The sequence below is a fragment of the Oncorhynchus masou genome, chromosome 6 (genome assembly GCF_036934945.1).
Source record: "Oncorhynchus masou masou isolate Uvic2021 chromosome 6, UVic_Omas_1.1, whole genome shotgun sequence".
NCBI classification, from domain to species: Eukaryota; Metazoa; Chordata; class Actinopteri; order Salmoniformes; family Salmonidae; genus Oncorhynchus; species Oncorhynchus masou.
Window position 1 is genome coordinate 71,817,561 of NC_088217.1, and position 72,089 is coordinate 71,889,649.

Here is a 72,089-nt window from a genome sequence, read left to right on the forward strand (position 1 = left end):
CGGACAGGGAGTGATTGAAAATGTCAGTGAAGACACTTGCCAGTTGGCCAGCGCATGCTCGCAGTACACGTCCTGATAATCTGTCTGGCCCTGCGGCCTTGTGAATGTTGCCATGTTTAAAGGTCTTACTCACATAGGCTGCGGAGAGCATGATCACACAGTCTTCCCGGAACAGCTGGTCTCACTGGTCATCCCCAAAGCCAACACCTCCTTTGGCCACCTTTCCTTCCAGTTCTCTGCTGCCAATGACTGGAACGAATTGGCAGCACTAACACAGAAATGGCTGAAGTTGGAAACTTATATTTCACTCACTAACTTTAAACATCAGCTATCTGAGCAGCTAACCGATCGCTGCAGCTGTACATAGCCCTTCTGTAAATAGCCCACCCGATCTGCCTACCTCATCCCCGTATTGTTTTTATTTACTTTTCGGCTCTTTTGCACACCAGTATTTCTACTTGCACATCATCATCTGCTCATCTATCACTCCAGTGTTAATTTGCTAAATTGTCATTTCTTCACTACTATAGCCTATTTATTGCCTTCTAGCCTTTAGCTCAGTGCGGACTGCCTGCAATCCATGGCTTCTGGTTGGGGTATGTACGTACTGTCACTGTGGGGATGATGTCATTGATGCACTTATTGATGATGCCGATGACTGATGCTGTGTACTCCTCAATGCCATCAGAGGAATCCCGGAACATATTCCAGCCTGTGCTAGCAAAATTGTCCTGTAGCTTAGCATCTGCTTCATCTGACCACTTTTTTATTGATCTAGTCACTGGTGCTTCCTGCTTAAATTTTTGCTTGTAAGCAGGAATCAGGAGGATAGAATTATGGTCAGATTTGCCAAATGGAGGGTGAGGGAAAGCTTTGTATGCATCTCTGTGTGTTGAGTAAAGGTGGTCCAGAGTTATTTTTCCTCTGGTTGCACATTTAACCTGCTGATAGAAATTTGATAAAACTGATTTAATTTTCCCTGCATTAAAGTCCCCGGCTACTGGGAGTGCTACCTCTGGGTGAGTGTTTCCTTGTTTGCTTATGGCGGAATACACCTCATTCAATGCTGTCTTAGTGCCAGCCTCTGACTGTGGTGCTATTTTAACAGCTACAAAGAATACAGATGAAAACTATCTTGGTAGGTAGTGTGGTCTACAGCTTATCATGAGAAACTCTACCTCAGGCGAGCAATAGCTCGGGAATTCCTTAGATATCGTGCACCAGCTGTTTACAAAAATACATAGTCCGCCACCCCTTGTCTTACCAGACGCCGCTGTTCTATCCTGCCGGTGCATCATATAACCAGCCAGCTTTATGTTGATGTTGTTCCCGAGGAAACAGCGTATCCTACACGTCGGGCTCGTCAGAGTCATGGAAGGAAAAAGAGGATTCTGCTAGTCCGTGGTGAGTAAATGCAGTCCTGATGTCTAGAAGTTATTTTCAGTCACAAGAGACAGTTGCAGCAACATTATGTACAAAATAAAAATAATAATAAACAACGCAAATAAGGGAACAAAAAAACACAATCAGCTGGGGGCATGTAAAACATCTGCCATCTTCTCCGGGACCTTCTTACAGATAGACCAAACACTTTGATAGGCCTAGTCTCAGAGCAGCAAAACCTAGAAATGAATAAAAACCTAGAAACAGTCATCTGAACACACAATACATCAGTAATTAAAGGTTGAGTCTCAATGGTTTTAACAATATCATCCATACAACATTATATTCATAGACACATTCTTCTACCTTTGTTCCTTTGTAATGTATTCCAGGGTCATGTACGGATGTTTTGGGGGGAATGTACTCCAAGAATAAAAAGGGCACCCCCCCAAAAAACGAGGTCACAGACTCATTGAGTAATTATTACTTTGATTACTTAGTAGAAGTATTGAGGAGCAGTGAGGTTGAAGGTCACTTCAGGGATACAGCTACTCCTCTACACTGTCCCTAAATAAGACAGAAATGAGGGCAAATGAATAGAATACTGTGAGAAATACTGTAGCATAAAATCACTATACCCTATATTAATATAATGTTGTTAAGAAGCAGACTCATTAGGCTAGATTACTGGATTTGTCAATTTTTTTTTACTCATTGTGATTTATCACCAATGCTCTTAAATAATAACTTCATAATCTAATATCCATAATCTTTTAACTTCACAAGTACAATTTTATAATAACATAATTATTAATAACTCTAGTTATGTATGTAGCACATTGGTTGCTTTGCTTAACATAGTTAGAATATTTATTGTATAGGCAAATCATTATTTGTCACAAACATGATGATGATGATCATACACTATTTCGTATTCATGATATACATGTATATAGCTGGCTGGCAAGTGGCTTGTGTGGTTATTTTAGTAGTCTAACGTATGGCGGCTAGCTAAACTGCTTCCCTTACACATGCAACTCCTGACTGAATGGAGTTGTGGAGTTGATGGAGTAGTGTCTGAGGGTTGGTGATGTCTCTCTGCTGCGAGTAGGCCTATCAGCCAACCAGACCGGATATTGATGATGCAAATCAGCAAGTTAGCAGGTCACTTACCTTATGCTACTGTGGCAGTGGTGTTGATATTTAAACTAGCTACGCAGCTGGTAGCTAGCTATACACTGACCTGTGACCGCTTTTCAAATCATACGTTTGGATACGGGACGCGGGGCAACTACAATGACAACATTTGTATACCAACAAAAAAAAGAAATTGGAGTGGAAATTATACCAGCGCCCAAAATGGCACTTTGGAGACAGGAAGGGCAAAGGGACATGTGGTCTACACAGGTAGAGCCCTATTGGTGCATGTGCCGAAAGCATGCCATGCGATTGTTTGAGGACGGCGCCCAATATCAACATATTTTTCAACCAGCACAGGCTTCGTAAAATCATAAATGGCGATTAAATATTCACTTACTTTTTGAAAATCTTCCTCTGACTTGCAATCCCAAGGTTCCCAGCTACAACATGCATGGTCATTTTGTTAGATAAAATCCTTCTTTATATTCCAAAAAGTCTGTTTAGTTGGCGCCATCGATTTGAGTAATCCACTCAACATGCAGAGATAGGAATCCAAAACGCTACCGCTAAACTTTGTGAAAACAAGTCAAAATACGTTACTATTTAATCCTCAGGTACCCTAAAATGTAATTAAACTATAATATTTCATACGGAAAGAAGTATGTTCAATGGAAAAGCTAAATTAGCAAGTGCGCGTCCTCTTTGTCACGGGCGCACAGACTGATTTCCAACTCTGACTTCCTGTACCAAAACTCAAAATTCTTCCTCGTTTGGGAAGAAACAAGCTTGAAACATTGAACAAAGACTGTTGACATCTAGTGGAAGACATAGGAATTGCAATCTGGGAGCTGGAATTGCATAGGACCCATAGCTTTCCATTGAAAGGGCATGGGCTCTCAAAAATACAATTGTGTTTGGTTTTCCTTTGGATTATTTTTTTTTATTGTTAAGATTTTCTCTTAACAATTTCTTAACAATTGTGTTATAGTCTCATACATTAGTTTAACATTTCTACAAACTTCAAAGTGCTTCTATGCATATCATGGCTTCTGGGCCTGAGTAACAGGCAGTTTATTTTGGGCATGTCAGTCAGACAGGAAGTGGAGAAAAATAGACCCTAGCCTGAAGAAGATAAATCTTCTTCGGGATCGGTGTCCCTTCCACGGGACAGTTGAGCTAACGTAGGTTAATGCAATTGGCATAAGGTTGTAAGTTACAAGAACATTTCCCAGGACATAGACATATCTGATATTGTCAGAAAGCTTACATTCTTGTTAATCTAACTGCGCTGTCCAATTTACAGTAGCTATTACAGTGAAAAAATACCATGCTATTGTTTGAGGAGAGTGCACAATTTTGAACATAAAAAGTTATTCTTTAACAAATTAGGCATATTTGGGCAGTCTTGATACAACATTTTGAACAGAAATGCAATGGTTCATTTGATCAGTCTAAAACTTTGCACATACACTGCTGCCATCTAGTGGCCATAACGTATATTGCACATATTCTGGAATAATATATTATGGCCTTCCACTTGCATTTCAAAGATGATGGTACAAAAAAAATACAAAAGAACAATTTTTTTTTCTTTGTATTATCTTTTACCAGATCTATTGTTTTGTATTCTCCTACATTCCCTTCACATTTCCACCAACTTCAGTGTTTCTTTTCAAATGGTACCAATAATATGCATATCCTTGCTTCAGGGCCTGAGCTACAGGCAGTTAGATTTGAGTATGTCATTTCTGGTGAAAATTGAATAAAAGGGGCAGATCCTAATTAATATTACAAAAACATAACATGTCAAATGTGCCATGACTTCATTTGTTTTTTTTCCTCTTTCTGTCATGTAAAGGTACTTGATTATTTTTACATCTACTCCAAAAGTTATGAAAGCATCCGTGTAAACATGGGCAAGAGTTTCCTTCCAGCATATTTCTTGCACCAGTCCTTTTAAATCCAAGTCACATTAGGATTGATTTATAATTTAAACCTAAACAAACCTATGTCCTGGCCCATCACCTTATGTATTACTTTCCCCCAGTGCCAAGAAGTGGGTTGTAACCTACCTACTTTCTGTCCCCAAAAGTCAAACTAAATCTGAAACAAATAATATATTACAAAAATTAAATATAAATGTTTATATCAAACTGAAACTAAATAAAAACTAATGCATCAAGTCTGAAAACTAAATGAAACACTGCATTTCAAATACAAATCTAAACTAATCGAAATAAAAACTAATATTAAATCACAAAACTATAATAACCTTGCACCACACCAACATCATTGTGAAGAAGCCACAACAGCGCCTCTAAAATTTCAGGCGGCTGAAGAAATTTGGCCTGGCTCCTAAGACCCTCACGAACAGATGCACCAAAAACATTCTGTTGGGCTGAATCACCGCCTGGTACAGCGCCTCTACAACCTCACTCGGCTGAAGAAATCCGACAATGCCCCTAAGACCCCCACGAACAGACGCACCATTGAAAACATTCTGGCAGGCTGCATCACCGCCTGGTACGGCAACTGCGCCGCCCGCAACTGAATGGCACTCAAGAGGGTGGTGCAATCAGCCCAACGCATCACCGGGGGAGGGCTGCCTGTCCTCCAGTGTCAAAGAAAGGCCAAGAAGATCATCAAGGACCTCATCTACCCGAGTCACGCTCTGTGCCGGCGCATCAAAGCCGGGACCAAAAGACTGAAAAACTGTGTCCATCTCCAGGCCATCAGACTGTTGAACAGCTATCTCCTGTAGTAGAGATAAAGATATACTCACTGACACAAAACACACATACAAGCTGACACACACATCTCATACTCAAACATACTCCTGTACTCACATATACATTCACACACACCCATATACTCACAAACACACGCACATACACATACACACATACACTCACATACAGCCAACGCTGCTGTCCCATGTATACAGATAGAGACATTAAGTACTGGACTGTTTCTTTTGTACTGTTTTTCACATAGTGTAGCTCTTCTAACATATCGACTATGGTACATTGCATGGTTTATTTATACACTGCATTCTCAACATATCTCACTGTAATATATCTACTGTATTTCTGTACATATCATTCTCAGTATATCTTTTAGGAGTATATATGCATAGATTGCTTTTGGATTACTGATACAGTGTTATTTGGGTTGTTAACTGGATTCGTTCAGACATTCGTGATTTCTTGTTTCTAGTTTTTGATCATTATTTGTGTACTTGTTTGACATTTTGGCTGCAATGTTAGAGCTAGTAACAGTAACACAAGCATTTCGCTGCACCCACTTCAACATCTGCTAAAATGTGTACGCGACTAACAAACTGATTTGATTGCGGAGTCAGTGACACTTTTTATTTTTCGGATGATTATCTCGGGTGCTATCCCCAGGGTTTTGAGGGTGCTAAAAGATGTATTCTAAGTGTTCACCAGTCTGGTTTTAGGCCAGGTCATAGCACGATCTCTGCTGCAACCTTGGTGTTAACTGATGCAATAAAGGGTTTGGATAGGAGGAAGCACTGTGCTGCCCACTTTATTGACATATCAAAGGCTTTTGACACGGTTGACCACTCTTTATTAATTCAAAGAATGTCTGCAATCGGTATGGATCAGTTGTCATGTAATTATTTCTAAAATTACTTGACAGACAGGACACAATTTTTTCTGACGGTGTTAAGTCAGGTTTCCTTGATATTACAAAAGGTGTCCCACAGGGATCAATTTTAGGTCCTGTACTTTTTACTGTCTATGTAAACAATGTAGGTCTATCTGTAAAAAAAAAAAACATCATACACCTGTATGCAGATGACACTTGTGTACACCATAAGAGGTTGGTGGCACCTTAATTGGGGAGGACGGGTTTGTGGTAATGGATGGAGCAGAATGGGTGGAATGGTACCAAATACATCAAACCCATGGTTTCCATGTGTTTGATGCCATTCCATTTGCTCCCTTCCAGTCATTATTATGAGCAGTCTTCCCCTCAGAAGCCTCTACTGGTGTATACTATTGCTCCCACGGTTGACCAGGTTCATTCAAAGCGTCAATCTGCCTTCATTGCTTTGCAGAAAGCCTTTGTTGAACTGAAATTGGTACTTAATGCAGCTAAAACCAAATATATGCTATTCTCCAAATCATGTAAAAATGTATCTGATTTATGCATACACTACATGACCAAACAAATGTGGACACCTGCTTGTCAAGCATCTCATTCCAAAATCATGGGCATTAATATGGAGTTGGTCCCCCCTTTGCTGATATAACAGCCTTCACTCTTCTGGGAAGGCTTTTCATTAGATGTTGTAACATTGCTGTGGGGACTTGCTTCCATTCAGCCACAAGAGAATTTGTGAGGTCGGGTACTGATGTTTGGCGATTAGACTTGGCTCGCAGTCGGTGTTCCAATTCATCCCAAAAGGTGTCGAATGGGGTGAAGGTCAGGGCTCTGTGCAGGCCAGTCAAGTTATTCCACACCGATCTCGACAAACCATTTCTGTATGGACCTCTCTTTGTGCACGGGGGCATTGTCACGCTGAAATAAGGAAAGGGCCTTCCCCAAAAGTTCAAAGCACATAATCATTCACAATGTCATTGTATGTTGTAGCGTTAAGCCTTCCCTTCATTGGAAATAAGGGGCCCGAATCATGAAAAACAGCCCCAGAACATTATTCCTCCTCCACCAAACTTTACAGTTGGCACTATGCATTCGGGCAGGTAGTGCATGATGATCTTAGGCTTGTGAGTGGCTAAGCTGACGTTGCTTCCAGAGGCAGTTTGGAACTCGGTAGTGAGTATTTGCAACTGAGGACAGACGATTTTTACACGCTACACACTTCAGCACTCGGTGTTCCCGTTCTCTGAGCTTGTGAGCTTTTTACTGAAGAATGTGTTTGTTTTCTATGATTGTGTTTTGCTTTTTGTGTATTGATGTTAATATTGATGTGTGCTCGTGTGTACTGATGTGTAAGAGACCTTGGTCTCAGCATGACTCCCTGTCAAAATGAGGTTGATAAAAAATGTTCTCTCAACCAAATGCAACATCAATGTTCTTTCCAGAGGGTACAACAATCACACTCCCTTAAGGGACAATACCTGTAATAAGCACATGATATTGCCAAATGGCGAGTGACATTTTTTACATCCCACACATCCTGTGCTTCAACAGAGCTCTCTTTTCATTCAAAGACTGTTTTACACAACATGTTACGGATATAATTATTGGACCTCTTCAAATTTGTTTTCTCAGGTTTGCCTGATGGGCAATGAAATGATGGAAGGGCACACCTAGTCGACTGCACAACTGAATGCATTCAACCGAAATGTGTCTTCCGTATTTAATCCAACTCCTCTGAATCGGTGAGGTACGGGGGGGGGCTGTCTTAATCAATGTACACATCATCGGCACCCAAGGAGCAATCTGTCATGTTTGATGTTGATTAGCCTGAGGACAGATGTGATTATGGGGCTTTAGTGGGTGCACGTGGTGACCCTTCGGACAGTGTGTACAGCCCAGGGAGAGCCACTATGGGTGCTAGCTAATGACATTGAGAGCCTCTCAGCGGGCATATGCTCACATGCCCCCCCCCCCTTTGTGCAGCACGAGCTAGCACGGGACCAGTTCATACAGGCTCTCTCTCCTCCTACAGACCCAGCTGGTTCATCCTGAGTCATTGCAGATAGCCTTGGAGATGGCTTTTGAGAGGGAGCTCGTGTGGGCCGGGGCTTCACCTGGGGCTTCGGTGGGGGTGCAGGGAGACACACCCACTGTGCGGGCTGGAGGACAGAGCAGCCCAGAGCTGGAAAAGCCTGCATGGGTGGCGGAAACAAATGAACTAATTCATGCTGTGTCGCTACAGGTGACACGCAACACACGCCCTGGTCCCATGGTCTGCTGGGGGTGTGGCCAGAAATGCCATCTGCACCGGGATTGCCCCATGTCCCCCAAAACTCAGGGAAACGGCTTGGGGTCCGCATAGACAAGGCAGTGTGGACGCCTGGCTCTATTTCCCACCCACAACCATCTTCATGAGGAGCCCACCGGCACGGACATGGAGCAAGGCTCCACGTCCCCCAAAAGCAGACGAGTCCAAGCAGATGGAGCCTGTTGTGGTTGGCAGGACCTATGTTGGGGACTTTTGTCATGTCACTGTGGAGGGGTGCCCTGTTCTGCCCTGGTGGACACTGGGTCCACAGTAACCCTGGTGAGGCCAGATATTGTGCCAGGGTGGACACAGTTTGAGCTCCGCACAGTCACAGTTGAAGCTGGCACCCATGAAAGGGAAGGAAACAATGACTCTGACAGTAGGGGGCAGGACTGTACGTCAGACATCCTGTGTGGGTGGCGGCTGTGCAGGGCCCTTGTACCCTGGGGTTGGATTTTCTTATTTCTTAGGAGCACAGGCTGCCATTTAGACCTAAATGGGCGCACACTGAGCTTCCAGGGAGGGCCGGCAGTCACCATGACCCCCTCTAATATCACATTCACACAACCCAACAACACCTTTACTCCAACAGTTAAAGCAGTAGAGACTCATGGCTGCCACCCCTCCCCCACATCTGTGTGTGACTTCTTCCCAGCCCCTCTGTCACCTACTGCTGTGTGTTACATTCCCCCAGCTACCTCCATGACACATCCCTCCGTGGGTCCGGGCCGGGACGCAAGACGGAAGAGGAGAGGACACTGTCTGCAGTGAGGGAGATATGGGGGAGGAACTGTGTTGGTCTTGACCCCGAGTAGCAGGAACGGTTGTGGCAGTTGCTGTTTGAATTCAGAGACAGCTTTGCGCTGAGTGAGGAAGAGGTGGGTGAGACTTATCTGGTGCAGCATGCGATCGACACAGCTGATGCTCGGCCCATCAAGATGTATCCCCGCCGTGTCCCGCTCGCACGCCAGGAGGCGGCAGACAAGGCTGTGTTGGAGATACAGCGGGCAGACTTCATTGAGCTCTCAGACAGCCCCAGGGCGACACCAGTCGTCATGGTTCCTAACAAGGGGGCAAGCTAAGGTTCTGTGCGGACTACAGGTGGCTGAATGAGGTAACCAGGAAGGACTCATACCCCATATCAAATCAAATGTTATTAGTCACATGCGCCGAATACAACAGGTGTAGACCTCACAGTGAAATGCTTACTTACAAGCCCCTAACCAACAGTGCAGTTTCAAAAAATATGGATAAGAATAAGAGATAAAAGTAATACGTAATTAAAGAGGAGCAGTAAAAAATAACAATATATACAAGTGGGTGCCGGTACAGAGACAATGTGAGGGGGCACCGGTTAGTTGAAGGAGTATGTACATGTAGGTAGAGTTAATTAAAATGACTATGTATAGATGACAACAGAGAGTGGCAGTATTGTGGAGAGGGGTGGGGGGTGATGTGAATAGTCTGGGTAGCCATTTGACTAGATGTTCAGGAGTCTTATAGCTTGGGGGTAGAAGCTGTTTAGAAGCCTCTTGGACCTAGACTTGGCGCTCCGGTACCGCTTGCCGTGAGGTAGCAACAACATCCTCGACAACATCCTGTCCCATGGCAGCTCCTTCAAGTCAGCCCTGGGGGCACTACGGCATGTGCTGGAGAGGATGGCTGCCACAGGCCTGAAGCTCCACCCCAAGAAGTGTCACTTCATGAGGAGAGAGGTGTCCTTCTTGGACCACCGAGTGGGGAAGGAGGGGATCAGCACCATGGAGGACAGGGTGGGGGCTGTCCGAGACTGGTCCACCCACACCGACCAGAATCAGCTGAAGAGCTTCCTGGGCCTGGCCTCTTACTACAGGAGGTTTGTACGGGGCTTCTCAAGCATTGCTGCTCCCTTGAACCGCCTGCTGCCGCAGGACAAGGCCCTCAAACGTGCTCTGATCGAGGCCCCTGTGCCCCCCCCTAACCTCACCTTGCCCTTTATCCTGAACACAGACTCAAGCAATGTGAGCATGGGTGGGGTGCTGGCCCAGGTGGGGCCAGAGGGGGAGAGAGTGGTGGCATACTTCAGCAAAACATTCAACAAACATGAGTGCCGCTACTGTGTCACAGGGCGGGAGCTCCTTACTGTTGTGGCTTCCATCAAACACTTGAAGTATGATCTGGGTGGCCTGCCCTTTACTGTAAGGACTGACCACTCTGCTCTCCAGTGGCTCATGTCTTTCAGAGAGCCAGAGGGGCAAGTGGCACGCTGGTTGGAGGAGCTTTAGCCGTACGACTTCACAGTGGTGCACAGGGCAGGGGCACGCCACTCCAATGCCAACACCATGTCCCGTCAGCCCTGTACTGCAGACGAGCACTGCCACTGTGAGCGGTGAGAGGCCCGTGAGAGCGAGATGTGTGAGGAGGAGGGGGTCTGTGCCACAGTGGGTCGGGCGAGCGGGCCTGTCTGCTGTGAGCTGCACACTGTCGACGTGGCTGAATGGGGGCAGGAGCAGGGATGGGACACCGCCCTTCAGCCAGTGCTACAGTGGGAAGAGGCGCAGCAGAGGCCACAGTGGGAAGAGGTGGCAGCGCTCTCACTCGTGACCAAAGGGTTATGGTCAAAGTTTGAGAGACTGAGGCTGGCTAATGGCGTGCTACAGTAGGCATGGAAGGAGCCAGCAATGGGAGAGGAGAGGTGGCAGATGGTGGACCAAAAAGCACTGAGGCTGTGCTCCAGAGCACTCATGGGGGGGGGACTGTACCGGGTGCAGCTTTCTCCCAGGGGAAGAAAGGTAGCACTGCACCAGGACATGCTAGCTTCATACAGAGGGGCCTGTTCTCCCCAAACCCAAGGGACCCCCACAATTCCCCTCTCTGGAAATGACACTCCCCAAGAACCCACCCCCAGGCGCCGCAGACAAGGTTCCAGAAAGCCCACTCATTCAGTCTTCCTCCCTGTGTCACCACGTGGTTCCCCAGAGCCACAGACTGTATTACCTGTTCAATCATCCTGGTCCCCCATGTCCCTGCCTTCATCTCCTGGGACCCAGAGGGGAAGCCCCCTGCCACGGACTGAGCCCCTTGCTTCACATCTGGATACTCTGCGACCAGGCAAGTCAGATAAGAACAAATTCTTATTTACAATGACGGCCTACCCTACACAAACCCTCCCCTAACCCGGACGACGCTGGGCCAATTGTGCACCGCCCTACGGGACTCCTGATCACGGCCAGTTGTGATACAGCCTGGGATCGAACCAGGGTCTGTGATGCAGTGCCTTAGGCCGCTGCGCCACTTGGTAGAAATCTACTGTACCTTATGCATCTGTCTTTCTGCCTGTCCATCCGTTCGTCTAAAAATCTACTATATTCAGTCCGTCAACACTCATATTATTTTTTACTCTACCGTATTTGTTTCAAGGTCAAGAAGGACCTGTGCCTGTGGCTTGACCAGCGTGTGACAGCCAGATGCTGAGCCCCATGTCTGGGAGCTCTTCCAGTGCTCCACATGCTCTGTCTTTCTGTCTCCAGACAGATTATTATCAGAATCACACACAAAGCAACAGGACAACAGATGAGAGTGTCTCCTAAATGACTGAAATGTAAATGAGAAACAGATAAGATTGGCATTCCTGCAACATTCTTCTGTTGAAATGTAAATTTGATCTCTGAAAAATGTAGCTAATTGATTACTCACTTTATATGTACATTATTGTAGTCTCGGCATAACTCATCCTATATAACAACTGCTGTATACTACATGGCTCGTCGAACATCTCATTCCAAAATCATGGGCATTAATATGGAATGCGGTACAGTCACACTAATTTGAAGGGGTGACCACATCCTTGGGGCCAGATAGTGTACCTTATTCCTACTTATATACTGTCCGTACTGTCTATACACGGCACATATGTATATCCCAGACTCTGATATTGCTCCTTCTGATATTTCTTCATCTCTTGTTTCTTCTTCTTTAAAAAAAAGCATTTTTCTTCTTGTGATTATTTGTGTATTAGTACTTTTAGACATTTACAGCACTGCTGGAGCTAGAAACAAACGCATTTCGCTTCACCTGCTTTAACACATGCTAATCTCTGTATGCGACAAATAAACTTTGGGTTGATTTGATTTGCACAAGGTTAATCAATGCATTATGAGTTACAGGCCTTCAACAGAGGAATTAAATCCATGAATAACAGCGTGATTACAGGACTATGACCAGACATAAACGACACGGGCAGTGTGAGCATGGATCCATGACCAACAGGGTCGGGTGGTGGGCAAGGACACAGGAAGACGCACCGCGCCGTCCCACTTCTCCTTCACTGCCAAGTTGGCAAATGGGAAGACGCTCAGAGCTGTTTCACATTGTTAGGGAAGAGACTGTCGACTTAGTGGAGAAGGATGATGATGATGTGGTGATGAATATGACGGTGGTGGTGATGGTGGTAATGTCACTGATGAAGCACTGCACTTACTTCTCCTTGACTGCCAATTTGGTAAATGGGAAGATGCTAGGAGCTGCCTTACTTATATGTTGTTTATACACACCACGTATTTATATTCTGGATTCTGACACGTTTTCACTCTAATATATCTACCCAGGGTTGTTGATTAGACCCATTCTGTCATTTCTTGAGTTATTGTTTAGATTTTTTTAACGATATGTTTATTTGTACTCTATTTGTGAGACATTCTACTGCACTGTTGGAGCTAGTAATGTAAGCATTTCACTGCACCTGCTGGAACACCTGCAAATCTGTGTACGTGACCAATAAACGCTGATTGATTATATTATGACGCCAGGGAAGGTCGTTTGGTGAAGGTCGTTTGGTGAAGGGTATTGATGTGGGGGTGATGATGGTGGTGGTTGTGATGAAGTTGATGATGAAGAGAAACAAGAACAAGAAGTACAAGAAGATACTATTAAAGCAATAAAACACGAGAGGGGGAGCGTCGTTGTGACTTGGCAGTGCTGTGCTATGCAAAATGTCTAAATACCATCGACCAGGATGGATGTGTCTAATGAAAACTAATACATTTTGCAGCCCTTGAAAGGGTGCTCGCTATACATTTGAACTCGGTCATATACAGTTGAAGGCGGACGTTTACATGCACCTTAGCCAAGTACATTTATACACAGTTTTTCACAATTCCTGACATTTAATCCTAGTAAAATTCCGTCTTGGGTCAGTTAGGATCACCACTTTATTTTAAGAATGTGAAATGTCAGAATAATAGTAGAGAGGATGATTTATTTCAGCTTTTATTTATTTCATCACATTTCCAGTGGGTCAGAAGTTTACATACACTTAATTAGTATTTGGTAGCATTGCCTTTAAATTGTTTAACTTGGGTCAAATGTTTGGGTAGCCTTCCACAAGCTTCCCACAAAAAGTTGGGTGAATTTTGTCCCATTCCTCTTCCTCATGCTTTTTCAGTTCTGCCCACAAATTGCCCACAAATCTGCCACTCCAATACATTGACTTTGATGTCCTTAAGCCATTTTGCCACAACTTTGGAAGTATGTTTGGGGTCATTGTCCATTTGGAAGACCCATTTGCGACCAAGCTTTCACTTCCTGACTGATGTCTTGAGATGTTGCTTCAATATATGCACATAATTTTCCCGCCTCATGATGCCATCTATTTTGTGAAGTGTACCAGTCCCTCCTGCAGCAAAGCACCCCCACAACATGATGCTGCCACCCTCGTGCTTCACGGTTGGGATGGTGTTCTTTGGCTTGAAAGCCTTGCCCTTTTTCCTCCAAACATAACGATGGTCATTATGGCCAAACAGTTCTATTTTTTTCTTTCAACAGACCAGAGGACATTTCTCCAAAAAGTATGATATTTTGCCCATGTGCAGTTGCAAACCGTAGTCTGGCTTTTTTATGGCGGTTTGGGAGCAGTGGCTTCTTCCTTGTTGAGCGGCCTTTCACATTATGTCCATATAGGACTTGTTTTACTGTGGATATAGATACTTTTGTACCTGTTTCCTCCAGCTTCTTCACAAGGTCCTTTGCTGTTGTTCTGGGATTGATTTGCACATTTCGCACCAAAGTACATTAATCTCTAGGAGACAGAATGAGTCTCCTTCCTGAGCGGTATGATGGCTTCGTGGTACCATGGTGTTTATACTTGGGTACTATTGTTTGTACAGATGAACGTGGTACCTTCAGGCATTTGTATATTGCTTCGAAGGATGAACCAGACCTGTGGAGGTCCACAATTTTTTATCTGAGGTCTTGGCTGATTTCTTTTGATTTTCCCATGATGTCAAAGCAAAGAGGCACTGAGTTTGAAGGTAGGCCTTGAAATACATCCACAGGTACACCTCCAATTGACTCAAATTATGTCAATTAGCCTATCAGAAGCTTCTAAAGCCATGACATCATTTTCTGGAATTTTCCAAGCTGTTTAAAGGCACAGTCAACTGGTGTATGTAAACTTCTGACCCACTGGAATTGTGATATAGTGAATATAAGTGAAATAATCTGTCTGTAAACAATTGTTGTAAAAGTTACTTGTGTCATACAATAGAGTAGATGTAGATGTCCTAACCAACTTACCAAAACCGTAGTTTGTTAACAAGAAATTTGTGGAGTGGTTAAAAAACGAGTTTTAATGACACCAACCTAAGTGTATGTAAACTTCCGACTTCAACTGTAGCTAGTTAATGTGATAACATATGATAGCAACATGTGATAACATGAATCTACACATGTGAAATAAATGTGACAACATGGGGATGCAATATTTCAATGTGATATCATGATGTAATACACATGGTTTGAACAACTGACCTCAGGTTTCTCTTGTTTTCACGTGAAAATTTCAGCTCAATGTGAAAACTGAAGATTGAAAATGCAATTCCACATGTGAGGTTTTATTTATTTATTTATTTTGTTCTTTTTTACCCCATTTTCATGGTATCCATTTGTTTTTAGTAGCTACTATCTTGTCTCATCGTTACAAATCCCGTACGGGCTCAGGAGAGACCAAGGTTGAAAGTCATGCGTCCTCTGACGCAACCCAACCAAGCCGCATTGCTTCTTAACACGGTGCACATCCAACCCAGAAGCCAGCCAAACCAATGTGTTGTAGGAAACACTGTGTACCTGGCAACCTTGGTTAGCGTGCACTGCACCCAGCACGCCACAGGAGTCGCTGGTGCACAATGAGACAAGGATATCACTACCGGCCAACCCCTCCCTATCCCGGACGACACTAGGCCAATTGTGCATTGCCCCACGGACATGCCGGTCACAGCCAGTTACAGCAGAGCCTGGGCACGAACCCAGAGTCTCTGGTGGCACAGCTGTCGCTGCATTACTGCTCCCTAAACCACTGCACCACCCGGGAGGCCGAGGGCTAGATTTTCACGTGAAACATTATTTACGTGTGAAAGTACAAATTACATTTTCACATGTGAAAATGCAATTTGATATGTGAGAGTTATGTTTTCACATGTGAAAAACTTTCACATGTGAAACCGCAAATTTCAAATGTGAATCTGCATATGTGAGGTAAAAACATGTTATTCTCCTTCTAAATGTAATACAGGTGAATACATGGTTTGAACAACTGACCTCAGGTTTCTCTTGTTTTCACGTGAAAATTTCAGCTCAACATGAAAACTGCACATTTCACATATGTTTTTTGTAAGGGAAGTAGTGAAATGGTATGGGGGGGGTTTAAGGTAAGTGGTGTGCTGTTCAGCTAAAATAGCATTAACACCTTTAATCAATATGATGACATTTGACATGATCACTTAGTGCTGACTTTCCAATATGACCCCGACTGGGATTTGGGATATACTGGTATTTCTCCTGCGCCACAAAGTCTTTAGCATTTTCAAAAGTCCTCTAAAGATTATTGACCTATAATACCTCTTTGCACTTAGCGAAAGCATGCCATCTGCACTGCTATCTTAGTTATCAGTTATTAATCTGACTATTCTCTCCTCATTGATTTCATTGACTTATTTCTATCAGGTTTGAAAGCAAGACCCCGGGTGGAGACAATGTCGAAGTAACAAAAGTTTATTCAATCGAACACGGGCAGGCAAAGGTACAGGGCGGCAGGCAGGCTCAGGGTCAGGTCAGGCAGAGGTCGGTAATCCAGAGTAGTGGGACAAAGTTACAGGACGGTAGACAGGCTCGGGGTCAGGTCAGGCAGAGGTCGGTAATCCAGAGTAGTGGGACAAAGTTACGGGACGGTAGACAGGCTCGGGGTCAGGGCAGGCAGAAAGAATAAAACTGGGAAACAGGAAAAATAGACAAGGCAGGAGCAAGGGGAAAACCGCTGGTAGGTTTGATGAACAAAATGAACTGGCAACAGACAAACAGAGAACACAGGTATAAATACACAGGGGATAATGGGGAAGATGGGCGACAAAGACAACAGATCAGGGTGTGACAATTTCAGCAATTCAAGGGTTTACTCTTAGTTGTCTAATGTTGGTGAGGAATATTATTCTGTTTCAATGTTACTCCTAAATCACTTTGATAAATACAATCGTTTTTCTTGAGTGTATGTTTAACAAAGCTGAGATCTACTTTGAAGTTCAAAGTGTAGGAATACAAGTGAAATTAGGTGAAACAGGCATGGTGGCATAGCAGGAAGATCAGAATGCCATGAATCATGAGTTCAAATCTCAGGCAAGGACATGTTGAATAACAATTATGGTTTAAAAAAACATGCACAACATAACCATGTGGGTCAAATGTGTAAATTGAAATCACTGTGACTGCTTGATGTTCGGAGGACATCCTAACAACAAGGCACCACGTGAAATATTATCATATATGAAGTGTTCACATTTAAAGGTTATGTGAAAATTAATTTTACATGTGGAATGAATTTTACATTTGCAAAACTCATGAAATCATGTGGCTTTTACATAGGGGTTTTTGACTCATCAATACTTATTGTGAACTTTAAACATATTTCATTCTTTCCCTATAGTATTTATAATGTTCTGTGATTGTGCTATATCTGCTGAAAGACTTAGAACTGTAATGGAAGTGTCATAGGCTCTGTGCTGCATTGCTCATCATTCTACAAAGATTATAGGGAATCAGGGAACAGTAAACAGTCAACTTAATATTATGTGGAATAGAGAGGGAACATCAATGTCCTTCATGTTCAAGTAAAGCAGAACCTCGGAGATAGAGTTGTGGTTGAACTCAAACCTCCGATGATCACCTATGAAAGGGCAGTCTAAAAAAAAAAAAAAAATCTTGGGAAATTCCCGTTTTTCAGCCCCCAAATGAAAACGAACACATGAAACATGAAACACCTTGCTATGCAATTGTGTAGAACAAACTCTTACCTTTGGGTTTGTGTCATTTGTAAATAACTTATTTAATAAATTCAATAGGAATGGAATTAGTGTAGTGTTATTAATCATAATGACCACTGGTAGTTGAAGTTCCTGCTTACCTACCATAAAATAGGCTACCAGGGGCTTGTCCCCTTTGGATTTGTTTGCGTGATAGATCTCAGAAATTACTCACCTGTCAGAGAATGGGTGAGTTACACCAACACACAAGGGGAAGGCAACAATGCTTTTCTCTCTACTTGGTATGCGGGTAGATTTTTTTATTGCGTCATTATGTTACGCTCTAGTCGCCTTCGCGACAGATTAACGCAACCCATTGGCACTACTAAAGGAAGGCCAACCAAAATACGCGCGCTCAGTCTATGCGTTCTGATCTGAATGTGTTGGAGCTATGAGAAGAGAAGTGCCATTGGATTGTATTCGTCTGTGCCATAGCTTTTGGAGAGAGACAAGCCAACTAAAGTAACCTTCTAATAATAATCTTATTATAATGCTTCGACTAGTTTTATTTTACGCAAGTATAGTGTATTTTACGCAAGTGTTATATGGTGATGACCTGATTCCTGTTTGTATTCATCTGGATTGATCGGATATTAGTGGCTATTATTATTGATGTATCAGTATTATTGATTTATCATTACTATTTCTATTTCCATTAAACATTATTTTTTAACTCCAATTTGCAACACCACGATTGTCTACTACGGTTTCCAAGCGGAATGAGACTGTTTTGCATTTCTTGAGGATACAAGGAGTCTGGATTCATGTTCAGAAAATGAAGTTTAAGTTTTTTACCGTGGGCTCTATACTACCACCTCTAGCCTACAACTCTGTCGGCAGTTGATATTGCCAATTGAAAACGTGATGCTGTTGCCTATTGTTGTTCACTGACGGTTGAAATATTATAATTGTATCTCCATGTGAAACATTCTCGAATGTGGATCACTGCAAACGATGTATACCGAGGTGGCTAATTTAAACTTCAGCTCTAATGGAAGCATCGAGGATCCACTGAGCTCTCTGGATCAAGAATGGAACGAGCCCCCGGCGAAAAGACTTTCTCGGACCGGACACCATGTGATGTCCGTCTTCCTTGGATCTATTATGGTTTTTGGTTTCATCAATAACCTGGTGGTATTGATCCTGTTTATTAAGTTCAAAACTCTGCGGACTCCTGTGAACATGCTTTTACTGAACATCAGCGTGAGTGACATGCTGGTGTGCCTCTGTGGCACCACGCTCAGCTTCGCATCCAGTCTACAGGCACGCTGGCTGTACGGGAAGCACGGGTGCATGTGGTACGGCTTCGCCAACTCTTGTTTCGGTGAGCTAAGTAAGCTGTTACGTAACAAAATAGTCACCAAAGTAACGATATGTTTTTCACAATTACACAATCAAAGCCTCGATGCCTCATCAATGTGTTTAAGGAAATCATGGTGACAAATAGTTGATTCACCTTATCAACCTGCTAATAATCAGAATCAGCTGCGTAAGGACGTTTACTCTCCATGGAAAATGGTTGGAGATTCCTGAACTAGGGATTGTCTGTAGGTATCAGATAATGTTGCCGATGAAAGGTGTAGTGTGGGGTACAGAGATTCAATTATTGGAGCGAAGTGATGGACCTCCACTTTCGGATCTCCTGCGTGCCACAAGACCGTGTTGGCCCACAATTGTTCCTGATGTCACACATACAGCAGAATTGTCTTATGGATAGTGTTTTGTCAGCCGTTACATCAGTTTAATTGTGACTCCAGTCCTCTGACGTGTGAAGTCAGAAGTCTCACTGCCATGTCAAACCGAGAAAGAGAGGGATTGAGACTTGATTTGCCCCTCCAAAAAAAGTTCATTATTTAGAATCCAAATCAAATCAAATGCAATATATAGGTTGTGCACACATATTTTGCAGACGTTAAGGTGCAGCGAAATGTTTATGTTTCTAGCTCTAACAGTGCAGTAATACCTAACAATACAATACATACATAATCCCCCCAAAAATCTAACAGTAATATGAGTAGGAAAGCAGTGTACAGCAGTAGTTATATGACGAGCCTTGACTAGAATACAGTATAAATAAATATGATGTGGGACTCACTCACTGTAAATCAAATGGAGATGAAAGTTCAGCAGGAGGAGTGGGGATTCACACACTTTCAAAAGGTGCACTCAGGAGGGGAATTGAGGAGGGAGGGCGGGCTTTGAATATCATTATTATCATTCAATATCAAAAAGGACAAATGCATAAGGTTGCCCTGTTGCTTCAAATGCCATTCTGTTACTACTCCTAATTGCCCCAAGAGGTTTTTTACCACAAAGCTTTCCACAAAAAGCGCACGCGTGAGGGGAATTGAGAAGTGAGTGCATGCCAGGATTTGAATATCATTATCATTTTAAAAAAGGAGAATGCATAACCACGTCCTGTTTCTTAAAATGCCAATTTGTTACGTCTTCTAGCTACCCTGAGATTATATTATTCCACCAATGTTCTACAGCCTGCTATGTTGCTCTTTACCACAAAAATGTAGAACAAATTGTCTCAGCAATAAGTCTGCCAAAGCCTCTTTGCAGCTGGAGTCAAGAGTACGGCACTGAGATGACGTGTGCCCATGCACAATAGGCTATTTCCGGAGACAGATTGTAGCTTTTGTGCCTTGATATCAGGAACTGTTGGCGAAAAGTTTGATTAAACGTTTCAAAGACTAAAACGAATAAATCACCATTTAAGGAGAGTTAATCGATATACAATCCCAAAATCAGCGGCTCTTCTCGCAGGCTGTATATCCCTATGTCGGAGCATTGCGAAGTGTAGGTCAGTATTTTTGACCTGGTTACTTGTGCATTGAACAATACAGCAACTTTTCGGTATGTTTTGTTATTTCTGTACAACATCAAATCAATTATGAAGTTGGCTTTTTTACAACGGGGGGGATCAATAGAAAATAATGTTTGTTTTCCACAATTTGTTGCTGTGGTCAAGGTGAATTCCTTCAATATCGACTCGGAGTATCTCTGCCTTCTAGAATTTCTCTCAGCCCAGCCCATTTGTCTCTGGTTTGAGGGGCAAAACTAGGGCAATTCTCAGTGTTTGTGACATCATTTTGAAAACGGACTGAGGTGTGTTTATGGTTGATTAGAAGGTCAGTCTGTTCATGGGATAGCAGAGCACTGAGACCAGCACCTGTTAGGCCATAGCCCTGCCTGGCTGTTGGCTTGCTAGGCTACCCTCTGCAGTTGTTAGGTAGAATACAAGATAAGGAGAGTCTTCTGGGCCTTTGTGTGTTTACCAATCAGGTCATGGATTTTTTTTCAGTAATCAACACGATAGTGGTAGGCCTGATCACCCTGACGATAATGAGCCAGCCTATAGGGAGGAAGTCAGAGACCTGGCAGTGTGGTGCCAAGACTACAACCTCTCCCTCAACGTCAGTAAGACAAGGGAGCTGATTGTGGACTACAGGACTACAGAAATGGAGGGGAGAGTACACCCCCATTCACATCAACGGGGCTGTAGTGGAGTGCTTCAAGCTCCTTGGTGTCCACATCACAAAGGACCTATCATGGTCCAAACACACCAACAGAATCGTGAAGACGGTACGACAATGCCTCTGAAAAGATTTAGCATTGGTCTTCAGATCCTCAAAAAGTTCTACAGCTGCACCATTGAGAGCATCTTGACTGACTGAATCACTGCTTGGTATGGCAACTGTAACTGCGTTACAGAGGGTACATCACTGGGGCAGAGCTCCCTGCCATCCAGGTCCTCTATACCAGGTGGTGTCAAAGACTCCAGCCACCCAAGTCATAGACTGGTTTCTCTGCTACCGCAAGGCAAGCGGTACTGGAGCGAAAAAATTCTCAAAGGCTCCTGAACAGCTTCTACCCCCAAGCCATGAGATAGTTAATCATATGGCTCCCCAGACTATCTGCATTGACCCCCTTTTTCTTGCACTGGCTCTATGCACACATACTACACTGACATTCCAACACATGCATACACATACACAAAACACACATGCATATTGATGCCTTGCACACACACTCACACATAGGCACACATTCACACTCTTTACATATGCTGCTGCTACTCTGTTTATTATCTATCCTGATTGCCTAGTCCCTTTTACCCCAACCTACATGTACATACTGTATTACCTCAGTCACCTCAACTACCTCGTACCCCGGCACATTGACTCAGTACTCCTTATATATAGCCTCGTTATTGTTATTTCATTGTGTTTTATTTTTTTGTGCAAATTTCATACCTTTTAACCCTGCATTGTTAGGAAAGGGCTCATAAGTAAGCATTTCACGGTAAAGTCTGCACTCGTAGAAAAAAAGGGTTCCAAAAAGGTTATTTGGCTGTCCCCATAGGAGAACTCTTTCTGGTTCCAGGTAGAACTCGTGTGGGTTCATGTAGAACCCTTTACACAGAGGGTTCTACATGGTTCATGTAGAGGGTTATACATGGATCACAAAAAGGGTTCTACCTGGGACCAAAAAGGGTTCTACCTGGGACCAAAAAGGGTTCTTCAAAAGGCTCTCATATGGGGACATACAAAGAACCAGTTTAGGTTCTAGATAGCACCTTTTTCCTAAGAGTGTACAGCTGTTGTATTGGGTGCATGTGACAGATCAAATGTAATTTTGATTTGAATATGAGTATTTGAGAGGGGTTACACTACTGCAATTTGGATTATACCAATGCTTCCCTCTATTGGAGCATAATAGTGTTGATGTCAAAGTGTTATGTTAATTTATTAGGGTGCAGTACATGGTGTTCCAGAATCCAGAAACTCCAAACCACATTCATTTTACACCCTGGCCTTTTAGTGGACAAAATGTACCCAATAGAGGTGTGGGTAGGTTTTCCAGAACAGCAGCCCATACCACAATGACACAGTGAAGATGACAGACATTTTTCTCACCTACAAGTCCCTATACTCCTCCCCTGGTTAAAAATTGCCATCCAGCCTCCTCTCCGCTGGTTGTCACTATTGGTCCACCAAGGTAACCTCAACCTTTGAGATGGAATCTGCAGGATGGCGTGTGAACTGTGAATGGCCACTGAAATACCAAGACATTTCTCCCTCTGTGAGTCACACCGCACCGAGCACAATGTCAGCCCCACCCACTCTCTCCATCCATTCCCTGTTTCTCAGTAGTGCTCAGGGCTTAGCTTAACTCCACCGCAGGTGGTGGGTGGTGGGATACCATCGAAATAAACTTACTAGAACCGGCATCCCCATTGAAGTCAATCTGCCATGATGGGTGGACCAGCGACCACAAAGTAAAGCAGGAGGAGTAACTATATTTCTATGTGCCATACTGTGCGCAGTTGAAACCCTCTGCAGAAGACGTGTACACAAATTGCACAGCAGTGGTCAGTAATATGCTGTTAGTTATGAGATTAATATAGATGTATGAACTTTACTCTGAGCAAAGTGGACGCACCTTACATAATCATATAATATAATGTTCAATAATTTAGACTTTTTGCCCCTACTACTGTTGAATAATTAACAGATGACCTGGGCCTCTGAAGCATCTTGGGTAGTTAAATTAAGAGAGGTTACCATGCAAAGTCACTTGGCAGATGGCGACGTAATAGGCTACAGCTGTTGAGTGGGGTCCTCATTCCGAACCTAGCCTTCTGGCCATCCGCTAACCAATCAGTCCCGAAAGTGGAGGTCTGAAGCAAAAACAGCTCCCGAACGTCTACTCCTCTCCAAAATTAGACTACAACCACAAACTTCTAGGTCTACTCTCCAAAAAAACAGCATCCAAACAGAAGGGATCCACACACCTCTGCACAACCATAGACATTTCTCTTTATCTGCAATGGATCTTTTGTCCTGTGTTCAAGCGTGGCAGGGCCCAAATCTCTGTTTTCGACTGTAATCTGGAGGGGCGCTGATAGACATGATTAAAAAGAGCTTTTAGGTTAGAACATGCTGTCCTGTGCTGTGGAGGAGGACCTTCTGGAGTGTAGGAAGAACTTTGGAATTAACTATCGGATTGACTTCAATTGGGTTCCAAACAATTAAATCTATTTCCCGGTAGTCAAGATACTGTATTAAGTTGGTTCCATAACTCAAAACACTTTCTTTAAATAAGACTTATTTTAAGCAAATTGTGACCATTTCTTTAGTATCACAGTACATACACAGATATCAGTTAAGGTTTAGTGCTGGCAGTAAACATATAATCATGAAAAACAAAATACAGAACACATTACCTGGAATGGAATTCACTCGCACGGGTGGCCAAAAATAACCAATTGAAAGACACGCCCCACAATAGGCCACACCCCCAATTATTCTGTTAGGCTAACCGCCTCTACACTGCACCCACCGCTATGCAATGCAAATGTCCATGAAGTGTTGAAAGCAATTTAGAAGCTTTCCTTCAATAAAAAAAAATTAACATCATTCTGTCAAATTTGGCTAGAGCTGGCCGCCCGGCCAAACTGAGCATTCAGGGAAGAAGGGCCTTGGTTAGGTAGGTGACCAAGAACCAGATGGTCACTCTGACAGAACTCTAGAGTTCCTCTGTGGAGATGGGAGAACCTGAAGGAAAACCATCTCTGCAGCACTCTACCAATCAGGCCTTTATGGTTGAGTGACCAGACTTTTTACAAAAGGCACCTAAAGACTCTCAGACCATGAGAAATTGGAAATTAGAAAGATTCTCTGAGCTGATGAAACCAAGATTGAACTCTTTGGCCTGATTTCTGAGCATCACGTCTGGAAGAAACCTTGCACCATCCCTACGGGGAAGCATGTTGGTGGCAGCATCATGCTGTTGGGATGATTTTCAGTGCAGGGACTGGGAGACGAGTCAGGATCGAGGCAAAGATAAATGGAACAAAGTACAGACCTCAGACTGGGGCGAAGGTTCACCTTCCAACAGGACAACGACCCTAAGCACCCAGCTCTGAATGTCCTTGAGTGGCCAGGCCAGAGCCCGGACTTGAACCCGATCAAACATCTTTGGAGAGACCTGAAAATAGCTGTGCAGCAACGCTCCCCATCCAACCTGACAGAGCTTGAGAGGCTATGCAGAGAGGAATGGGAGAATCTCCCCAAATACAGGTGTGCCTAGCATCATTCCAAAGGTTGGGCTAGTAACCGAAAGGTTGCTAGGTCGAATCCCGAGCTGACAAAGGTAAAAATATGTCATTCTGCCCTGAACAAGGCAGTTAACCCACTGTTCCTAGGGTGTCATTGTAAATAGGATTTTGTTCTTAACTGACTTGCCTAGTTAAATAAATCAAATGTAAAAAAATAAGGTACTGAGTAAAGGGTCTGAATATTTATGTAGATGTGATATTTCAGTTTAATTTTTGAAAATAAATTTGCCACATACATCTAATTGAATTATATGTTAAGAATGTATGTAATGCCCACTGATATATGTATCACATACATTCTGTGTGAATTACTGGATGCATACTATAGCTTGGTAAGTTATCGGTATTGGTTCACTGTTTATTGTGGATCTATTTATAGAAAATAGTCATATTGAGATAGTTACATTCTGATACACGTGAGAAAATATAATTACTCTGTAAGGGCGACCCATAGGTTGATGAGATACCAAATTAAAAAAAATGAAAGGGCAAATTAATCGATGAAAACCTTGGGAAATACATAATGTATCATTTGGCACGGAGGTTTCTCAAGAGGGGAAATGTTGCTTTATATACAATCGGGGACTCCTATGAGATTTCTAGAAGGAATTCAATATTGAATAATGGCATATGAGAAACCTGGGCATGATAAACGGACCATGGTCTGAGTCCGACTGTCTCTCTAGTCTCTTGGTGGAGGGAAGAAGGTTAAATGACATGGATGAACTCGGCCGCTTCCTCATCTGCACTGACAGGTCGGCTCCCCTAGGGGTCAACCAGAGGGAAGAGCCAATCACTGGCCTTGCTGCTGTAGCGTCTTTTCCGCCCTCTGGTCCTCGAAGGAGGGAGTGTGTGATTGTGTGCCTTGCACTGATTGAGTCAAAGAAATGTAACTGGGGTGCGGAGCCGAGTAGATTGAATATCCAATCTGTAATGACAGGCATGCAGCATGTGCCCACTGTTGCGAGCTACAGAGCTTAGCCAGGCTGTTTCTGAATTTCACACCGTTTTCTCACCACTTGATAAATTAGTGAACGTATGTTGAAAGATTACCAGTCGGGGCTCAGAGGTCCGTATTAAAGCATCAGCCCCAGCATCTTCCTACAGCAACATTTTCATTGGCAGCAGCATTTATATAATAATAATAATAATATATTGTATTTGTGCCTTTCAAGATACCTAGGGAAATGACAGAGTAAAACATAAAATAGCCAAAATAAACATGACAAGACTTAGAGCCAAATGCATTACAACAAAGGCGCATGGTACTCCAAAAATAGCAAGATAATTAATACATGGGGGAAAACAGCAACAACAGCAATAACAAAGTCAAGCTCATGAAGGCAGTTGAAATCGAGAGGCTACTTGAATGACCTCTGTAATACAATAGGTAGAAAAATAAATAAAAAGAGCTAGACGGTTTAAAACGCTATAGGCTGACTGCTAGTCGGAAATTGTTGTTTTTGAAGATTTGGATGGAATCGGAATCGGGGAGTTCAGAGGTGAGAGAGTTCCAGAGAGGGAAGGCACGATCCCCCATGGAGTGTAGTCTGGTGAGAGGGGGGTGACCCGTAAGCCTGAGTCAGAGGATGGAAGGCTGCGGATGGGGGTGTAGATGTGTAGCATGTCAGAGAGACAGGAGGGAGCCAAGCCAAGCGAGGATTTGTAAGGTGCACATTTTGAGCTTCAGAAAGTTTGAGCTTATCCACGATTTTATGTATTTTAAACAGCTGATGCGTGGGGGGGGGGGGGGTCAGAGGTAGGTTTGGATTGAACATAGATTTGTGTGTCATCAGTGGAATTGGAGACCATGTTGGGGGATGATATGGCCAAGGGGTATATCTACAGTTGAAGTCAGAAGTTTACATACACCTTGGCTAAATACATTTAAACTCATTTTTCACAATTCCTGATTCCTTAATCCTAGTAAAAATTCACTGTCTTAGGTCAGTTAGGATCACCACTTTATTTTAAGAATGTGAAATGTCAGAATAATAGTAGAGAGAAGGATTTATTTCAGCTTTTGTTTCTTTCATCACATTCCAAGTGGGTCAGAAGTTTACATATACTCAATTAGTATTTGGTAGCATTGCCTTTAAATTGTTAAACTTGGGTCAAACATTTCAAGTAGCCTTCCACAAGCTTCCCACAACAAGTTGGGTGAATTTTGGCCCATTCCTCCTGACAGAGCTGGTGTAACTGAGTCAGGTTTATAGGCCTCCTTGCTCGCACACGCTTTTTCAGTTCTGCCCACACATTTTCTATGGGATTGAGGTCAGGGCTTTGTGATGGCCACTCCAATACCTTGACTTTGTTGTCCTTAAGCCATTTTGCCATTTGGAAGTGTGCTTGGGGTCATTGTGTCATGTCTACCCCCCGGTGCTTGAGGGCGCAAGGCTGCCCTGCATCACGCACTCCTATCATCCATTACGCACACCTGCCTTCCCTCGTCACGCACATCAGCGATATTGGACTCACCTGGACTCACTCATCACCTGTTATTACCGCCACAATATATTTGTCAGTTCCCCAGCTCTGTTCCCCGCTTCTGCGTTGAGTGTTTTTGTCTGTGTTACTCGTTAGTCGTTAGTTGATGCTGTTCCTGTCTCGCTGCCCTGCATCGCATACTCCTATCATCCATTACGCACACCTGCCTTCCCTCGTCACGTGCATATTGGACTCACCTGGACTCACCAGGACTCACTCATCACCTGTTATTACCTCCCCTATATTTGTCAGTTCCCTAGTTCTGTTCCCGCTGCTGCGTTGAGTGTTTTTGTCTGTGTTACTCGTTTGCTGACGCTGTTCCTGTCTCATTCCATGTCCGTTCTACATTAAATGTTTGACTCCTCGTACCTGCTTCGCCTCTCTAGCGTCATTCCATGTGACACATTGTCCATTTGGAAGACCCATTTGCGACCAAGCTTTCACTTCCTGACTGATGTCTTGAGATGTTGCTTCAATACATCCACATAATGTTCCTTCCTCATCATGCCATCTATTTTGTGAAGTGCACCAGACCCTCCTGCAGCAAAGGACATCCACAATGCTGCCACCTCCGTGCTTCACAGTTGGGATGGTGTTCTTCGGCTTGCAAGCCTCCCCCTTTTTCCTCCAAACATAACGATGGTCATTATGGCCTAACAGTTCTATTTATGTTTCATCAGACCAGAGGACATTTCTCCAAAAAGTATGATGTTTGTCCCCTGTGCATTTGAAAACCGTAGTATGGCTTTTTTATGGCAGTTTTGGAGCAGTTCCTTGCTGAGCGGCCTTTCAGGTTATGTCGATATAGGACTTGTTTTACTGTGGATATAGATATCTTTGTGCCTCTTTCCTCCAGCTTCTTCACAAGGTCCTTTGCTGTTGTTCTGGGATTGATTTGGACTTTTCACACCAAAGTACATTCATCTCTAGGAGACATAATGAGTCTCCTTCCTGAGCGGTATGATGGCTTCGTGGTACCATGGTGTTTATACTTGGGTACTATTGTTTGTACAGATGAACGTGGTACCTTCAGGCGTTTGCAAATGGCTCCCAAGGATGAACCAGACTCTTGGAGGTCTACAATTGTTTTCTGAGGTCTTGGCTGATTTCTTTTGATTTTCCCATGATGACAAGCAAAGAGGCACTGAGTTTGAAGGTAGGCCTTGAAATACATCCACAGGTACACCTCCAATTGACTCAAATTATGTCAATTAGCCTATCAGAAGCTTCTAAAGCCATGGCATCATTTTCTGGAATATTCCAAGTTGTTTAAACGCACAGTCAACTTAGTGTATGTACATTTCTGACCCACTGGAATTGTGATCAGTGAATATAAGTGAAATAATCTGTCTGTAAACAATTGTTGGAAAAATGACTTGCATCATGCACAAAGTAGATGTCCTAACCAACTTGCCAAAACTATAGTTTGTTAACAAGAAATTTGTGGAGTGGTTGAAAAACAAGTTTTTATGACTCCAACATAAGTGTATGTAAACTTCCGACTTCAACTGTAGTTAATGAATACTGGCTTCCCAGTTACCTCTCCAAAATCAAATGATAAATCCTAGATGAACTGTGTGGTTAAATCTTCCACAATATACAAGCAAAATGTATATTTCTATTCAATGATTTCAACTTTAAGACCTATACATTGACATAACATTACCATTATAATGTCCAATTGTCCAAAACAATTAGCAATTTCTCAAAATATATGACCATAATCCACACCATAGAATCATATTTAAATATTCTTTCTATCACCTAGAATTATATTTAAATATTTTTTTCTATTACCTAGAATTATAATTAACAATTTTTTTCTATTACCTAGAATTATAATGAAATATTTTTTTTCTGTTATCTAGAATTATGATTGGCTATTTTTTTTCTATTAACATACAATAAATTACATGAATATTAATTGTTGGGCCTGGGGGTTGTGTGTGAAGAGCCTGAAGACAAAGAGAGTTAATTAAGATGGGTGGGCATGCTACTGCTTGTAGAGATTAGTCAGTTTGGGCTGAATACTCTCCTCTTGGCTGGACAGGGTAACCGTGACAGGGCGGTTTTGTTAATCATCTGTGTGTCTTCATTATACAGGGGGGTGGAGGATCATAGGGGGTTCCTGTTTGGGCTCTGTAAATAGTTGTCATTAGCATAGACAGGTTAGGTAACTGATGGAGAAAGCAAACGTTCACAGCGGGCAGAGCATCTGTGACATTTTCCATTGTGTGATTCACTGTAGAAAAAGCACTGGAGCATCTGAGTTGCCTTTTTACAGGTGCGTGGAAATAATTTGATTATATCATAGAAGAAAAGAAAGATCCACACACTGCTATAACCAGTATCACTTCAGTTGATACATTGTGTGATTCGCTGGAATCGGTTCTGGGTAGGATGGAATACAGAACACAGTATACCAGTAGCTGCTGTGACAGATAATGGACCGATGTAATTGATGGCAGTGATAGGAGTATCAGTAGGGAATAAGAGGGATTTTGACAGTTTAGTTGCTCAACTTTGGGATTTGATTAAACCATCTGTACATGTTGCTAATACCCTGCAGGCATTTCCCATAGTGTCTTATTCCAAATGCATAATATCAACCACTTGATCAGCTGTCAATTAAATCATATCTGATAACGCAGTAATTACAGTGGAACATATGGTGTGATGCAGTGACTCATTTACAGAAAATGCATAATTTCAACACAGCACCTAATACCCCTATACACACATACCGCAGTCACACGCACACACACACACTTTTAACTTGCCATGATGGTGAGAAATATTATATGAAAGGAAAATGTATTTTCTCATCTATTTTCTCATTTCGTTGATACAGTATGTGATGTGAAAACAAGCCCTGTCAGGGGCCTTTACTGTAGACGCCCTGAGAGTCTCTCTCTCCCACTTGTGTGTGTGTCCACGTGCATGCGCACATGCACGTTTTTGTCTGTGGGTGTGTGCATGGACCTGCACGTGTGTCTTCACTTCCCAGAATAGACTTGTCAAAGAAGAGCGGTGGCTGGAGACCGGCTTTCTTTGTGGGAACGATCACCTTGACTCTAACAACTTTGATGCTATATGGTGTCTGGAGTGGCTCCTTGTATTACTCCCCCTATCTATTTGTTTCCAAGATTGAGATGTCCCTGTCTGTCCTGGGTTATACATCAGGAACCTGCCCCTGGGTTAGACAGGAAGAGAAGGTCTTTCAGCAGGAACACGCTCACTGAGCTGGGATACTACAAAAACCCTGATGATAACATCTTGTCTCACACAAACACACACACACACACACACACACACACACACACACACACACACACACACACACACACACACACACACGAATCAAAAACACCCTGGGTGGCCTAGCTCTCGCTCTTCAATGAAATGACGTTAAACCAACGTGGAGAGCGTCTGCTAAATGACTTAAATGAGTAGATGTTGAATGCGCCCAGTGGGAAAGGATTAGGTCCACATGAGATCCCTTCATTGAGGATGAGTGCTTGTTGGTTCGATCTCTATGAGAGATCCCCCCTTTCTGAGATGAAGCCATTTTTGAAATGTACTTACCCGGTTCTCCCCTTGAGCACAGAAAACAGAAAGTGATCTGTAATTAAAGGTAGAAGAAAGAAAAGGCTGATAAAGTCTATACCATTTCAGTCATTGGGAATTACTATTTGCACAGTCATGTGATCTTGAAGCATGTACTTGTAGCTTCAATATCCCTCGCACTTCACTAAGCTTGTTTCTGTGGTCTAATTCTGTCAGTGAAGAGGGATTCCCAAACTACAGTGTAGATAGGCTACATACAGTGCATTCCGAAATTCTTCAGACCTCTTGACCTTTTCCACATTGTGTTATGTTACAACCTTATTTTAAAATAGGATGGGCCACTCAAGGACATTCAAAGACTTGTCCCGAAGCCACTCCTACATTGTCTTGGCGCTCAGTCTGAGGTCCTGAGCGCTCTGGAGAAGGTTTTCATCAAGGATCTCTCTGTACTTTTCTCTGTGAATCTTTTCCTCAACCCTGACTAGTTCCCAGTCCCTGCCACTGAAAAAAATCCGCACAGCATGATGCTGCCACCACCATGCTTCAACGTAGGGATGGTGCCAGGTTTCCTCCAGACGTGACGCTTGGCATTTAGGCCAAAGCGTTCAATCTTGGTTTCATCAGACCAGAGAATCTTGTTTCTCGTGGTCTGAGTCTTTAGGTACCTTTAGGCAAACTCCAAGTGGACTGTCATATGCCTTTTACTGAGGAGAGGCTTCCGTCTGGCCACCCTACCATAAAGTCCTGATTGGTAGAGTGCTGCAGAGATGGTTGCCCTTCTGGAAGGTTCTCCCATCTCGACAGAGGAACTCTGGAGCTCTGTCAGAGTGACCATTGGGTGTTTGGTCTACTCCCTGACCATGGCCCTTATTTCCCAGATTGCTCAGTTTGGCCGGGTGGCCAGCTCTAGGAAGAGTCTTGGTGGTTCCAAACCGTTTCCATTAAACAATGATGGAGGCCGCTGTGTTCTTGGGGACCTTCCAGGCTGCAGAAATGTTTTGGTACTCTTCTCCAGATCTGTGCTTTGACACAATCCTATCTTGGAGCTCAGCAGACAATTCCTTCGACCTCATGGCTTGGTTTTTCCTCTGACATGCACTGTCAACTGTAGGACCTTATATAGACAGGTATGTGCCTTTCCAAATCATGCCCAATCAATTGAATTTACCACAGGTGGACTCCAGTCAAGTTGTAGAATCATCTCAACAATGATCAATGGAAACAGGATGCACCTGAGCTCAATTTCGAGTCTCATAGCAAAGGGTCTGAATACTTATGTAAATAAGATAAGACATTTGCCAAATTGTCTAAAAACCTGTTTTTGTTTTGTCATTATGGGGTATTGTGTGTAGATTGAGGGAAAAACACAATTTAATCCATTTTAGAATAAGGCTGTAACATAACAAAATGTGGGAAGGAGAAGGTGTCTGAATACTTTTCCAAATGCACTGTAGATTTAAACTCACCCATGGATATTATAATTACAAAGGAAGTTATAATCATGTAAGTGTTTTATAAGTATTTATATTAGTATTTATTTACTGTTTACAAGTATTTATAGTTGTAGAAGACTTTGCAGGCTTGAGACATGTAACGTGGTTTGCACATATTAATATTAATAATATGCGTGTCAATCTCTCCTGGCTGAAAGTGGAGGAGAGATTGACTTCATCACAACTGTTATTTATGAGAGGTATTGACATGTTGAATGCACCGAGCTGTCTGTCTAAACTACTGGCACGCAGCTCGGACACCCATGCATACCCCACAAGACATGCCACAAGAGGTCTCTTCACAGTCCCCATGTCCAGAACAGACTATGAGAGGCACACACTACTGCATAGAGCCATGACGACATGGAACTCTATTCCACATCAGGTTTCTGACACAAGCAGTGAAATTAGATTTAAAAAACAGATTAAAAAAATACCTTATGAAACAGCGGGGACTGTGAAGCAACACAAACATTGGCACAGACACAGACACACACACACACACACACACACACACACACACACACACACACACACACACACACACACACACACACACACACACACACACACACACACACACACACACACACACACACACACACACACACACACACACACACACACACACGCACTATACATACACATGGATTTAGTACTGTAGATTTGTGGTAGTGGTAGAGTAGGGGCCTCAGGGCACAGGGTGTGTTGTGAAATCTGTGAACGTATTGTAATGTTTTAAAATTGTATAAACTGCCTTAATTTAGCTGGAACCCAGGAAGAGTTGCAGCAGCTAATGGGGATCCATAATAAATACAAATACAAATACATACAGTACAAGCATCATATGATATTCCCCTTGAAGTGATAAAATATGTTTGGGGTTTCTAAGTGGCTAAATTAAAGTATTATCTGGTAAATCTTGCTATCTAGAACCTTAAACGGTTCTTCTGCTGTCCCCATAGGATAACCATTTTTGATTCCAGGTAGAACCCTTTTGGGTTCCGTGTAAAAACCCTTTCCAAAGAGATTTCTACAAGGAACCCAAAAGAGTTCTACCTGGAACCAAAAAGGGTTATCCTATGGGGACAGCCAAAGAACCCGTTTGGAAACCTTTTATCTAAGAGTGTAGAAATCCAGAATAGAGGACCATATGCGTATGATTACTGGACGTGTCACTCCTAGCTGATAACATACTACAGTGCACAACTTCTCACAGATCCCACTGGACTTAGACTACTGGAGGCAGTTTGCTTTCAAAATGTAACTGAAACCTACAGTACTGTTTTCATATTTGCAGGGGCTGCAATATTCTTCTTCAATGCTGTAATGCACACAGTGATGTGTTCATGGGGCTGCTTAAAATAGCCGTATAAAATAGGGAATTTCATATGTTCGCCCTTCAAAAGTGATCATTTACTTGGCTATTAAGGCTCAGTTTAGAAAAGCCAAACGGAACGTATGCAGTTGGTCTGTTTTAAGAGTAGCCTGCCAGTGCACCATAATCTGTCTCAGTGACTGTCTCGCAACAATCCATGGGTAATCACGGTCTACCACCATCCCTCTTGTTCTCTCTCTCGGTCTGTCTCTCTCTCTCTCTCTCTCTCCCTCGGTCTGTCTCTCTTTCTCTCATTCTCTCCCTCCCTCCTCTCCCTTTCTCTATCCATCTCTCAGGAATTGTGTCGCTAATCTCGCTGGCCTTCCTCTCCTATGACCGCTACAGCACCTTAACCGTGTACAACAAGCAAGCCCCCGACTACCGTAAGCCTCTGCTGGCCGTGGCGGGCTCCTGGCTCTACTCCCTGTTCTGGACAGTGCCCCCCCTGCTGGGCTGGAGTAGTTACGGCCTAGAGGGGGCCGGGACCAGCTGCTCGGTCACCTGGACATCCCAGACTCCCCAGTCTCACTCCTACATCATCTGCCTGTTCATCTTCTGTCTGGGGCTGCCTGTGCTGGTCATGGGCTACTGCTACGGGAGGCTGCTCTACGCTGTCAAACAGGTGGGCTGTCCCACCTGTCCACATGGGTTCAAATGAAAAATGGCTTGAAATCAAACACACCGTGCCATGTTTAGCCTTCACATGTTCTGTTTATTCGCTACTCTTCACGCCAACACTTCTTATTGTGAAAACTGTAATCATCTACCTGTGAATAAGTCCTCTGTGGAAGTGGCAGGTGTTTACAGTGCCTAAAACCAACATGGATGGCTACATTTGCCAGTGCACGTGTGTGTTTTCGTCAATATAACATCAATAGAAGTGAGGCTTGAACAGAGGAGATAGGAACCAGAGGAAATCAGCATTTTGGGTCAGGGTCTGAACCTGCTGATAAACCACTGATAATCAGAAAGACTTGCAGCGTTAAAACTGTCAGTTATTGGGTAGAATGCTGAAGCCCTGCGTAGTGATATCTCGCTCTCTCAGTCAGCGTTAGCTGGTGTGTCCCCCCCCCTCGTGTTTATAAGGGTAATAAGTAATAAGGTGTTTGACATACATATATATATAGAGACATAATATGCACTCAGTACTTCTCCTTCATATGGACATCCTGTAGAAAGATGCCCTGTCTTAAGTGGCCTGTAGCCTGAGATGCTTGGAAAGGAAGTTGGTGGTTACGGATTGGTAGGATTGAGAGTAGAGAGTAGGAGAGAGTGTGCACAAAGAGAGACACTGAACACTACTTTTACATGATTAAGACTGTGTTCGTTGGACAGATGGTGTTTTTTTAGTGGGGTTTTTTAACACTTGGTTCCCTTTCCTCCACTGCAATTAAGACTAATATCCTAGAAAGAAAACATCTTGTTACTAGATAATTAGGCAGTTGGTTTTTTTTCTCAGCTGGGATGAATCTTAAGGCTACAGGTGTTTCAGAACACTCCAATGAGACAGGTCTGGCCTGGTAATGAGATTGTAAGTGTTTCGACTTGCGTGGCCCTATTGGAATACTTTTTGAAAAGCACTCTGCCTTCCTGGAAGATTAAGCAATAACTGATGTGACATGACAGGATAAGTAATAGGTAGTGAACTGGAAACCCTACTTCACTCAACCAGTCCTGTCTTAAAGTCAATTAGGGAAGGAAGGGAATGTCTTCATGATTAAAACAATTGAAACAGTGATTAGCCTATCACAAGGAGGGAAAGGAGGCTTTTTAAAAATATAAAATACAAATGTAAACATTGATTAGCCTAAGCAGTGAAGGAAGGAAATTACATTTCTCTTAAGTATTATAACAAGACCTTGTATGTCCTTCGACATCCTCCTATGTGATTGGCCTCTCAGGACATGCATTTATGCACAACTTTATGTATGATCATTTCCTCCCAGGTGGGGAGGATCCGTAAGTCGGCGGCGCGGCGGAGAGAGTTCCACATCCTGTTCATGGTGATCACCACGGTGGTGTGTTACCTGCTGTGCTGGATGCCCTACGGCGTGATCGCCATGATGGCCACCTTTGGACACCCGGGCCTTATCACCCCCATCGTGACTGTGGTGCCCTCCATCATGGCTAAGAGTAGCACCGTCATCAACCCCCTCATCTATATACTCATGAACAAACAGGTGAGCAGAACCTAAACCAAAAATGTGTCTTCTACTCACCTCACCTCCTTCGTCACGTTGATGTGAAAGACGTGACCAGATGAAAGCCAGCCCAATGACGAGCTTCCAACATTATTTCTTACACTAGTCAAGTGTTTTTAATCAAAGGGAGGAGATGAGCAGGTAATACATTTTTAAGCAATTGAGATACAGCCCTTGCCACTTCAATTGTGGGTTATGTAGTTAAACTGCTAGTTAGACAAGGGTCAAATCACAAGGCAAGTACAATATCTTTATTCACAACAGTTTAAGTAGAAAACAATGGAAAAGAAATACAAATTTCATACAAACTAACAAATTATGTTCAGTACAAACTGATTCTGGCTATAGAAAATTATCTGTAAAAACAACATGATTTTTGTTTAAAGATCCCAAAAGGTGTGAATATTATAGTGTTTACCCTCAACAGTAGATCAGCAAACACTTCTCAAAAAAAATCATTCAAAAGAAAAATGACATTTCTATTGCTGTGTTTGGTGCATTCCATTCCCAATAAAAAAAAAAACAAGTGAATCATCGTAAGGACATTCTGTCCATTTATATTATTCCAAGCTGAGGCCTCTGCTTTGCTTTTGTAGTGGTTAACTCCTAGAAGACGTAGTGTTAACTAACAGTAAACTTCACACAGGAAACATTTGGCACGTTATCAAGTCTATATCACCATTGCCAAAATCCTTAGACCGCTGTGTTCCCGAGTGGCGCAGCGGTCTAAGGCACTGCATCTCAGTGCAAGAGGCGTCACTACAGTCCCATAGAGCGGCGCAGACCAGGCATGGCCGGGGTAGGCCAACATTGTAAATAAGAATCTGTTCTTAACCGACTTGCCTAGTTAAATAAAGGTTGTTTTTTATATATTTTTTAATAAATGTGCCTCAAACTATTCATAGCTACATTCATTGCATCACACTTGACCAGACTTCTACAGGCAAACAAACCACATTTACATTATATTTACACAGTGTGGCTGTAGAATCATATCAAGGCCAGGAACAGTAACTGCTGTTAGTTTTACCATCTGGTCGTTGAGGTACAGTAACTTTAGAGAACACTGATAAGAAAGTTTCAGTTCCTTACTCACATACACACAGATCAGTGGTTAGGTTGACTGGTTCATGCAACAACAACAAAAAAGTGAAAAGTGGTTGTTTTCCCTCCTAGACCGACATACACTACTATCCCTGAATTTCTCAAATGAGGTCTGCAATATATATTTTTTTTACCAAAAGGAACACAGCATGCTTTTTGAACTGCATCTTTTCAATTCTCTATTTCAATGTTTCTAAACGTGACAATGCACCTCATTCGTTGAATCAGAAAAACATGCCTTTGACCGATGTTCAATATTTGAATCTATAGATCACTTTTCCACATTCATACCCAGACCTCTCTCATGTGCAACATTGTGTCACAAGAACAATACCTTAAAAAGATGACCCATCTCTCCAGTAGGAATACATCCCTGAAGGACTACTTCATTACACAATACAACAACATGATATCCACATTCCCTAAACCCACCCCCCCTCCTCCTTTCAACAATTGACACTATCCATTGTGACAAAGGCAGTTCTCGAGCATGCTCGCTTAGCCTCTACAGCCTAAGATTGATTAGTAGTGGCAACACTCTCCTCCTCTTCACTTTCATCCTGATTTTCCAGACAGCAGTCCAGGTCAAAGGTCAAAAGCCAGATCATGGCCCACCGACGACGGTGCTGACTCAACTTAGCCACTTCAGTCGCTTGATTAGTATCGGCACTCTCTGTCTCTTGATGGCCATAGGTCGTCAAAGGTCAGGGGTCATGGCCCACAGTTGATCGCGCTGAACCCCGACAGCGTGACCTTGCCCTTGGTTTTGAGGTCGTGCTGGGAGGCGCTGTTCATCCTCTGGACCAGTAGCTTCTCAAAGAGCAGGGGGTGGTATGCCCCAAGGGTGCAGGCTGCGTCGTAGTGGTGCTCGTGGTAGTGGCACAGGTCTGTCTGACGCAGAGAAGGGATGTACTCATAGACATGGACCTCCTCGCACAGCGACATCATCAGGACAATGCCTGTAATCAAAACAAAAAGGGCAAAGATGAATTCATTACAGCTCATACTACAATCTAACGCAGGTTGAAGTATCAAAACAAACTCTGAACCAATTCTGAACCAATTATATTAATTTGGGGACAGGTCGAAAAGCATTAAACATTTATGGCAATTTAGCTAGCTAGCTTGTTGTTGCTAGCTAATTTGTCCTGGGATATAAACATTGAGTTATTTTACCTGAAATGCACAAGGTCCTATACTCCACCAATTAATCCACACTAGTCATCTCTCCTTCTTCCAGGCTTTTTCTTCTTTGGACTTTATATGGCAATTGGCATCTAACTTTCATAATAACTAACCTACATAATAAGGTGTATTACCACAGCCGACCAACCGATCTCAGTTCATCTTTCAATCACCCACGTGGGTATAACCAATGAGGAGATGGCACGTGGGTATATGCTTCTAAAAGCCAATGAGGAGATGGGAGAGGCAGGACTTGCATCGCGTTCGGCGTCACAAATAGAAGCAACTTCTATTTTAGCGCCTGCCAATGCAGATGCTCGGTAGCACACGCAAGCACTATGGGTGCAACAATTGAATAACGTGTAACTTTATTTTGCAACGCACACTCCCCCCTATCATACACACCCCCCCCCATCACCCCCCCCATCTCACACACACCCTCTCTCTCTCTCTCTCTCTCACACACACACACACACACACACACTCTCTTTGTCCCTCCATTGCAGTTCTACAGGTGTTTCCTGATCCTGTTCCACTGCAAGCGGCCCAGTTCTGAGAACGGCGTCTCCTCCATGCCCTCCAAAACCACCGTCATCCAGCTCAACCGCCGGGGCCACAGTAACAACGTAGCCGTCACACCCCAGCTCTCCACCGGCGCCAACCACCATAACCACAACCACACGGTGGAGTGCAGCACTAACAACCGTGAAGTCACCACCCCCGTCTCCGAACAGACCAGCCCAGACCCCAACCAAGAGATCACCTCCTGTGGACAGCCGCGTACCCCCTGAAGCCCCTCTCAACCCACCCCCCTTTTTCCCCACGTGACAAACGCTATCCAGTGATCCACTGTGTTATATGATAGTGTCACCACGAGAACTCTAGAGGATACGGTGTTATCCCTGGCATTTGTCATGTGGTGTCACCCAAAAACTCAGTCTACACAGTGATATATCATGTGGCATCACCCAACAACTCCCCATAGTGATTTGTCATCATGAGAACGCCTCAACGACAGACTACCCATAAATGATCCATAAATGATCCATCATGACGTTGTGTCACCAGAGAACTCTTCTAAACACACAGTCAGTGATCTAATCCATAATGTTACCCAGACAGAGAACTATCAATATCTTCTACGAACAAAGTGATCTATTCCACGTCATCACCCCAGAAACTACACTGTGCTCTATTATCTTATTGAACAGGGGACCCCAGCTGGCGGCCTGCGGGTGGATTTATTTGGCCCCCCAAGTTCATGGCAAATATAAATAATAATATCTATCTTTTTTTTGTGTGGTATTTTTGTCGTTGGATATGAGACTGTAAGAACATGAAATCAGCGGCAATTGATTTTAAGTTTGGAAATCTGTTTTGAAATGAGTATGCTTTAGTAAACATTATATCTGTTAGGACTTCATGCTGTCAATTGGCAGTAATTATGTTCTGGCCCCCAAAAAATAAATATGTCGGCCCGCAGCTGAATGGAGTTGATGATCCATGTTATAGAAGGTGTGTCAACCGCCCCAACCCATAGCGATGGTCAACTGTTACTTTGTCACTCAGTAAAGGTGTAGATATCAATTCCTGTCAAGTCTTGCCGTGAGAAAACGCAACAGTGTGGTGTTGTTTACTTAAAAACAAAGTGTGTATTTTTCCTCAACTTCCGTTATCATATTGTTACATGTGTTTCGTCGATAGACACCAGAGTTGTATTAAGACTGCAGTGGCTTTAGTGTTGTCATTACTGTTACAGTACGAAAAAAAGTATTTTGTCATAACTGTTACAGTGTGCTGTCATAACCATGGCCATTTCCAATGACGTGCAATAACAGACAGTCCATCTATTCATTTTGTTCTAAAGCAGCTATGAAGCCTATGTCAATGATTCCGGTGAAGCTGAATCCTTTGTGCCTCATCTGTGAGGTCACATCACCTCGGGCCTCATTTATTTGCTCAGTTGTTATTCTACATTTCAGCATGCCATCAGTTCTTGAAACAATAGGAAGAACAATCACAATGTTTATACACATGTCGAAGGGTGTAAATCACACACAATCATGATCATTTCTAGATCACACTAAGTTGCTCAATCAATATATATATATCACTATATATTAAATCACTATATAGCTGTGGATTCCAACTATCATATGTGCGTAATAACATTTTTTATAAATGATGCACCTGGGTGATCTGTGTAAAACTGGCTAGTAATTACAACCCGAAACTGGTATTAAACGTATGGCAACAATGTGAAGGGATATTTCACTGCAGGGTGGGGAGGGTAATAAACCAGAAACAGTTGGAGAAGTGTAACAGAAAGTGTTCATGTTTGCAACACTTGTCTTGCACTCTTGAAGCCATCATCCCATTGGGCAAAAGAGATCATGACAATGTTCAATTGTCAGTTGACTGAAATGTTGTTTACAGTTATGACAATGTGGAAACAGTGTTGATCCAACCAATATTTGCATGTCAAGATGACAGCCAGGGGTTGTACAAAAGCCACAACCTGTTAAAGTTACCATCTTTCTGTGTCTGTAGTGTTGAGTCATGCAGTATCTGGCTTTGCATGTTGACATGTTCCTCAATCTACAAGTCTAAAGCTCCCAGCAGGCAGTCAAACAGCCTGGCACCCCATTGGGCTGCCACATAGTGGCTGGCTGTAGCCATCATACGCCACTTGCTTGTCTTTATCAACATGACAAACTGAACAGCACTGCCTCTCACTGCCTAATAAACTGTAACCCAAAAACAGTTAAATAAAATGGACTGCAACCCAAATAAAATCATTCTGTGAGTCATGGTCTGCCTCACTGAGTCCTGCTGCTGGCAGTGAGTGTGTTCTCTTTGTGTGTGTGTGTGTGGTGGTAGCGCAGTAACGTGCTCAGGACGACACAGCCCCCTCAAGCCCTCCTGCTGGGATTCCAGGAATTGCCACAGGGTCCATGTCGTAAGAGAACAAAACAAGAGGGGGGAAAACAACACAGGAATGAATGTTGTTCTTTCTGGACTCTCCTCTGTGCTTTTGGTCCATGTGTGAGAGGTAATATTTACGCAGATTTAGAATGGTATAGATGCATATGTACTTTTTTTTGCCTTGCCATAATCTTATTCCTAATATTCACATAATTTCTCATGTCTCACCACTCTGCCCTTCCAAAACACCAAGACGGGACACAATATGGGAAAGGGGGATCCCTGGTCAGTACAACTGAATGCATTCAACTGAAATGTGTCTTCCACATTTAACCCAACCCCTCTGAATCTGAGAGATGCGGGGGGGCTGCTTTACATTGACATCTACGTCATCGGCGCCCGGGGAACAGCGGAGTAACTGCCTTGCTCAAGGGCAGAATGACAGATTTGTTCCTTGTCAGCTCTGGGATTTGATCCAGCAACCTTTCGGTTACTGGCCCAACGCTCCTACCCACCAGGCTACCTTGAAAATTAGTATTTATTTAGAAAATCAATGATTGACTTCCTGGAATGCCAATTGTTATTGAGCACCTGTGCCCTCTTGACTGTGTAACCTTGTAAATAGATGTTGAGGTTGAACACACACGGAATAACAATTAAGCTCTTTGTTATATTTTTACCTTTGAGAAATCGCAGATCTCACTCACTAAAGCAAAAAAAAAAAAAATGCATCCTTCTGGCTGCCATTTACTTAAAGCCTGCTCGTCTCATTGAACCAAGGATACCACCATATGTGTTCTGAACTAGGCCTGCAGAATGTGCTGCATCTCAATAGTTAATAAAGTTTTATGAATTCGATGCACGTTGGCTGAAGCGTGTTCCCGTCATGGGGAACAGGGTACCATTTCAGACACAGCGGTCAAACCGATAAGTGGATGGGTGGGTGCCCGGGTGGATGATCAGAGGCGCTTGCCCACCTATGAACCCAGAGGACGGGGGGTTAGGCTGGATGTTCTCCTGGGTGTTCCCCTGGATCACGTCCCACAGCTGCCAGATGAACTTGGGGTGGAGGATGTAGAACGGTTGTGTGGGGTGGAGACGCCGGCGCTCTTCATACGGGGTGAACAGGTCATAGTCTGGGTTCCTGTACCACTGAAAAGAAGAGGAGAGGAGACTGCAGTCAGCACCAAGCATCTTTATTAACGCTGTCTGAAATAGAACGCTGCTACTCTGGGTCAGCACAATCATGACAGCATCTGCCGAGTGTCAGACTCACTGCTGCCACCGCAGTGTTGACACGGTGTCTTTGTTAAAAATCTAACTACTCCGGTAGCACAGCAGCCTGCTACGGAGCAGTCTACCTGCTAATGTAGTTCAAGAGCACCTAACATGAGTATTAGTACTGTGCTTTTATTTGACTACGGGGAAGAATGCATGTTAAAATGCTACAGCTATTGTGCCAATATTGTGATGCAGGTTTGCTTGAATCCATCCCCACCATACTGACTGACTCACGACATCCCCACAGGAATCCCAACGCCCCAAGCTAAAATGTTGTACAAATTCATGTTCCTGTCATACACCACTGCTTACACAAGAGTCAGTTAAATCCATGATTCAGGGGACAAAGTCAGGATATTCCCCTTATGACGAGAGACCAACCTTTTAAAGTCAAGGTTTGTTACACCAAATACTCGTTCCCCCGCACCCATAGCAGGTGTAATGGAGGTATTGATGAATGACTTCAGCAGATATGCTTTAATTAACTTTCTATTCTGGAAGTTCATTTTATTTTGCATTCCCTACAGTACAAGGGCACTAAATAGGGAATATGATGCCAGAATTTGACAGAGGTAATCTGCCCAATAAATGTGGGGATGCTTTGACCACAGAGTGAAAACATCAGCCTTTGTCCTGACACCTGGTAACATTAGGCTGCTAGGTGACAGATACCGTGTTAACTCTCTGTTCTTCAAACAGTCCAGATAACATGAGGCAAAATTGAGTAAATTATGCCTTTTAAGCATCAGATAAAGAACAGCGATTTGTTTCAAATGTATTCTGGGCCTGGAGCAAATTTCTTGGTAAAAGTCCTAATGAATGTGTTCAACCGTCCGTACAAATTGGGTGCATGTAGCACAGTAGGCTATACAAAAACACACATGCTCTACTGCGAGCGCACAAACACACACGCATGCATGTGCGCACACAAACAAAAGCACACAAATACAAACAATGGCTTTCATTTTCAAAGTGGATCCCATTAGAATAACTTGATTAACATGCAGCCCTTGATCATTGGCCTTATGAATGTGTGTGTGTGTGTGTGTGTGTGTGTGTGTGCGTAATCTGTATTTTAACCAATGCCATGCCAATGTGTGTGGCAGACAGCAGAGGTCATGTAAAACACATTATTACATTGTTCTCCATATAGCGTGCCTTCGGAAAAAAACAACTTTTTTCACATTTTGTTACGTTATAGCCTTATTCTAAAATGGATTAAATAAAACATTTTCCTCGGCAATCTACACACAATACCCCATAGTGACAAGGTGAAAATAGTTTTTTAGAAATTCTAGTAAATGTATTAAACTTTAAAAACAGAAATACCTTATTTACATAAGTATTCAGACCCTTTGCTATGAGACTTGAGATGTATCTACAACGCGATTGGAGTCCACCTGAGGTAAATTCAATTGATTTGACATGATTTATTAAGGCACACACCTGTCTCTATAAGGTCCCATTGGTTGGTTAACTGACAGTTAGTTGCACTGGAGAAAAGCCTCTGCTAGAATGTTAGCATGACCGCTACCGCTAACAGGATCTCAGGAAGGGGCCTGTCTGAGCTACATACCAGAAACCTGAATCTAAACACAGACACTTTCTGAATTATTCAGTAAAAACCTTAAGATGACTTTTATAAAATATGAGGCATTTTATTGTCCATTTAGAATGGAAATGAGTGTTTATCGTCTCTCTCACAAGGCACCACCAGAGGGGCTGGAAGCAGTGGGTCGGCTGCAGTGCTCCTGGGACAATTGTAGGGTGTTAAGTGCTTTGCTTAAGGCCACAACGGCGATGTTTGCTTACTCACTCTGCACCAGACTTTGCCTAAGATGAACCAGGAGATGATTAAGAAGTCATTAATGACACACACACACACACACACTACAGCGCGTGACTGACAGTGAGAGAGAAAGAGCAGAGAGACCTACCCTGGGCAGGTCCACAGAGTACGGTGCAGGATCCCAGGCCACCAGTGTCATACCCTTATACAAAGAGCTTGTGGTGAAGTGATGCCTGGGCCGGGCAAGTATCTGCAGGGAGACAAATTACTGATTGCTGAACTGCTCTCCAGCACCCCAGGCTAAATGTAATGAGGCAAGCAATACGAGTACATCTCACCTAGAGTCCACATGTACAGATCCCATACGCCAACTTGCCCTCTCCCAAATGATAGGTGTATCATCAATGATTGACTAGATAAGCGTGGTAGTGCTGGGATAGACTGTCTTAGTGATCTGACTAGCGGTTTCACTCAGCTCTAGATCAACCCAAATCATTTTCACAAGGCAGCGTGTCAGTGATTCCACTGTCAATCAATAGGAGGTCCCGAGTACTCACAGGAGGAGAAGCGGGCGACCTACCTGAGAGTTGATGATGCGGATGGTGGTCTTGTTGCCCACGTCATTCTCATAGCCCTCTGTAGGAGCAGCGTTGAAGCGAAGCACAGCCTCATGGGAATCTGAGTACAGGGTATGGACATAAGCTGTATGCATCACCCATGAAACAGCACCATGAAAACGGCATGGTTTATCTACAAGCATAAGTAATGTTGTTAGTGAATGTCTCCCTCGAGTGCAGTGGTATTTAAAGCTTTTCAGTGGGGACCACATTTTTTCAGCCATAAACAAATAACCTTAATTTCATTGCATTTTCATGTCTTATTAAAATTAAAATAAATAAAATTGTATTTTTATAATTATCTCCTCAAAAATGTTTGTCTCATTCAATAGTCTGTACTCTAATTTGTTTTATTTTATATTTATATATAACAGTACCAGTCAATGGTTTACACACACCGACTCATTCCAGGGGTTTTCTTTATTTGTACAATTTTCTACATTGTATAATAATAGTGAAGACATCAAAACTATGAATTAACACATATGGAAACATGTAGTAACCAAAATAGTGTTAAACAAATCTAAATATATTTTATATTTCAGATTCTTAAAAGTAGCCACCCTTTGCTTTGATGACGGCTATGCACTCTCTTGGCAACTGTACCGGGCAGATGGCAGATAGCGTGTTTGGCGTCGTGTGGGCGAGCGTTTTGCTGTCAACGTTGTGAACAGAGTGCCCCATGGTGGAGGTGGGGTTATGGTATGGACAATGAACACAATTGCATTTTATCTATGGCAATTTTGAATGCACAGAAATACCGTGATGAGATCCTGAGGCCCATTGTCGTGCCATTCATCCGCCGCCATCCCCTCATGTTTCAGCATGATAATGCATGGTTCCATGTCGAAAGGATCTGTACACAATTCCTGGAAGCTGAAAATGTCCCAGTTCTTCCATGGCCTGCATACTTACTAGACAGGTCCCTCAATGAGCATGTTTGGGATGCTCTGGACCAACTTGTACGACAGCGTGCTCCAGCCAATATCCAGCACAGCCATTGAAGAGGTGTGGGACAACATCCCACAGGCCACAAACAACAGCCTGATCAACTCTATGAGAAGGAGATGTGTTGTGCTGCATGAGGCAAATGGTGGTCACACCAGATACTAACTGGTTTTCTGATCCACACCCCTACATTCTTTTTTTTCAGGCATCTCTGATCAACAGATGAATATCTGTATTCCAAGTCATGTGAAATCCATAGATTAGGGCCTCATGAATTTATTTCAATTGACCGACTTCCTTATATGAACTGTAACTCAGTAAAACCTTTGAAATTGTTGCATGTTTCGTTTATATTTTCTTTCAGTGTATATCTCGTCCAGGTAAACCATAATGTTATGCTTATCATGACGCTTATGAATCACTAACTTAACTCCAACACTAGAGAGCAGCAAACCCTTTTCTTTGGAGGTCTTATCTTACCGGCTGAAGTCTCATTTATAAAAAGGTGCCTGCATTACTGTCATGGCTCTTCCTCCTCATTTCAAGGACACGCAGGCTACTCATCACATCAAATGAACAAATCCATGAGGAGTGACAAGCCAATCTGATGGTAACAACACGAAAGGCTACTGGATGAATACAAAGTAGAGTGGTCTAAAGATCCCGTAGAGTAAGTCAGCGTTCCCATTCACGTGTACTGAGCTCTTCTGCACTGTAAGGGTAGAGGCCAGTTCAATTCTAAGGGTAAATCAAACCTACCAAAGCAATACACTTATGCAGTGATGAAGACTAGTCTGACAACCAGCCAATTAGTTGTAATAACTTGTATACCTGTAGAATCAGTCTGATTAGTAGTACTAACTTGTTATTACTTAGGATTTTGAAGCGTGTGTGTAATATCGCAGTGAAGCAATAAGCATTTCACGGTAAAGTCTACACTTGTTTTCTTCGGTGCATGTGACAAATAAAGTTTGATTTGAAGTACAGAAAGTGTCTGTCTGTCCAGACATGTTCTTCCTTTGCCATAAATATTTTTTAAGGAAGTAGTTAAAGGGAGCCTCAGTTCCTGATAATCTAGGTTAGTCTCAATGGAACTAGAGTCAGGAGAGATGTGGAAGTCAACATCGAGGTGAGGACAACAATTGAATAGAGAAGAGACCTCTGGGAGGGGGGGGGGTCAAAGGGCCCCAACCCAACAACAATCCAACTGAAGCCTTATCCCTGTCACACACACACACACGGAAGTTCTGTGTTCAGGCCGGGCCACGACACTACAAAGAACAGACTTAGCTCCTGCCCAGCAACAGAGAATCTGTTTATCTTAGACATACCAGGAGATGACTTTGCCCAGTTGGAAGGTATAAATATGTGATTGTGTAACTTGTATGTTGTGTTATGCAGTTGCAACATCCTGCTGGGTGTAATAAACTTAGTTTGAGCTTTACTTTCGTCTGGATTTGTACCATAACTTGGCAGCAGTGTCTTTATTTACATGGAGCTAACAGTTACGTTATAAATACTGCCGATGTTTGGAAAAATGTGTATCACCTGTCCTACAGCACTCACCAATTTCTCTCCCTAGGGAAGAGTTGAGGATAGCCCCAGCCGAGGTGACCACCGCACACGACTTGAACTTTGACCCCTGGCCCCAAAGCTGCTCCAGAGGTCGTGGGGGCACTAGCCTGTCCCAGGCCAGCCCAGAGAAGGGTTGCTCTGTCCCATCCAGTGTCCTCAACCTGGCCTGCTCCTTCAGTTCACAGAGCACCTCCCTCCCGCTCTGCCTACCCCTGCGCCGCCCCCTGTAGGCCACGTGATGCCTGTTGAGATTCAGGTAGTCCCTCATGGACTTCTGCAGGTGTGGAGCGAGCATTCCCGCTGAGGCAATGCCCCTTCGCAGCTGCTGGACCACTACCTTGGACTGGGATAAATAGTAGCCGTCTCTGCCCCGCTGCTCAGCCCTGGACAAGCTCCCTTTCCTCCTCCTCCTTCTCAGTCTCTCCCTCCTTATCTTCTCTTCCCTTTCCTGATACACCCTCTCCTCCAGGTCGCTCACCTTTTTCCAGACCACCAAGTCACCATTCTGGCTCAGCTCCAGGGCCTCCTTTTTTCCCTGTTGGCTGTGGCTGGGATCCTGGTTGGCGGGTGAAGATGAGGATGTCACCTCAAGAGGAGAAGCCCTGATGCCCGATGGACTACCCTGGATGGAGGCCAGACGGCGGGTCTCGGTGTGGGTGAGCGAGGAGGGCAAGCGGAGATCCACATCCCGGGGGTCCAGGAAGTGGGAGAGCAGGGCCAGGAAGATGAGGAGCCAGGCCAGCATCACCACCAGAACCAGCTGCCTCCACTGCTTCATAGTTGGGGTCATGGTGGAGGACCTGGGAGTCATGGTGGGTGCAGCTGGGGTCCGGTCCCGTCAGCGACCCCTAGAAGCCGACCTGGCAGTGCTCAGGATGAGGCCTAAAGAGGTCAAACTTTATTAGTATAGCACATTTGCATACAATAAAGTGGATGATCAACTTCAGTAGTACCGCACCAATTCATACAATACAATGTATCCATAAGTGTAAGCACTATAATAGCTTAACCCATAAGGTCTAAGGACCCAGATTTCTACTAAGCTAACATATGGAATTATTTTAAGGTCATACTAAGGAACATTTAGCTATCTGATTTAGAATCCCTGTAAAAATATATATAAATAAAATGTATTTGATGAAATGTTGAATTTGCCCTTAACGCTATTAGCCCACTGACATGCATTAAATAACATATTCATACATGGCAAAACAGATAGTGAAAAAAAACATCAAAAGGAAGTTAGGGCTCCCGAGTGGCGTAGCGGTCTAAGGCACTGCATCTCAGTGCAAGAGGTGTCACTACAGCCCTGGTTCAAATCCAGGCTGTAACACATCTGGCCGTGATTGGGAGTCCCATAGGGCGGCTCACAATTGGCCCAGCTTCGTCCGGGTTTGGCCAGAGTAGGCCATCATTGAAAATAAGTAAATCATTAAAGAAAGGTTAAATAAAACATGTTTTGAAGTGTCTGTCCTATATCTTACATTTATTTTTTTATTTTTTTAATGTACCCATATTTAGCCCCCTTTTTTGGCACTAAAGTACTTCCATAAAAATGTTTGAACTGGTACCGGGATACCTACAGACGAGTTTTGTGAGGCTTGTGGGTGTAGTGTGTTCGGACACTACATACGTTTTCATGAGAAGAGATGTCTCCTGGTCTGACAAACACTGTGGAGGCGGTGGATTGAGATGCAGCCCATGCAACAACAACAAAAACTACAGATATCTCTAGCTTAAATAGACAGATTGTGATAGTGATTTTTGTGTTATGCTAATTAGATTTCCACAGGGTCGTGGACAGAGATATATAAGAAACAGTACAAAAACCAGGATGGACACATCTCCCTTGTTGAAAATGCTTCCTTCCTGCCCTTCTTTCTCCGCTTTGAAGATCGAACGGAACTGGATTGTCTTTTACTTTTGAGACATGAAAGCCTTCCTCTCTCTCGGATGTATCCTGCCCTTGTCAGAACTTTCTATTTAAAATAGAAAATGCTGATTCCTGCTTTACCAAGCAATAGGGAACATTTGAATAATAATCCACTCCGTCCTTCCATCTATCCTCGCATTCACTCTTTGATCCTGTAGAGGTTGAGTGTAGTTTTGACAGCATTGTGGCCCTGAGTTGGTTGGGTTAGGTCATGTCTGTTTACATTCTCTATGGGCAGGGTCAGAGGAGGGGTTGGGGAGCTGTGCTGTAACTCTCCCACGTACCACAGTGAACACAAAGCAGAGAGAGAGCGAGAGAGCGAGAGACAGAGAGAGAGACAGAGAGAGACAGACAGACAGACAGACAGACAGACAGACAGACAGACAGACAGACAGACAGACAGTGTTTTTCACACAGTAGAAAATGCATAACCATCATCATCCACAGTGGGACCTGTTTGTGAAGTGAAACCTGAGGTAACGTGACATGCATCGTTTAAGGATATTTTTGAGCAAAAACATAATTGGTGTGCCATTTCTTCCATAGAAAATATTGGTATATGTTCTTCTCCATTCACCACTGTGCCACGTTCTTTTGCAGCTGCAGCCAATTCTTACCACCCTGTCAACTAGTTTTCCCAATGGGGGGGAACATATTGGATGACCAAATGAACAAGAACAGTGGCAGTCATTATAGTAGCAGGTAAATGTAAACACAGGCTGTGGCACACAAATGCAGAATGCTAATCGTAGCTCTCACAACAGCACTCGCTAATTGTTGACGGTCCTCCAATTTGTAGTGGAATTGGCCCCTGGAGCCTTTTAAGACTAAATAGAGAGCCTTGATGTTTTCAAACAGCAGTGGTAGAGACTGAGCCATCACAGCTAAGTATTAAGCTATGAAAGATAGACAGACACAGAGAGTCAGAGTGTGAGAGAGAAAGAGAGAGGAGAAAGGGAGAGAGGAGAAAGAGAAAAAGAGGAGAAAGAGGAGAGAGAAATAGCGAGAGAGAAGGAGAAAAAGAGAGATACAGGTCTAAGTTAAGAGTAGATGTGAGTTCAAACATGTAGACTAGGTTAAGTATTGCCAGAACCTAGTGTCGTAATTATGGGGGTTTGACGAGTCAGAGGGCTGATTCCCCCTCAGAGCAAGAGCTTGCGCAGGGCAGGGCCAGGCAGGGAACCACCAAGCCCCAGCCTCTCTCTCAGGACTTTACCCACACAAAGTACATCTTCAAAGGGTCTTCCCATCACCACCGGTGAGCCAATGCAGTGGAGCTAGCGTGAATGACACGGAAGGTTAAACTGAAATAATCTGCCTTGGGGCATAGAAAGGAAAAGGGAAACACTACTGAAAGGGGGGAAATAAAGGTAATGAATTGAAATTCCACTGGGTAACCCACTGGCAGTATTCTGAAGAGAGATGTGGGCCTCTTTTCTTTGTTCAGTTCAATACTGCTTAAGCTAGGTTACTTAAGATAGCCCTCCATTTCAAAAGCAGGATTTGAGTGGAATTAGTATGGCATGGAAGAAAAAAATACATTGGGCTTCCCAAACCTTGTTTTTTTTAGCAAAAAACACCATGAATGAACTGACATCTCCACTGGCACTGACTATATATCCCCCACTACAAAGCATTGTGGGAAGCTGGCCTAAACTGGTCCCTGCACCACTAACCCCCCTAATAAGGACACAGAGGTCACACGTCCGTCTCCAATCAGAAAGAGACAATCTTGCCCCAGAAGGAACACAATTGGTCCTCTGCTTTCTCTCCAACCAGATAGTCATAAATTGAAACGCGGAGAGCACGAGTGTCACTTGCCTGCCTGAACGCAGTGCTGTAGCAACACACCCTGAACACAGTGCTGCAACAACAATAACACAATTCTCCATCAAGCACACATTAGCTAAGTCAACACATAAGAACACACCAAGATCCTCTCCCCATAGATACACATACACCCAGAACATCTCCCCACAGATACACATACAGCCAGATCCTCTCCACATAAAAACAATCCATCTCGATCCTGACGGTAATGTCAAGGTGTAGGCGAAAACAGAAACAGCATGGCTGAGATAGACAAGGGAAGCCAAACAACAGCTGTGGATGTTTCCTCTGTGCCTCTGAGATAACTGAGATGATTCATAAAACAGAATCTGAGAGAGGGGGAGATAGAAAGATGAAAAATATAGAGATAGGGCCTGGTTCCTGCCTTATATCCAATCATAGACATAGCAGGTATTATATTTCATAGTAGAAAATATAGACATCTTCAGCTCCAGTCTGGTTGGGAACCGAACTGACCGCTGGCCCTCTTCACACACCAGCTGGTCTCACAATGGGCCACAGCCGGGGTTTGGCACATGGCCCCTGGTCTCTCTGGCAGTGCCCACGCACACACAACCAGTAATGCAAACACACACTTGCGCAAACCTACACTCACACAGGCACACAGTGAGAAACACACACTCTCTCAAACACACACACACACACAGCCTGTAGAAGTCATTCCAGAGAGCCAGCAGCAGGAGGAGGTCTCTCCGTGGAGAGATGATATCCCCCCTGTCCTGTTTCTGCTGACAAAATGCCTTCCTCCATCTTCAATGACATGCCTCGCTAAGCTCCATCTATTCTGTTATCCACTTCTCTCATGTGGTGATGGCCTGTTTAGAAAGCACTCCTGCATTGCCATTGTCATGGCACATAATGCATTCTGTATATGCAGAATTATAAACTGGTTGGTTCGAGCCCTGAGTGCTGATTAGCTGACAGACATGGTATATCAGACCGTATACACACGGGTATGACAAAACATTTCTTTCTACTGCTCTAATTTCATTGGTAACCATTTATAATAACAATAAGGCACCTTGGGGGTTTATGATATATGGCCAATATACCATGGATAAGGGCTGTATCCAGGCACTCCGCGTTGCGTCGTGCTTATAAGAAGAGCCTTTAGCTGTGGTATATTGGCCATATGCTGAACATATGCTCAGCCCTTATTGTTTAAATCTACCTCTTGATGTGGTGCATGACAAAAGCTCTTAATGTGGGAGGAAGGTAAATGTAGCTTTGGCTCCTGGCTAAACCACCATTGAGGGTTGCTCCCTCATTTTTTATTTATTTAACCTTTATTTAACCAGGTAGGCTAGTTGAGAACAAGTTCTCATTTGCAACTGTGACCTGGCCAAGATAAAGCATAGCAGTTCGACACATAAAGCAACACAGAGTTACACATGGAATGAACAAAACATACCATACTAATGGTATACAACATACCAAACTAATAACCATGGCAGGAGGGGAATTTACAGTACACGTCACGTTATGTCACCAGGCTAATCTACTCTACTACCTCTCATCTCACGTCACATGTAGAAGATAGAGACTCAACGCCCACATGACTGGAGTAGAAAAACGTCAAGCGGTTCTTTTCAAGCAAATGGGAAAATGGAGAGGTGTTTTGTGTTGGCTTGCGATTCACTTATCGGTCCGTGTTTCTCCCTCGATAATGCTACGACAGTGGAGATAGCAAACGCATGTTCTTCACTGCATCATGATAATAATTGTACTTAGTTACAAAGTACCTTTGATCATAATCCACTTCCTGATTTCCGCAGATATCACACAATGCACGGACAGAAAATATACACAATAACATCTGTGGTCAGGAAGGACACAGCAAAGTTCTGTGTTTGTTTGATGGGAGACTAAAGAAAAGTGAGTCACACATATATGGGCTCCTAGGGGACGTGTGGTGATCTGGTCTACCTCCTGTGACCCAGTCTTCATGCTATCTTATCCCTAAATGGATGTCAGCCTCAGGACTCTCTGCCTCTCATTGGCTCCTGAGCAAAAACCCCCTCATCCTGAGAGAGAGAGGCTGGCTGACTCAGCTCCAGTGTGTGGTTGTAATGGCAACGTATTCAAATTCACAAAGATCCTGAGGGCCTCATACATCTCCCTGCGGATTCAAAATCAAAGTCTGGGGTTGACTGTGGTAACAGAAATGATCCCGGAGTGAATGAAGGAAAATGCCTCATTACTCTTCCATCTAGTTCTTTGAGGCGTGTCAGTTATCCTATCCCAAAAGCAAAATTGGGCATTATGTCTCTTCTTGTGTGGACCAGTTTAATCTAGCCTACAAACTCACCAAGCAGTTTTGTTTCCAGTTTTGCATTAAAAGAGAGCAGCAAGACATCAGCTCCCTCTACTCTAGTGGCTTTAGGGAGAGAAACCCTGTTAAGTGTAGCCTAAGCCTCGTGGCTGAGTCTGGTGTGACTGAATGAAATTATATCTCATAACAACTACTGTAGCGGGCCTGCAAGCTGGCACCAGAAGTGACTCACACAGCAGGGGCCAGGGGGTTCAAGCTATTTTTTAAATAGTATATCAGATATAGGGGCAATTCCTCGGTAACAGAATGAAGCTAAGACTCGGATTTTTCACTTTAAAAGTACGACAAACAAAAAACATTGATTGCCAAGTTATACAAAAAACATACAACTCAATGCACTACCTACTAGTGGCTCCCAAATGGCGCAGCGGTCTAAGCCACTGCATGAAGTGTCACTGCAGTCCATGGTTCAAATCCAGGTTGTATCACAACCGGACGTGATATAAGTCCCATAGGGCAGCACACAATTGGCCCAGCATCGGCCAGGGTAAGCCGTCATTGTAAATAAGAATTTGTTCTTAACTGCCTTGCCTAGTTAAATAAAGGTTTTTAAAAAAGCAGTGAGTATTATATTTATTGCGATCTAAAGTTTTTGGAGTTTGCACTTACTCGGGTGGTAAACTAGCCCTAAAAAAATGTTCCTATTATAGTAGTGCACATAAAGATGCAGGACAATTCATCTATATTGAACAAAAAACTAAATCAGAAAAATCTGGAGCCTTATTTTAACAATCAAAAATAACAATAGCCTAATTGTTCACCCAAAATGCATTGCAATCACTGGATTAGGTTGCACATTCAAATCACAACATGAAAATATGAAGAAATACCATCTTGAATAGCATCCCAGGATTCTCTTACACTGAATAAAGCACTGAATTACTTTAGAAGATGATAGAAAAATATATATATATTATTGTGTGACGCAGCAATTGTTTTTGGGGTGAGACCAAATCATGGACTGGTGCAACCAACTGAATATCCTAGTGTCAGCAGGGGAAATGTTAGTCTGGAGCAATCTGTAATCTGTTACTTCCCAACCCTGGCTACTGTACAGTACTTTCCTTTACTGTACTGTCCTTGATTGGTTTAGATTTGGACTGACCACATTTTCAACTACTTTTCAACATCCATGGACGTCCGTTGTCAGTTAGTGTTCCGTGAGTGGAGGTGGCTGGTTACAGTAAATGGAAAGAGAGGGGGCTCATAGGGAGGTGCCAGTAATAGCTGAGAGAGGTGACATTAACTGGAGAGAGAGAGAAAAGAGACAGGGAGAGAGAGGGAGGGGTGGCCAGACTGTTTTCACACTCTTGGTTTGACCACCACGTGACAGAAGGAGAACGTAAACAGTTATGAGCTGAATATATGCCAGTAGCAGGGAGGACAGTAGCAGGTGACCCAACTGTGGTTTGTGACTACTATAAATACCCATTGCAGCCAATTCAGTTTCAATACATTCTGTTAGGGGCGACAGGGTAGCCTAGTGGTTAGAGCGTTGGACTAGTAACCAGAAGGTTGCAAGTTCAAACCCTCCACTGTCCCTAGGCCGTCATTGAAATTAAGAATTTGTTTTTAACTGACTTGCCTAGTTAAATAAAAATAAGAGTTTTTTATAGTTCTGTCAGTTACTGATTTGCTAACAGAACGACGTGTTTGAATCACTTAATAAATCATAAAGTTCTCAAGTTCTCGCCAAATCCCAAAATTGCCACTACGGCGATACGCACTTGCGTAGATCTGAGACAATAGGAAAATAATAAGTAGTTTATAATGTCTGAAACGTAAAACAATATAGTCAAATTATGAAAAGATGAGTCAAAATAGTCCAATGTGTGTATGATTCTTTGTGCTGTATGATGTAGCCAAGTTGTGACTTTTGAGAGACAATACTGATTAAAATGTATTACTTTCTAAGTCTGTACCCAAACAATTTGAGCTTCTACTTCTAAAAATTCACCTTTCCAGAAACAAGTCTCTCACTGTTGCTGCTTGCTATAGACCTCCCTCTGCCCCCAGCTGTGCCCTCGATACTATATGTGAACTGATTGCCCCCCATCTATCTTCTGAGCTCGTGCTACTAGATGACCTAAACTGGGACATGCTTACCACCCCGGCCATCCTACAAACTAAGCTTGATGCCCTCAATCTCACACAAATTATCAATGAACCTACCAGGTACAACCTCCAAATCAGTAAACACAGTCACCCTCATAGATGTCATCCTAACTAATTCGCCCTCCAAATACACCTCTGCTGTTTTCAATCAAGATCTCAGCGATCACTGCCTCATTGCCTGCATCCGTAATGGGTCTGCGACCAAACGACCACCCCTCATCACTGTCAAACGCTCCCTGAAACACTTCTGCGAGCAGACCTTTCTAATAGACCTGGCCGGGGTATCCTGAAATGACATTGACCTCATCCCATCAATAGATGATGCCTGACTATTCTTTAAAAGTGCCTTCCTCACCATCTTAAATAAGCATGCCCCTCTCAAAAAATGTAGAACTAGGAATAGATATAGCCCTTGGTTCATGCCAGACCTAACTGCCCTTGACCAGCACAAAAACATCCTGTGGCGTTCTGCATTAGCATCGAATAGCCCCCGTGATATGCAACTTTTCAGGGAAGTTAGGATCCAATATACACAGGCAGTTAGAAAAGCTAAGGCAAGCTTTTTCAGACAGAAATTTGCATCCTGTAGTACTAACTCAAAAAAGTTCTGGGACACTGTAAAGTCCATGGAGAATAAGAGCACCTCCTCCCAGCTGCCCACTGCTCTGAGGCTAGGAAACATTGTCACCACTGATAAATCTATAATTGAGAATTTCAATAAGCATTTCTCTACGGCTGGCCATGCTTTCCACATGGCTACCCCTACCCCGGTCAACTGCCCGGCACCCTCCACAGCAACCCACCAGAGCCCCCACCATTTCTCCTTCACCCAAATTCAGATAGCCGATGTTCTGAAAGAGCTGCAAAATCTGGACCCCTACAAATCAGTCGGGCTAGACAATCTGGACCCTCTCTTTCTAAAATTATCTGCCGAAATTGTTGCAACCCCTATTACTAGCCTGTTCAACCTCTCTTTTTTATCGTCTGAGATTCCCAAAGATTGGAAAGCTGCCGCAGTCATCCCCCTCTTCAAAGGCGGTGACACTCTAGACCCAAACTGCTACAGACCTATAGCTATCCTACCCTGTCTTTCTAAGGTCTTCGAAAGCCAAGTTAACAAAACAGATTACTGACCATTTCGAATCCCACCATACCTTCTACGCTATGCAATCTGGTTTCAGAGCTGGTCATGGGTGCACCTCAGCAACGCTCAAGGTTCTAAACGACATCATAACCACCATCGATAAGAGACATTACTGTGCAGCCGTATTCATTGACCTGGCCAAGGCTTTCGACACTGTCAATCACAACATTCTTATTGGCAGACTCGACAGCCTTGGTTTCTCAAATGATTGCCTCGTCTGGTTTACCAACTACTTCTCTGATAGAGTTCAGTGTGTCAAATCGGAGGGCCTGTTGTCTGGACCTCTGACAGTCTCTATGGGTGTGCCACAGGGTTCAATTCTCGGGCCGAGTCTCTTTTCAGTATACATCAATGATGTCGCTCTTGCTGCTGGTGATTCTCTGATCCACCTCTACGCAGACGACACCATTCTGTATACTTCTGGCCCTTCTTTGGACACTGTGTTAACTGACCTCCAGACAAGCTTCAATGCCATGCAACTCTCCTTCCGTGGCCTCCAACTGCTCTTAAACGCAAGTAAAACTAAATGCATGCTTTTCAATCGATCGCTGCCCGCACCTGCTCGCCCGTCCAGCATCACTACTCTGGACGGCTCTGACTTAGAATACATGGACAACTACAAATACCTGGGTGTCTGGTTAGACTGTAAACTCTCCTTCCATACTCACATTAAGCATCTCCAATCCAAAATTAAATCTAGAATCGGCTTCCTATATCGCAACAAAGCATCCTTCACTCATGCTGCCAAACATACCCTCGTAAAACTGACCATCCTACCGATCCTCGACTTTGGTGATGTCATCTATAAAATAGCCTCCAACACTCTACTCAACAAACTGGATGCAGTCTATCACAGTGCCATCCGTTTTGTCACCAAAGCCCTATACACTACCCACCATTGCGACCTGTACGCTCTCGTTGGTTGGCCCTCGCTTCATACTCGGCGCCAAACCCACTGGCTACAGGTTATCTACAAGTCTCTGCTAGGTAAAGCCCCGCCTTATCTCAGCTCACTGGTCACCATAGCAGCACCCACTCGTAGCACGCGCTCCAGCAGGTATATCTCACTGGTCCTTTGGTCGTCTTTCCTTCCAGTTCTCTGCTGCCCATGACTGGAACGAATTGCAAAAATCTCTGAAGCTGGAGACTCACATCTCCCTCATTAGCTTTAAAAGCACCAGCTGTCAGAGCAGTTTACAGATCACTGCACCTGTACTTAGCCTATCTGTAAACAGCCCATCTACCTACCTCATCCCCATACTGGTATTTATTTATTTATTTTTGCTCCTTTGCACCCCAGTATCTCTACTTGCACATTCATCTTCTGCACATCTACCATTCCAGTGTTTAATTACTATATTGTAATTACTTTGCCACCGTGGCCTATTTATTTCCTTAACTTACCTCATTTGCACTCACTGTATATAGACTTTTTGTTTTCTTTTGTTCTACTGTATTACTGACTGTATGTTTTGTTTATTCCATGTGTAACTCTGTGTTGTTGTGTCGAATTGCTACGCTTTATCTTGGCCAGGTCGCAGTTGTAAATGAGAACTTGTTCTCAACTAGCCTACCTGGTTAAATAAAGGTGAAATAAATAAGATAAAAGCCTTCACATGGCAGCTCGCGTTGATCCTCTCAACACTCAATAGGTGTGCTGTGGGATCAGTTCACTGCAGGAATTATGACTGTGTACTGTTACAAAATATTGATAAATATTCCAATTAGACAACAATATAATATCACTGGCGTTTTCAGTTCGATGGGAACCCATATTTTTGTGGTAGATGAAATAGGCACACATTACGTTTTGCCAATGTTGTTTTGATGTAGGCAACTTTGTAATTCACGCTATATTTCGGATGGAAGCCAGGGACATTCTGCATGCCCCCTTTTCCATGGCACAGGTCGAAACCCTTTGTGATCTCTATGTAAGAGTCCCTCTCATCATATCCCTCTGTTTGAAATACCCATGGCATCATTGATTGCTCTGTCTGATACAAAGATGATAAAATGCCTTACCTGAGCTCGTCAAACCCTATTCATTCCGGCGAACATCGACATTTCTTCAGGCTTAGATCTGAAATGCAAAGTCGAAACGGAATGCATCCTTTTGCGCCATCTTCAAAGAAAGAGGCAAGTTGCAATCGAACGCTACTCTACACACTATAGGATGTGTAATGTGGGGTTGTGGTTCTTTCAATTGAGGTATAAAAGAACCGTCCTTTCTCGATCTTTTTTGGGGGGGGGGACTAGGGGGGGGACTAGGGTGGGCGGGGCATAAGTGAATGATGTGGAATTGAACTGCAAATTAAGGAAACAAAATATTGAAACAAAGTAGACTATAATTACACCATGCCTAGCCGATCTAATCTTGCAGACAGATCAGAATAATAGTCTAAAGCTTCCACAACGAATATAGCTCTACACAATACAGCCTAACTGTCAGCTGATCTACTCATGTTCAATTGCCGTGCACAGCCTCAGCTCTATGGAAAAGCAACACAAAGTAGCGCAGATGCACGAAATGAGATACTAAAAAGAAACAACCCAGGATTTCTACAATACTGCAGTGCATAAATGTAGGCTACTAAAAAAATAAAAATCACCCTGGGTTTATACTGCCTCTATTAGCGGTGCTTGCTGAAATCAAGAATAACTAACCTACTAAAATTAAAACAAAATGACTTCTTATTAATCGCCTTGTGCTGGAACTTGTAGTGACAACGGTAAAAACAACCAACTTTAAAACGTGCAGGCTGACTGTCTTCTGGTTGCTTGAAAAAATATGGTGATACTGTTATACTTTTCATAGTACAATCATATTGGAATTAATCCCAATGCATTTCAAGGACCATAAACTTGAATAAAAAAATATCAGGTCTTCCGACTGTTTAAACTACAAACACCAAACCAACTTTAAAACGTGCAGACTGACTCAAGAGTAGATTGCTTGTCAAAATAGATTTGATACTGTTTATTATTTTTAACTATAGCCATTTAAAATGTGCACTAAGGCTTCATAAACTACAATGGGCCATTCCTGGATTCGCCACTGCTCTAGAATTACAAACATGGAACCAATGTTAAAATGTGGAAGCTGACTTTTGCTTGTCAGAAGATTGTTGATCATATTTATACTTTTGAACTAAAAGCATATCACATTTGCATACAAGATCCATGGGCTATTATAGTAGATTTTAGCATTTGCCACTGCACTTTACCATTTTAGCTACAAATACCAAACCAACTTTGAAATGTGCAGACTTTCTCATCTTAGATTGCTTCAGTACAGTAATTTGCTCCAATTTTTACTTTTAAAACCATGAAGCTTTCTGTACCCACATTTATTTCAATAGTGTAACGCAGACTCAAACATTCGAAATTGAAATCACTGGTGGAGAACATTTTGTGATTTTTAAAACACATTCTGTGGCTTTTGATGCTATAGTACTCACTCTAGCCTGCCTACTATACTAACCCACTGTGATACTCCACACCTACAAACCACCCCAAAAATAGCTCACTAAACTAACCCATAGCCTAGCCTATGACAACCCTTTTACTATCATTGCTGTCGTTACTACTATCTACTACTACGTTACTACTACCTACTACTACACAGGAGGTTGGCGGCACCTTTATTGGGGAGGACGGGCTTGTGGTAACGGCTGGAGTGGAATGGTATCAAATACATTAAACACGTGGTTTCTATGGTTTCCATGTGTTTGATGCAATACCATTCGCTCCGATCCAGACATTATTATGAGCCGTCCTCCCCTCAGCAGCCTCCACTTTACTACTACTATTTTACAAATGATTCAAGAGTAGCAAGCGTAGCACATGGGGATGTGTGAAACTTACTCCGCAGACCTAAGTGTCCCGGCTTGCATCGCCTCATTAGCTACGGTAGCTTCTGAGGTGTTGCGACCGGCTAAGACCGCTTGAGGGAGGAACGGTCACGTATGCTAGCAAGGCAGAGGTCCCCAGTTCGCGCCCGGTACGGCCCGAATCGGGAGGAAGTGGTACTCGCTTAGCAAGCAGTGTGCCGTCCTTTACACAAGCACACACATTCTTTTGGAAATATATACTCAACAAAAATATAAGCTCAACATGCAACAATTTCAATGATTTTACTGAATTAAAGTTCATATCAGGAAATGAGTCAATTGAAATAAAGAAATTAGGCCCTCGTCTATGGATTTCACATGACTGGGCAGGGGCTCAGCCATAGGCCGACCCACTTGGGAGTCAGGTCCACCCACTGGTGAGCCAGGCCCAGCCAATCAGAATATGCTTTATTACAGACATAAATACTCCTCAGTTTCATCGGCTATCCTGGTGGCTTGTCTCAGACAATCCCGCAGGCAAAGAAGCCGTATGAGAGGTCCCGGGCTGGCATGTTTACATGTGGTCTATGGTTGTGATGCTGGTTGGACGGACTGCCAAATTTTCTAAAACGACGTTGGAGCCGGCTTATGGTAGAGAAAGGAACATTCAATTCTCTGGCAACAGCTCTGATGGACATTGCTGCAGTCAGCATGCAATTTGCACACTCTCAAAACTTGAGACATCTGTGGCATTGTGTGGCATTGCATTATGGTTGGATTCAGAAGAATATGATCTAATATCTGCCAGACTTCCTAACAATGTTTTGGGATGACATAACTAGCTGTTGCTGCCTTGGGGGAGCTAGAGGACATTTAATATGCTTGTACAGTACCCAGACAGAACCCCAATGGTTTGTTTAGTTCAAACCCCTATGTGCCAAATCAAATCAAATTGTATTTGTCACTTGCGCCGAAGACAACAGATGAAATGGTATGTGCCGTGAAATGCATACTTACAACCCCTTAACCAACAATGCAGTTCAAGAAATAGAGTTAAGAAAATATTTACTAGTTCCTTAAAGAAAATATGTGTGTATTTATGGTTGCAGTGGTGTACTTAAGTGAAAATAAATATTTTCGACAACTTTTACTTTTACTCAACTACATTCCTAAAGAAAATGATTTACTTTTTACTCCTTACATTTTCCCTGACACCCAAAAGTACTTGTTACATTTTGAATGCTTAGCAGGTGTCACGTTCTGACCTTAGTTCCTTTGTTTGTCTTTCATTTTAGTATGGTCAGGGCGTGAGTTGGGTGGGTTGTCTATGTTAGTTTGTCTATGATTTTCTATTTCTGTGTTTGGCCTGGAATGGTTCTCAATCAGAGGCAGCTGTCAATCGTTGTCACTGATTGAGAACCATATTTAGGTAGCCTGTTTTTTTGCAATGTTACGTAGACGAAAGTAAAAAATAATATAGAAAGTAACACGATAAAATGACATAACAATAACGAGGTTATATACAGGGGTACCAGTACGGAGTCAATGTGCGGGGCACAGGTTAGTCGAGGTAATTTGTAGATGTAGGTAGTGGTGAGGTGACTATGCATAGATAATAAACAGTGAGTAGCAGCAGTGTAAAAACAAAGGGGTGTCAATGTAAATAGTCCTGGTGGCCATTTGATTAATTGTTCAGCAGTCTTATGGCTTGGAGGTAGAAGCTGTTTAAGAAGCCTTTTGGTCCTAGACTTGGCGCTCCGTTACCGCTTGCCGTGCGGTAGCAGAGAGAACAGTCTATAACTTGGGTGACTGGAGTCTTTGACAATTTTTGGGCCTTCCACACGGGCCCAGTGCCAGCGAGAACTACGTTGTTTCCACGACAACTTTGGTAATGAGTGGGTGTGTGTGTCCATTGGCCTAATGTGCTGGTTTCCTTGCCTGGAATTTGAATGAGATTGCTGTAGAGTAATTAGCTAAAGTCTTACACTCAAGGCTGGGTGCTAGGCACTCTGCTGCTCGTCTCCTCTGAAATATCACATTTGGTTTCATCCGCTAAGAAGCCGTTACTATAACCCTTATGGAAAAAAACACATGAAGTTCACACATTAACATGTGATCTTACCTGAAGTTGAAGTGACAACGTGTAAAGCAACGTGATAACACGAAACTACACGTGAAAACATGATCGCATGGGTAGTGTTCCAAAAACACGTGTTCTTATAATATACTGTAATAGATGCCATTTTACACATGGGTGGCCCCAGGAATCAAACCCACTCTACCAACGCTCCACAACACTCTACCAAGTCATACAGGACCAAATTAAGTTTATTGTGAAATCATGTGATTTTCCACATGTGAAATCATGTGGTTTTTCTGTAAGGAAAGTGTCCTTTTCAAAGACTGCATACAGGAATGGAATCTTAATGAGATCATGTTATCAATGTTGAACAGTGATACAACATTCGTTGGTAGCACATGATTGCATTTCTGATTGCGCGCGTGCATGAATGGCGGTGGGCCATTACATATCCTGTATTAGATAAGTGGCATCACGTTTTTTCAACGCTTGTGTGCATGAAAGAGATAACGTCAAAACAACATGACGTCTACATGTTTGGCCCCAGCGGGAACATCAACATGCATTCCTTTTTAGAGATGTGTGTTCATGACGCTATTATTGTTTGGACTGTCCAGATATACTGTATATCGCATGCTTAGTACAGTATATCCTCTTTCCCCTTCCGAACAAGCCTCATGACGTGATAGTAGCGTGATTGTTTTTGGCAGACTTAAAAAGTGTCTCATAAATATGAGAGGAGTTGGAGAAGGATGCATTTATATTGAATGAAGCTTGAGGAGAATAACATGTAGGCCTACAGTTCCAGATGACTCTGCGTGATATGGAGTCCCACTTCCACAGTGATCATTAAATAGGTATGGAGGTGGTATTTTGTTGTGCAACAATGATATAAATGAAAGCCTTCATGTGTTGGTATCATGGAGATATGAATGTGTCTTGGTTGAATTAAATGTTTCTAGCCTAGGCATCACACAGCAGCCATCTTATGCATCCGTAGGCTCAAATAAACAGAATAGCCACAGCATCACCGTGACGTAGGCCGTTGTGGTTGGTGTTCCAGCAGGCAGTCAAGGATATTACATTTTCTGCCAAGGTGATTTCATTTTTTTTTGTAAAGTGGGGAATACATATGCACTTAAGTTCAGAGAAGAATATTTACAAAACTAAAACGAGACATTTCCTAAAGAAAATATGTGTGTATTTATGGTTGCAGTGGTGTACTTAAGTGAAAATAAATATTTTCGACAACTTTTACTTTTACTCAACTACATTCCTAAAGAAAATGATTTACTTTTTACTCCTTACATTTTCCCTGACACCCAAAAGTACTTGTTACATTTTGAATGCTTAGCAGGTGTCACGTTCTGACCTTAGTTCCTTTGTTTGTCTTTCGTTTTAGTATGGTCGGGGCGTGAGTTGGGTGGGTTGTCTATGTTAGTTTGTCTATGATTTTCTATTTCTGTGTTTGGCCTGGAATGGTTCTCAATCAGAGGCAGCTGTCAATCGTTGTCCCTGATTGAGAACCATATTTAGGTAGCCTGTTTTCCATTGTGTTTTGTGGGTGGTTGTTTTCAGTCTTTGTGTGTCTGCACCAGACAGAACTGTTCCTGTTGTTTCGTTATTCAGTGTTCAGTTTTCATTAAATAAGATGAACACTTACCACGCTGTGCTTTGGTCCTCACCTTTTTCCCACTACAGCAGGACAGGAAAATTGTCTAATTCACACACTTATCAAGAGAAAATCCCTGGTCATCACTACTACCTCTAATCTAGCAGACTCAATAAACAGAAATGGTTCGTTTGTGAATTTTGTCTGAGTGTTGAACTGTGCCCCTGGCTATCCGTAAATTTACAAAACAAGAACATTGTGATATCTGGTTTGCTTAAAATAAAATATTTCTACTTTTACTTTCGATACTTAAGTCCATTTAAAACCAAACACTTTTAAACTTTTACTCAAGTAGTATTTTATTGGGTGACTAACTTTTACTTGAGTAATTTTCTTTTAAGGTATCTTTTACTTTTACTCAAGTCTGAAAATTGGGTACTTTTTCCACTACTGAATGGTTGTTAAATAGTAGTAGTAGTGGTAGTGGTAGTGACAGCAGTAGTAATGGTAGTAGTAGTAATAGCAGCAGTAGTAACGGTAGTAATTGGGATGTCAATGGCTATGGGTTAGTAAAAGTGAGTTATTTTGTGGTTTGTAAGTGTGGAGCTATTATAGTAGGATATAGTGGGCTAGTATAGTAGGTTAGATTATTATAGTAGGATATAGTGGGCTAGTATAGTAGGTTAGATTATTATAGTATGATATAGTGGGCTAGTATAGTAGGCTAGAGTATTATAGTAGGATATAGTGAGCTAGTATAGTAGGCTAGATTATTATAGTAGGATATAGTGGTCTAGTATAGTAGGCTAGATTATGTCCTTGTGCTCCTAGACCTTAGTACGGATTTTGATAACATCGATCACCACATTCTTTTGGAGAGATTGGAAACCCAAATTGATCTACACGGACCAGTTCTGGCCTGGTTTAGAGCTTATCTGTCGGAAAGATATCAGTTTGTCTCTGTGGATTGTTTGTCCTCTGACAAATCAACTGTAAATTTCAGTGTTCCTCAAGGTTATGTTTTAGCACCACTATTGTTTTCACTATATATTTTACCTCTTGGTGATGTCATTCGAAAACATAATGTTAACTTTCACTGCTATGCAGATGACACACAGCTGTACATTTTGATGAAACATGGTGAAGCCCCAAAATTGCTCTCCCTGGAAGCCTGTGTTTCAGACATAAGGAAGTGGATGGCTGCAAATGTTCTACTTTTAAACTTGGACAAAACAGAGATGCTTGTTCTAGGTCTCAAGAATCAAAGAGATCTTCTGTTGAATCTGACAATTAATCTTGATGGTTGTACAGTCGTCTCAAATAAAACTGTGAAGGACCTCTGCGTTACTCTGGACCCTGTCCAATATTTTGACAAACATATCAAGACTGTTTCAAGGACAGCTTTTTTCCATCTACGTAACATTGCAAAAATCTGAAACTCAAATCAAATCAAATTTTATTTGTCACATACACATGGTTAGCAGATGTTATTGCGAGTGTAGCGAAATGCTTGTGCTTCCAGTTCCAACAATGCAGTAACAACCAACAAGTAATCTAACTAACAATTCCAAAACTAATATCTTATACACAGTGTAAGGGGATAAAGAATATGTACATAAAGATATGAATGAGTGATGGTGCAGAGCAGCATAGGCGAGATACAGTAGATGATATTGAGTACAGTATATACATATGAGATGAGTATGTAAACAAAGTGGCATAGTTAAAGTGGCTAGTGATACATGTATTACATAAGGATGCAGTAGATGATATAGAGTACAGTATATAATGTAGGGTATGTAAACATTATATTAGGTAGCATTGTTTAAAGTGGCTAGTGATATATTTTACATCCTTTCCTATCAATTCCCATTATTGAAGTGGCTGGAGTTGAGTCAGTGTGTTGGCAGTAGCCACTCAATGTTAGTGGTTGCTGTTTAACAGTCTGATGGCCTTGAGATAGAAGCTGTTTTTCAGTCTCTCGGTCCCAGCTTTGATGCACCTATACTGACCTCGCCTTCTGGATGATAGCGGGGTGAACAGGCAGTGGCTCGGGTGGGTGTTGTCCTTAATGATCTTTGTGGCCTTCCTGTAACATCGGGTGGTGTAGGTGTCCTGGAGGGCAGGTAGTTTGCCCCCGGTGATACGTTGTGCAGACCTCACTACCCTCTGGAGAGCCTTACGGTTGTGGGCGGAGCAGTTGCCGTACCAGGCGGTGATACAGACCGCCAGGATGCTCTCGATTGTGCATCTGTAGAAGTTTGTGAGTGTTTTTGGTGACAAGCCGAATTTCTTCAGCCTCCTGAGGTTGAAGAGGCGCTGCTGCGCCTTCTTCACGATGCTGTCTGTGTGAGTGGACCAATTTAGTTTGTCTGTGATGTGTATGCCGAGGAACTTAAAACTTACTACCCTCTCCACTACTGTTCCATCGATGTGGATAGGGGGTGTTCCCTCTGCTGTTTCCTGAAGTCCACAATCATCTCCTTAGTTTTGTTGACGTTGAGTGTGAGGTTATTGTCCTGACACCACACTCCAAGGGCCCTCACCTCCTCCCTGTAGGCCGTCTCGTCGTTGTTGGTAATCAAGCCTACCACTGTTGTGTCATCCGCAAACTTGATGATTGAGTTGGAGGCGTGCGTTGCCGCGCAGTTGTGGGTGAACAGGGAGTACAGGAGAGGGCTCAGAACGCACCCTTGTGGAGCCCCAGTGTTGAGGATCAGCGGGGTGGAGATGTTGTTCCCTACCCTCACCACCTGGGGGCGGCCCGTCAGGAAGTCCAGTACCCAGTTGCACAGGGCGGGGTCGAGACCCAGGGTCTCGAGCTTGATGACAAGCTTGGAGGGTACTATGGTGTTAAATGCTGAGCTATAGTCGATGAACAGCATTCTCACATAGGTATTCCTCTTGTCCAGATGGGTTAGGGCAGTTTGCAGTGTGGTTGAGATTGCGTCGTCTGTGGACCTATTTGGGCAGTAAGCAAATTGGAGTGGGTCTAGGGTGTCAGGTAGGGTGGAGGTGATATGGTCCTTGACTAGTCTCTCAAAGCACTTCATGGTGACGGAAGTGAGTGCTACGGGCGGTAGTCGTTTAGCTCAGTTACCTTAGCTTTCTTGGGAACAGGAACAATGGTGGCCCTCTTGAAGCATGTGGGAACAGCAGACTGGTATAGGGATTGATTGAATATGTCCGTAAACACACCAGCCAGCTGGTCTGCGCATGCTCTGAGGGCGCGGCTGGGGATGCCGTCTGGGCCTGCAGCCTTGCTAGGGTTAACACGTTTAAATGTCTTACTCACCTCGGCTGCAGTGGAGAGACCGCATGTTTTCGTTGCAGGCCGTGTCAGTGGCACTGTATTGTCCTCAAAGCGGGCAAAAAAGTTATTTAGTCTGCCTGGGAGCAAAACATCCTGGTCCGTGACTGGGCTGGATTTCTTCCTGTAGTCCGTGATTGACTGTAGACCCTGCCACATACCTCTTGTGTCTGAGCCGTTGAATTGAGATTCTACTTTGTCTCTATACTGACGCTTAGCTTGTTTGATAGCCTTACGGAGGGAATAGCTGCACTGTTTATATTCGGTCATGTTACCAGTCACCTTGCTCTGATTAAAAGCAGTGGTTCGCGCTTTCAGTTTCACGCGAATGCTGCCATCAATCCACGGTTTCTGGTTAGGGAATGTTTTAATCGTTGCTATGGGAACGACATCTTCAACGCTCGAACTAATGAAAAAAACTCGCACACCGAATCAGCGTATTCGTCAAAATTTCTGTCCAAAAATGATGCAGAAAAATGTATCCATGTTTTTGTCACAAAACAATGACACCAGTCCTGCTCCATTTAATAACATAATCTAGACATGGTTTGGAGGTTGCAGATCACATTACCAGTTTCACAGCTCCAGGCAAGAACAATATGTAGAACAGGTATGGAGGATGCTGGTCACATAACCAGTTTCACAGCTCCAGGCAAGAACACACTCTAGGCCAGGTATGGAGATTGCATTACCTAGGAAATACAGATGCAAGGATAAAGACTCTATGGTGTGAAATAATTCCTCTTGCATCCTCATGTGAATCAGTTGAATGAGAAATGCCTCATTACAATATGTCTCATCCAAATTTCAGAGCACGGTATTTCAATGAGGGATTTGAAAGGATAAGGGAGCTTTGTCGAGGTAAGAGAGAAAAAATACGCTATTCACTTTGGAACTAAGCACAGTCTGCACGCTTATGTTTGCCAAGCAGCTTGCAGGCGAGCAGAGAGCAGCCGCCCAGTTCACAAAATATAGAACTTGGAAATGAGATGAGATGACTGGCGCAGAGTCAGACAGTTCATGTCAGGATCACTTTGACACACGTTGCGCTCAAGATACAAGATGGCGCTGTACTGTATGGCTGCCGTCTGGAGAGCTCCGACCCAATTTAGCTACTTTATTATTGCCATGCGTCAAGGCTCAGACAAACTAAACAGCTTCAATCCGCTGGCCATAAAACCGTTAAATGGGTAACAACTACTGCTCTCCCTCAGATTATCTACACTGACTCTCTATGCCCATCCACAGATCTCTACCCAGTCAGACAACCTACGCTGCTGCTAAAATCATTACTCCGTTTATTCTATTTATTACTCCATTACACTGCTGCTCTATTGATTATTGATTGCATTTACCATCAGCATGTATCTATTTATCCCGCTATTGGTCACAATTGTTTATCTTTACCAGTATAAATGACCACGTATATTTATTGAGTGTACATGACATTACAAACACCTGCTCTTTCCCTGACAAACTGACCAGGTGAATCCAGGTGAAAGCTATGATCCCTTACTGATGTCACTTTTATTTATTTTTAACGCTATTGCTACTTGCTGTTTATTATCTATGCATAGTCACTTTACCCCTACATACATATTACCTCAATTACCACACATTGAGTGAGTCGGTACCGGTTCTCCCTCTTAATAGCCTCGTTATTTTAATGTGTAACCTGTTTTTTTTTTTAGTAAATATTTTATGAACTCTTATTTTTCTTAAAACTGCATTGTTGGTTAAAGGGCATGTAAGTAAGCATTTTGAGGTAAGGTCTACTACATCTGTTGTATTCAGCGCATACAATTGGATTGGATTTGTTAAATCCACTTCAATCCATGTAGATGAAGGGAAAGAGACGGGTTAAATAATGATTTTTAAGCCTTGAGACAATTGAGACATGGATTGTGTATGTGTTTTTAATGTTTGATATAACTGTATATCCCTGCTACCAGACACTTTTCTGCCCTGTTTACATGTACAGTAGCAGTCAAAGGTTTGGACACACCTACTCATTCAAGGGTTTCTCTTTATTTGTACTATTTTCTACATTGTAGAATAATAACGAAGACATCAAAACTATGAAATAACACACGCTGAATCATGTAGCAACCAAAAAAAGGATGCACCACTTTCTTTCAATTTTCACCTAAAATGACTTACCCAAATCTAACTGCCTGTAGCTCAGGCCCTGAAGCAAGGATATGCATATTCTTGGTACCATTTGAAAGAAAACACTGAAGTTTGTGGAAATGTATAAGGAATGTAGGAAAATATAACACAAAAGCTCTGATAAAAGAGTAATACAAAGAAAAAAACAACCATTATTTTGTATTTTTTTGTACCATCATCTTTGAAATGCAAGAGAAAGGCCATAATGTATTATTCCAGCCCAGGTGCAATTTATATTTAGTCCACTAAATGGCAGCACTGTATGTGCAAAGTTTTAGACTGATCCAATGAAACATTGCATTTATGTTCAAACTTTTGTATCAAGGCTACCCAAATGTGCCCAATTTGTTTATTAATAACTTTTCATGTTCAAAATTGTTTACTCTCTTCAAACAGTAGTGTGGTATTCTTTCACAGTAATAGGTACTGTAAACTGGACAGTGCAGTTAGATGAACAAGAATTTAAGCTTTCTGCCAATATCAGATATGTCTATGTCCTGGGAAATGTTCTTGTTACTTATGTAGCCGGTGCTATACTGCACCGCTGTAACTCTGCGTTGTGTGTGGTTGATTGAGACTATAAACGTGGACTTTGGAGATCAGGTAGTTTTAATCAAGCAGAACTGACTCTCTGCATCCTGCATCTGCATCCAAAAGGAAATAAAACATTTGTAGAGCACATATGTTCTGAGAATCGTCGCCTCTTTCTACAACAGATGCACAATAGGAGGGACTGGGATCATTCGAGGAGCTAGCCATCGTTCACACATACAATAGCCTGCTAATACCTTAGCTAGCTATTAACCACATGTTGAATTCAGAATATTGACATCATCCTAAAAAGTACAATTACAAGTGCATCTTAACAATACCATCCACTTATGAGTAACCTCTAAATATACATCATTAGTCAAAACACTGTGTGTATGACTTTGTACTTAAAAGAATCAAACTTTTCTGAAGACAGAAAAAGCGTGCCTACCTCTCTCAGTGCATCAAAATGATTCACATAGTACTTTAACAACTGTTACACTTACAACCTCATGCTAATCGCATTAGCCTACGTTAGCTCAACAGTGGGATACCGATCCCGATACCGATCCCGAAGATATATTTTAGTTTGGGTGTATTTTGCTGGTGACACTGTCTGTGATTTATTTAGAATTAAAGTCACAATTAACCAGGATGGCTGCCACAGTATTCTGCAGAAATACGCCATCCCATCTGGTTTGCACTTAGTGGGACTATCGTTTGTTTTTCAACAGGACAATGATCCAACACTCCTCCAGGCTGCGTAAGGTCTATTTGACCAAAAAGGAGAGTGATTGAGTGCTGCATCAGATGACCTTCCCTCCACAATCACCTGACCTCAACCCAATTGAGATGGTTTGGGATGAGTTGTACAGAAAAGCAGCCAATAAGTGCTCAGCATATGTGGGAACTCCTACCAGACTGTTGGAACAGCATTCCAGGTGAAGCTGGTTGAGAGAATGCCAAGAGGTTGCAAAGATTTCATCCAGGCAAAGGGTAGCTAAAATCTAAAATATACTTTGATTTGCTTAACGCTGTTTTGGGGTACTATATGATTCAATATGTGTTATTTCATAGTTTTGATGTCTTTGTTATTATTCTACAATGTAGAAAATAGTACAAATAAAGAGAAACCCTTGAATGAGTAGGTGTGTCCAAACTTTTGACTGGTACTCTTAATATAAAATTATATTCATATTGGTAGATTCTTTGATTTCTACTGGATGCCATCCATGAAGATTTTCGATTGTGTTTTTATTAGGGCTGTCAGAGTTAGTCAGTCAATCAATCAATCAACTTAAGTTAACTTTTTATCATTTGAGTGCACTTTTTTTCTCCCTAATAATTTGCCTTGTCTGGAAGCACTCAAAATACACTGAAAACATCAGCATGTATAATCTGTACAGCTAAACACAATAATGCGCTGTCAAAACAAGTTGACATTGAGATTAAAGAAAGTGTGCTTTATCAAGTCACCAGATTTTGCTTACCGATACTTTGGACAGAATCAAGACTTCAATAAAAGCCTGGAGAAATGTAACCACTATCAAATTATAGACAGAGCTATGGAGTCAAGATCTAAAGATCCCATAAGCATGTTTTGAGGCTATGCAGTGTTTGTTTAAATTGACTTGTTTAGAAACATTGGAGTAAAAATAAGATTATATTTTGAGTTCTGATGGGCTACAACAGTTGAACTAAGCTCATGAGGCATCG

General features: G+C 42.9%; 2 protein-coding genes across 2 annotated transcripts; one reads left to right on the forward strand and one right to left on the reverse strand.

Annotated features, from left to right (window-relative positions):
* The first annotated feature begins 18,741 nt into the window (after positions 1 to 18,741).
* On the forward strand, positions 18,742 to 41,137 carry LOC135542576 (opsin-3-like). The gene is made up of 4 exons (XM_064969660.1): positions 18,742 to 19,111; positions 34,138 to 34,463; positions 35,788 to 36,021; positions 38,838 to 41,137. Exons 1-4 carry the CDS (start codon positions 18,742 to 18,744, stop codon positions 39,120 to 39,122), a joined length of 1,215 nt encoding a protein of 404 aa, XP_064825732.1. The 3' UTR covers positions 39,123 to 41,137.
* Positions 36,279 to 59,074, reverse strand: LOC135542575 (beta-galactoside alpha-2,6-sialyltransferase 2-like). Its single transcript, XM_064969659.1, has 6 exons — positions 58,864 to 59,074; positions 47,458 to 48,348; positions 44,907 to 45,004; positions 44,475 to 44,576; positions 42,234 to 42,408; positions 36,279 to 38,105 (listed from the first exon to the last, which is right to left on the reverse strand). The coding sequence occupies exons 2-6, from the start codon at positions 48,275 to 48,277 to the stop codon at positions 37,858 to 37,860; spliced, it is 1,443 nt and encodes a 480-aa protein (XP_064825731.1). The 5' UTR covers positions 48,278 to 48,348; positions 58,864 to 59,074; the 3' UTR covers positions 36,279 to 37,857.
* Between the last annotated feature and the right edge of the window lie 13,015 nt (positions 59,075 to 72,089).

What these genes read in the sequence shown, in the direction of transcription:
- LOC135542576 (XM_064969660.1), top strand. Translation starts at nt 18,742, where the DNA reads ATGTATACCGAGGTGGCTAATTTAAACTTCAGCTCTAATGGAAGCATC. An exon ending in TGCTCTACGCTGTCAAACAG is followed by an intron (nt 34,464 to 35,787) that starts GTGGGCTGTCCC and finishes ATTTCCTCCCAG; the next exon opens with GTGGGGAGGATCCGTAAGTC. An exon ending in ATATACTCATGAACAAACAG is followed by an intron (nt 36,022 to 38,837) that starts GTGAGCAGAACC and finishes CCTCCATTGCAG; the next exon opens with TTCTACAGGTGTTTCCTGAT.
- LOC135542575 (XM_064969659.1), bottom strand. Translation starts at nt 48,277, where the DNA reads ATGACTCCCAGGTCCTCCACCATGACCCCAACTATGAAGCAGTGGAGG. An exon ending in ACTCTGTGGACCTGCCCAGG is followed by an intron (nt 42,409 to 44,474) that starts GTAGGTCTCTCT and finishes TCTTCTTTTCAG; the next exon opens with TGGTACAGGAACCCAGACTA. An exon ending in CCCGTCCTCTGGGTTCATAG is followed by an intron (nt 38,106 to 42,233) that starts GTGGGCAAGCGC and finishes TTTTGATTACAG; the next exon opens with GCATTGTCCTGATGATGTCG.